Below are 72,089 nucleotides of genomic sequence, written 5' to 3'. Positions count from 1 at the left end.
GATATCTAGTTTCTAGCTGCACTGCAGCATTGGTTAAAATAAAATTTGATAGATGTACTAATATAAATATTTTCTGTCTACAGATCGAGTAAATAATAATTTTTTTAAAAAAAATGAGGGAGCACAAAAAGACATTTACCTTCACAGGAACTGCAATCATAGTTTTCTTTTCAAGTACTTGTTAATTTGTTTTGTAGAATAAATTGTGATGCATCACTCTAGTGTTAAGATGTGACATAGGTACTAGACATGGCCATTTTTAGTGTAATACTTTTTCTGCTTGAACTTTGTCATGTTTAGGTATAAGTTATGCTGTTTGCCAGGCATAGTGCTACTGAATTTTAATTTGTGTTACTCTGCTAAGCCAGATTTATTTTTCTTGTTTGCTGCACATTGCCTTATATTAGTCGTAATATTGCAATTGCTTCGCTAATTTCTAAAATGCTGCTTCCTTTGCAAATCTGCACTTTTTTGTCATTGCTGTTTGCGTTAATTGTTTTATGTGCTGCTGCACTGCCTCGTCCCTTAGTTTAGCATCTGAGCTCAGTAGATTTAAGTTAGCTTAAGAGGCGGTAGACTATATAAGAACCTAACTATGGAGAATAGGGAAAGAATGCTTTGAAAGTTATATGAAAACGATTTGGGCCTAAATGAGTATTGTACAATGAGCCATATTTATTTTGAAAGAAATACGGTTAGAATACAGAAAAGAGGTACAGATAGGACTTTTTGGGAATAATGATGAACGAAGGGAGATCTCCAAGAACAAAAAAGGTTTTGTTCGCAAAATACTGCAGTACCAAAAGTTATACTGAAAACGAACCCTGTCCTTTCCATTGTGTTATCCCCCTATGTGTTTGTGTACCCTTGTGTATTTGTTTTCTTCCTGTCTCTGTGTAGTTTCATAGAATTTTTTTTCTAATACTATTCACTATGATGAGGAATACTGTTATCCTCAAATATAATTGATTTTAATAATATGTTATTTAACTTGTAAGTATGCTTAGATATTATTTATTCTGTTTTGTTTTAATGCTCATGTGTGAAGTTGATGTTTCCAAAGTTATTCTGAACTTTTATGTATCTACTTATCTCATAATTCCTGTAACATTGATGTATATGTTTATTTCTATTCTATTGTAAAACCTGTACTACAAATGTTATCTGTATTGTTATGTTCTTTAATGATGTATTTTGTACCTTTGTAATTGTATTCTTATGTTATAAAATTTGACAGCAGTTCATCAAATTAAGTAACTTGTAAGTTACATTTCACTGCACACGTTTCTATTGGTCATAGTATATGGACAATATGTGAGAAGTAGGGACTGTTAGTGTTTGCACATGTGTTAATAATTCGGCAAGGGACTGGTTAACAGCATTGCTGGTTCTCAGGACAATTCAAAAACTTTGTGAGTGCACAAGTGGTGGTTATGGACTTGCTCTATTATCCGCAAGACTCTTCAATGGTGACTGTGCACCTGCATAGTCACAACAGATGGCTGCTGGCCATCTCTACAAGGACTACAGTGGGTCTGCATCTTTGATGACCCACCAGTACCATTATCTCTACAAGGACTACAGTGGGTCTACGTCTTTGATGATCCATCAGTACCATTATCTCTACAAGGACTGCATTGGGTCTGCACCTCTGGTGGCCCACCAATACCGTAATCTCTACCAGGACTACAGTGGGTCAGACTTTGAGAAAAACACTGCAATGTGATGAATGATCAGGACTGTCTTTATGGACTGTGAGAAAATTTTAGCTTTTGACCAACATTGTATCAATAAGTGTGTGCATTTGATTTATTTGTTATTGTAATTATAAAAAATTTTTTTCAAACCTGTATTGGCCACTGCCCAAACTAATTTGTAAAATTTTTTGTGGGGAGCATGGGGGCTATGTAAGTAGGCTGTTTAGGTTTTTTTATTGGTAACGCCACCTCTGTATGAAAATCACTGGCTGTGCTGTGTGCAGTCTGTGGCTGCTTTGCATTGTTGTAATACTCGCCATTGTAGTGTTAGGCAGCTGGCTGTGAACAGCGCGTAGCATTGCTCAGTTGTAGGTGAGCCGCCAGCAGTGGTGGATGTGGGGAGAGAGATGGCGGAGTTTGGAAATTTGTAAGATATACAATGATCTGTTATGTATATTATGACTATTAAGGTAAATACATTGTTTGTTCTCTATTAAAATCTTTCATTTGCTAACTATGCCTATCAGTAGTTAGTACCTTCAGTAGTTTGAATCTTTTATTTAGCTGGCAGTAGTGGCGCTTGCTTTATTGCAGTAGCTCGAGTAACCAAGATTTTTGTGAGTTAAGTGATTTTTGAAACGTATAGGTTAATGTTAGTCAGGGCCATTCTTTTGTAGGGATTTCTGAAAGTCAGATTGCGTTGCGCTAAAAATATTGTGTGTCAGTTTAAGCACAGTCCTGTAAAATTGTTCAAAGGGGAAGTTTCACTAGAACCGCACGGCCACACCGGCCGGCACGGTCAGGCAAAGCAGCAACTCAGTGACAGTAGTAATTTAAATTAATGTAGTGAGGTGGAAGTACGTAAAAAGCAAGGTGTAAAATACATGATGGCCGAAACACGAGCCACACACGGCTCAACCATTTCCAGCTGATGATCGGTTCAGTTGGAACAGACGACCCACCCCATTCCATGTAAATACAGCCTACATCATTATGGAGTGATCACAATCTTACACAGTGCCTTCTTGACAATTTGAGTCCACGGCTTCTTGGGGGTCTCCGCCACACTCGAAACCTAACGTCAGCTCTTACCAACTGAAAGCTGGACTATCCGACCAGGCCACCGTTTTCCAATTGTCTGGGGTCCAACCTGATACGGTCACGAGTCCAGAAGAGGCACTGCAAGTGATGTCGTCCTATTAGCAAAGGCACTCGCATCGGTCGTCTGCTGCCATAGCCAATAACAATTTGCCGCACTTTCCTAACGGATACGTTCGTCGTGCGTCCCAGATTGATTTCTGCGGTTATTTGATGCAGTGTTGCTTGTCTGTTAGTACTGACAGGTCTACGCAAACGCCACTGCTCTCGGTCGTTAAGTGAAGCCCATCGGCCACTGCATTGTCCATGGTGAGAGGTTATTCCTGAAATTTGGTATCACTGGCACACTCTTGACACCGTGGATCTCGGAATATTGAATTCCCGAACGATTTCAGAAATGGAATGACCCGTGTATCTGGCTCCAACTACCATTCCGCATTCAAAGTCTGTTAATTTCCGTTGTGCGGGAAACTGTTTCACATGTATCATCTGAGTATGAATGATAGCTCCACCAATGCACTGCCCTTTTATACCCTGTGTACGCGATACTACGGCCATCTGTATATGTGCAACCCTATCGCATGACTTTTGTCGCCTCAGTGTACAAGTGATTGAAATAAACGTTTAACGTGCAATGATTTCGTGACTACCCGTTACCTGAAACAGACATGTTGTTCTCAAAAGCACATAGTATTCTAATGCACTACGGGAACAAATTCTTCTTATCCACTGCAATGAACATTTACAAACGTGACGGAGTCAGTGAATGATGTCGTGGTGCAAGCTGTTGCAATTTTTCAGCACAGTTACAATTTCATAAGATATGGTACCTACAAATTGTGTCCAAAGAAAATCAAGAGGGGTAAAATCCTTAAGCTTATAGACTACTTTACTGCACCAAGGGTTCAGCCCAACAGTCACAGAATTTTTCATTGGCGATATTTACGATGAAATTGCGGAAATCCGGATATTTGTCTCTGAGTTTTAGTACATTTCCGAGGTACGTCTGAAAAAAGCTTCTGCGCTGATATTAACTCGTGTTAATCTCATTGTGCTCGTCCTTTAAAAAAATATGTCATTAAAAATGCTTGTGGTAATGTTTCCGTTGACACGAGATTTGAGAGTACCGACAACAAAACGAAAATATGTGTACCTCGCCGTGCTATTCATACCTTAAACTTTATTTCAGTATCTTGAAAGCTCGCAAAGTTAAAGGGGTGTTAAGGTCTTTGACTACTAACCCCCAGTATTTCGAACTTCATATTAAAGGCTTTACTACTGAAAGACTTTCTACAGCAGCGCTTTTGTGTCGAAGGGCGCAATAAGTTGTAAAACGAAGTAAAAGAGACGTGCAATTATTACAGAAATTTAAACATGTTCTACAGCTGTACTGTTGATGGTTTCCTTGCATGTGATACAGCAAAGAAGTTTTTTCCTCACAACAGACGTCTGTGTTTTATAAAAACGAAGGACATAGAAAGCAGTAATTTGATTGATTTAGCAACAGACATTTTCCTATTAGCAACAGGAACTGTTAATAATCACTGACTCCCTGCATAAAAAAGCAGTTGTTCTGACCTCCACGTGTTCTCACGCTTGTACGTATCAACAGATCTCTGGCACTGCCACAAGCCCCTCCCACCGTTGTCACACGCTGGAACTTGTCTCCTCCATCTCGCCTACGCAGGGCATTATCCACAGCATTGGCGATAAGCAGCAAGTGAGCGTTTACGACAAGAAATTCGTGGAAGACCTCGCCCTCATCCGTAGTTACGTGCTTCTCGACCTTGACCAATGCAGTCAGTTTCACGGGTTACTTTTGGACACCGTGGACCAAAATCAATGCCAAAACGGAAACTGTTATTGAGTGTTTGTCTAAATCGAATTTTCTTCTACAGTAATACGAGCGTAATCTTCTGATTATTTCTACAATGGTTTACATCAGTTTACAGCTTGAATATTTAGCTATTTTTCGACATAATCAGCATTTCTGTCGATGCATTTTTATAGACGCTGTGGAATTTTTTGTACGCCCATGTCATACCAGCTCGTCGCCATGCTGTACAGAAAGTTATGAACCTCTTCTTTCACCCAGTCGTCGGAGCTGAATCGCTTTCCGGCCAAATGTTCTTTTAACAGAGGGAACAGGTAATAGTAATGGGCGCCAAGTCAGAACTATAGGGTGGGTGGGTGATTACGTTCCACTGAAACAGTTGCAGAAGAGCAACGGTTTGCCCACGCCCGGGATCGATTCCCGGCGGGGTCAGGGATTTTCTCTGCCTCGTGATGACTGGGTGTTGTGTGACGTCCTGAGGTTAGTTAGGTTTAAGTAGTTCTAAGTTCTAGGGGACTGATGACCATAGATGTTAAGTCCCATAGTGCTCAGAGTCATTTGAACCATTTTTTGTGAACGGTTTGCCGAGCTATGTGTGGGCGAGCGTTGCCATGGAGAATGTGTACGCCCTTGCTCAACATTCCTCTTCTCCAGTTCTGAATTGCCCGTTTGAGTTTTTTCAGATCTCACAGTACCTGTCAGCGTTAATTGTGGTCCCAGTGGGCATAAAGTCGACCAACAATACCCCTTTCCGGTCCCAAAAAACGATTGTCATGGCTTTACCGGCAGACTGTCTTTGTTTGAATATCCGCGGCTTTGGCGAAGAAGGATGCCGCCACTGGCGTGATTGTTGCTTGGTCTCAGGTGTAAAGTGGTATTCCGAAGTTTTCTTCACCCATGACAATTGAGTCCAGAAAGTTGTCCTGTTCGGCTGCAAGGCGGTGAAGAAATGCGCTGGAAGCATCAACTCGATGCCGCATGTGGTACTGTCAGCATGCGTGGCACTCATCTTGCGCACACTTTCCGGTAGTCCAATGTTTCTGTTAAAATCCTGTGAGAGGTGGTTCGGGAAACCTCAGGAACCCATTTTCAGAGATCATCCAGGGTGATCCGCTGATCTTAACGCATGCTTTGCTCAACCTTCAACACTGTCTCCTCAGAAATTGACGGTCTCCCGCTCCTTTGTTCATCGTGAATTTCGGTCCGACCTGCTGCAAACTCTCTACACCACTTACGAACGTTTTTGACATCCATGCACGGCTCACTATACACTTCCGTCAATTGTCGATGTATTTCAATCAACGCAGTGCCCTTTGCGTTTAAAAACCGAATAACTGTGCGCAATTTGCACTTGGCGGAAACATCCAACGGGAGCTCCATTCTCGACGGCTGCCAAGCCAAGACTGAGCGCATCAGCGCGGCGTGCGCATGATTACACACAGCACTCTTCATAACAGTGAGACAAACTGCCACACAAACAGAGTTCTAGACTTATAAAAAAATAGGAGACCTTACTTTTGGGATTACCCTCGTATGTTCCACTTATGTGTAGGGCCATACAAGGCAGATGAACTGTAACAGGTAGTTTAGATCATTCTTCACATATTTCGTGATTGAAGAGGCACAGCTAAAAATCAACCGAAAAAATAACAAACATGTAGTGATTATCTCTAAACTACTGCACTGAAGTAGGATTCAGGTAGTTGTGTTTCAGTTATTTTCTTTACAAGTTACGAATTTTGGAAAAATTGTAATTGGTAAGATTCAAAGACTTTTTAATGCAAACGCACAATCTAAAAGAATGACAAAGTTGTGACAACGTTTATTATTTCACAGATAGTCGACATGAAACACTACCAATCGATAAACGCTTGTCTTATTTTTCTGACGTCAGACGTAACTGAATTTTGCCATTGCACGTACTCAATGAAAATGACCTTACACTTATTCTTCCGTGTTCACATGAAACAAGAATAACTGGTAAACACTTCATACTTAAAGTAATCATAAAGACAAATTGTACCCTGATAATGCTTTCTCTCCGGCTGCGACAATATGCAGCAGCTACCATCATTGTTGTAACACCTGCTAAGCGTGGCACATTAATATTTTGATCATGCCTCTGTGTCTTTCAAAAAACTTGCCTAGCATAACGGTGTACGTTTTTATATTAAAGAGAACACGTATGTAAGAAGTGTCACTTGGCTTACTTGCATTAGTCCCAACTAATATTTTAGTAGCTTCTCTATAATTATTTCTCTTACACAAGGTTTCTGTATCATTTTAGATATTATGTTTTACCTCTTGAAGCATTCTTGTCACTTACAAATTTAATTTTATGTTATTGGGTTTGTTTATTTAATGTAAACTATTATTTAGGCACTGCTTTTCGAATTAAGTGTTAATGTTTTTCCCTGTTTGCTCCTTTATATTGTTTTTTTCAGCGATATGCTTTTTAAATTAGTTTACCACTGCACTATCAAAGATGGCATTCAATTTGTGTTTAGGCCTCAGCCAAGATGAGTAACATCTTTTCCAGTGTTGTTTATAAACATTGTAACTTCTTTGACGACGATAGTCAGTCAATGTCTGATGATGGCCCCGTAAACCAAAAACCAGTTAACTGATTAAATTAATCACGTAGAACATTCGTAATATTGTGTTATTACGCAGCAGAAATGTATTATGGGCAAATGTAACGTTTTCTTGTCATCTCCTGCCAGTACCACGTTAGTTTGTTTCATGTTCCATGGATCTTTGTATGAAAAATCGTGATGATATACAGCGAGTTATTTTAAATTCACATCACACATTGTTTTGAAAATACATCTCCATGCTGATTATTGACTAGTGTTTTCTTATAAATAAGATGTTCAGATGTGAGTTAGTAATTCCTACCCACCACATTTTACACATTACAGTAACAGATATTCTATGGATAAGAAGGATTTGTCAAAGAGACATTTTTCAGTTTTTTGTTTTTTTTTTTTCAAATTTTACTTTGCCGGGTAAGTGATGAAAAATTTTGATTGCAGTATTCTATGCTAAAGAAAAGTTTAATGTGGTGTAATCATTGTCAGTTTTTCTTCTGGAATTGAAATTATGTACAGCATTGTTCCTTTTGAACTGCTGTGGGTATTAACAACGAACTTCGTCAGGGAGTAAATATACTGTGAAGCAGTAGTCAAAATGCCGAAGTCCTTCAAGAGATGTCTACAGAATGGTCGTCAGTGGGCACCAAATACTATTCTTACAGCATTGTTTTCAGCTATGAAGGTTTCCTTTTTAAAGATGAGTTATCCCAGAACATTATTCTATACTATATTACTGGATGAAAATATGCAAAATGTGTCACTAATTTTCATCTTCCCAAGATTTGAAATGATTCTATGTGCAAACACGGCACCACTATGTTGTTCTGAGTTCCAAAATATAATTCTGGCAGTTTTTCATTAATATTAACACCCAGTATCGCGTCCTCTTGCATTGATACATGCCTGTATTCGTCGTGGCATACTATCCACAAGTTCATCAAGGTACTGTTGGTCCAGATTGTCCCACTCCTCATTCGGCGTGGATCCCTCAGAGTGGTTGGTGGGTTACGTTGTCCATAAACAGCACTTTTCAATGTATCACAGGCATGTTCGATAGGTTTCGTATCTGGAGAACATGCTGGCGACTCTAGTCGGGGGATATCATTATCCTGAAGGAAGTCATTCACAAGATGTGCATGATGGGTGTGCGAATTGTAGTCTATGAAGACGAATACCTCGCCAATATGCTGCCGATATGGTTGCACTATCGGTCGGAGGATGGCGTTCACGTATCGTAAAGCCGTTACGGCGCCTTCCACGACCACCAGCGGCGTACGTCGGCCCCACATAATGCCACCCCAAAAGAGCAGGGAACCTTCACCTGGTTGAAGTCGCTGGACAGTGTGTCTAAGGCGTTCAGCCCGACTGAGTTGCCTCCAAACACGTCTCCGACGATTGTTTCGTTGAAGGCATATGCGACACTCATCGGTGAAGAGAGCAAATGTTTTTGAACACACAGTGTACTGAACACTTCTAACGATGGGCCTCCACATCCGACGACCCAAATATGTGCCAATGTTAACACCACGGCATCGACAACTACGACTGAAATGGACGTGTGACCATAAGCACTGGACGTTGGCGCAATAGCAGAGCATTTCAAGGTCTGATAAATCCCTATACCTTCTTCATCGTGCCGATAGGAGGGCGTCTTCCAGGTCTAATGGAGTTCATGCAAAGAACAATTGTCAAGGAGTATCGTGCACTTGTTGTAGGCCTAGTATACCCCTTCATGACGGTCGGGTTTCCCAACGGCAATGGCATTTTTCATAAGATAATGCGCCATATCACAAGCCCAGGAGTGTAATGGGGTGATCTGAGGAATACAGTGGGGTGTTCCAACTGATGCCCTGGCCCCCAACTTTCTTTATCTGAATCTGATCGAACACATCTGTAATTTGATTGAACGCGGCGTCAGAGCTCATCACACCCATCCTCGGAATTTGCGGGAATTAGTTTACCTGTGTGTTTAGATGTGGTGTCAAGCCTCTCCAGCGATCTACCGAGGCTTCATTGTTTTCATGACACGATGCGTGACCACTGTTATCCATGCCAAAGGTAGACATACCAGCTTTTAGGTTCTGGCTGATCAGTGTGCCATTAATCGGATAAAACCTCAGGTCATCTAGTAGTATATTGTGATTTATACAGACAAAGCAAGGCAGGCGACGTCAGCTGCCAAGTTGCAATCGAAACATGGAATAGGCAGAACGCCGATATTCCATAATGCAGAACGAACCTGGATGATATACAGGGTGTTTCAAAAATGACTGGTATATTTGAAACGGCAATAAAAACTAAACGAGCAGCGATAGAAATACACCGTTTGTTGCAATATGCTTGGGACAACAGTACATTTTCAGGCGGACAAACTTTCGAAATTACAGTAGTTACAATTTTCAACAACAGATGGCGCTGCAAGTGATGTGAAAGATATAGAAGACAACGCAGTCTGTGGGTGCGCCATTCTGTACGTCGTCTTTCTGCTGTAAGCGTGTGCTGTTCACAACGTGCAAGTGTGCTGTAGACAACATGGTTTATTCCTTAGAACAGAGGATTTTTCTGGTGTTGGAATTCCACCGCCTAAAACACAGTGTTGTTGCAACACGACGAAGTTTTCAATGGAGGTTTAATGTAGCCAAAGGACCGAAAAGCGATACAATAAACGATCTGTTTGAAAAATTTCAACGGACTGGGAACGTGACGGATGAACGTGCTGGAAAGGTAGGGCGACCGCGTACGGCAACCACAGAGGGCAACGCGCAGCTAGTGCAGCAGGTGATCCAACAGTGGCCTCGGGTTTCCGTTCGCCGTGTTGCAGCTGCGGTCCAAATGACGCCAACGTCCACGTATCGTCTCATGCGCCAGAGTTTACACCTCTATCCATACAAAATTCAAACGCGGCAACCCCTCAGCGCCGCTACCATTGCTGCACGAGAGACATTCGCTAACGATATAGTGCACAGGATTGCTGACGGCGATATGCATGTGGGCAGCATTTGGTTTACTGACGAAGCTTATTTTTACCTGGACGGCCTCGTCAATAAACAGAACTGGCGCATATGGGGAACCGAAGAGCCCCATGTTGCAGTCCCATCGTCCCTGCATCCTCAAAAAGTACTGGTCTGGGCCGCCATTTCTTCCAAAGGAATCATTGGCCCATTTTTCAGATCCGAAACGATTACTGCATCACGCTATCTGGACATTCTTCGTGAATTTGTGGCGGTACAAATTGCCTTAGACGACACTGCGAACACCTCGTGGTTTATGCAAGATGGTGCCCGGCCACATCGCACGGCCGACGTCTTTAATTTCCTGAATGAATATTTCGATGAACGTGTGATTGCTTTGGGCTATGCGAAACATACAGGAGGCGGCGTGGATTGGCCTCCCTATTCGCCAGACATGAACCCCTGTGACTTCTTTCTGTGGGTACACTTGAAAGACCATGTGTACCGCCAGAATCCAGAAACAATTGAACAGCTGAAGCAGTACATCTCATCTGCATGTGAAGCCATTCCGCCAGACACGTTGTCAAAGGTTTCGGGTAATTTCATTCAGAGACTACGCCATATTATTGCTACGCATGGTGGATATGTGGCAAATATCGTACTATAGAGTTTCCCAGACCGCAGCGCCATCTGTTGTTGAAAATTGTAACTACTGTAATTTCGAAAGTTTGTCTGCCTGAAAATGTACTGTTGTCACAAGCATATTGCAACAAACGGTGTATTTCTATCGCTGCTCGTTTAGCTTTTATTGCCGTTTCAAATATACCGGTCATTTTTTAAACACCCTGTAGCTTCAACTCACAAGAGCAAAGGGCTTGTATCGTAAACTCAGCAACATGACCTCAGTGATGAGAGGAAAATACATTGTTCTAAGAGCTACCGGCCGCTGTGGACGAGCGGTTCTAGGCGCTTCAGTCCGGAACGGCGCTGCTACTACAGTCGCAGGCTCGAATCCTGCCTCGGGCATGGATGTGTGTGATGTCCTTAGGTTAGTTACGTTTAAGTAATTCCAAGTCTAGGGAACTGATGATCTCAGATGTTAAGTACCATTTTTTCCAACAGCAGAGCTTGATTTCATAAGAGAGTAAAAGTTTCACAACAACACCTCCTGATATGGCGGAAAGGCAGTAAGCGGAAGCCCTGAAACCGATAGAACGGAAGAGAAGACCGCCGAAGAGCCGGGAAACGTAGGACACATTCAGTCATCGCCAACAAGACATAACGTCATTGCCTCAGACAAGGACCGCCCGACCGCTACGGTCGCAGGTTCGAATCCTGCCTCGGGCATGGATGTGAGTGATGTTCTCAGGTTAGTTAGGTTTAAGTAGTTCTAAGTTCTAGGGGACTGATGACCTTAGCAGTCTCCTAGACCTCAGAGCCTCAGACAAGGAGTAATTAGTAGACTTATTAGCCTTGGTATCCATCTTTACGTTGCAGTACACCAGCTACAAGTCCGAACCTGCGATGTGCTGCTACAGTTCACCAAGATGAATTCCATCTTGGAGAAGGCTAAATGTCTGGTCTGCCTTTCTTGATCATTATGAGCTGTCGACCTCACTGTCACTAATGAGAAGATGTGCAGAACTCTGCTTCTGGCTTATTGAGCCGAACTGATGGTGCTTGGCACGCTGTCCTGTTTCAGTATTCAGGAGGCGTGCTGACGACCACTCCTGCCCCCCCCCCCCCCCCCCCGGACTAGTATTTGTAATCAATGCCCCAGCCTTGCTTGGTTATGCTGTTGCTCATCTCCACACTGTGCAGAGAAATTGGCCAAGCAGAACCCTTCGATATCGAAGGCAGTGCTCTGGTGAGCATGCAGTCTCCATCGTAGACAGCAAGGCCTGTTGTACGGACTCCGCCGATCGCCAACGCAGCGTGCAGCCCTTTCCACACGATGGTTACATGAGCTGCACGCCACAGGGTGACGTGCGCGAGAGATTGCTGAAACAGAGTCAGCTAGTGCTGAGGTCACGCGGTGCACTGCCGTCTTCCTGGGCGCCGAAACAGAATAGAATAAAGGATCATAGCCGGCCGGAGTGGCCGAGCGGTTCTAGGTGCTACAGTCTGGAACCGCGCGACCGCTACGGTCGCAGGTTCGAATCCTGCCTCGGGCATGGACGTGTGTGATGTCCTTAGGTTAGTTAGGTTTAAGTAGTTCTAAGTTCTAGGGGACTGATGACCACAGCAGTTAAGTCCCATAGTGCTCAGAGCCATTGGAACCCATTCAATAAACGATCGTAAATTTTAATGTAATAAGTACTTGCTCACTAATGTACACTACTGGCCATTAAAATTGCTACACCACGAAGATGACGTGCTACAGACGCGAGATTTAACCGACAGGAAGAAGATGCTGTGATATGCAAGTGATTAGCTTTTCAGAGCATTTACACAACGTTGGTGCCGGTGGCAACACCTACTACGTTCTGACATGAGGAAAGTTTCCAACCGGCCGGCCGGAGTGGCCGAGCGGTTCTGGACGCTACAGTCTGGAACCGCGCGACCGCTACGGTCGCAGGTTCGAATCCTGCCTCGGGCATGGATGTGTGTGACGTCCTTAGGTTAGTTAGGTTTAAGTAGTTCTAAGTTATAGGGGACTGATGACCTCAGAAGTTAAGTCCCATAGTGCTCAGAGCCATTTGAACCATTTGAGCCAAAGTTTCCAACCGATTTCTCATAGACAAACAGCAGTTGATCAGCGTTGCCTGGTGAAACGCTGTTGTGATGCCTCGTGTAAAGAGGAGAAATGCGTACCATCACGTTTCCGACTTTGATAAAGGTCGGATTGTAGCCTATCGCGATTGCGGTTTATCGTATCGCTACATTGCTGCTCGAGTTGGTCGAGATCCAATGGCTGTTAGCAGAATACGGAATCGGTGGGTTCAGGAAGGTAATATGGAACGCCGTGCTGGATCCCAATGGCCTCGTATCACTAGCAGTCGAGATGACAGGCATCTTATCCGCATGGCTGTAACGGATCGTGCAGCCACGTCTCGATCCCTGAGTCAACGGATGGGGACGTTTGCAAGACAACAACCAACTGCACGAACAGTTCGACGACGTTTGCAGCAGCATGGACTATCAGCTCGGAGACCATGGCTGCTGTTACCCTTGACGCTGTATCACAGACAGGAGCGTCTGCGATTGTGTACTCAACGACGAACCTGGGTGCACGAATGACAAAACGTCATTTTTTCGGATGAATCCTAGTTCTGTTTACAGTATCATGATGGTCGCATCCGTGTTTGGCGACATCGCGGTGAACACACATTCGAAGTGTGTATTCGTCATCGCCATACTAGCGTATCACCCGACATGATGGTATGGGGTACCATTGGTTACACGTCTCGGTCACCTCTCGTTCGCATTGACGGCACTTTGAACAGTGGACATTACATTTACCCGTGGCTCTACCCTTCATTCGATGCCTGCGAAATCCTTCATTTCAGCAGGATAATTCACGACTGCATGTTGCAGGTCCTGTACGGGCCTTTCTGGATACAGAAAATGTTTGATTGCTGCCCAGGCCAGCACAATCTCCACAGCTTTCACCAACTGAAAGCGTCTGATCAATGGTGGCCGAGCAACTGGCTCGTCACAATACGCCAGTCACTACTCTTGCTGAACTGTGGTATCGTGTTGAAGCTGCATGGGCAGCTGTACCTGTACACGGCATCCAAGCTCTGTTTGACTCAAAGCCCAGGCTTATCAAGGCCGTTATTACGGCCAGAGGTGGTTGTTCTGGGTACTGATTTCTCAGGATATATGCACCAAAGTCGCGTGAAAATGTAATCACATGTCAGTTCTAGTGTAATACATTTGTCCAATGAATACCCATTTATCATCTGCATTTCTTCTTAACGTAGCAATTTTAGTGGCCAGTAGTGTAGTACCGTTAGCGCACAGCGTGCCGACTGACCTGCTCCACGGTCTCTCATCCTGACACAATACGGCCTCAACCACCTCCCCTTCAACAGTGTCTTCAGAACTACTTATGTCTGCTGCCGCCGCTGTAGTAGGTCCGCGTACGCAGCGTCATTGACGTCACCTTTGGCCTCCCATCCCTATGCAATGCAGTACGTGACTGAGATTTTTGTGTTGGCATTTCTCATCACGTTCTTGTTTGTGGCCATGTCCAGTAGCAGGGAAATTAATTCCGCTTTTGGAGTGTCATTTGTAAACCGCAGGAACCTGCAGACTTATAATTGTTCATAGCAAATAAGAGGGAAATGAATTTGACGCCAGAGAGGAGCAAATTTTGTAAATTGTCACGCCATGACTAAGTCAGTACCATTTATTGGTGATATTTGTAGACGATTTGTACACTTGCAGCAAGATTGTACACAGTGACATTGGGTTATGATCCGGCATAGAAATTAATTTGTTTTATTGGTGCGTGCAGTATAAGTGCAGCTCTTTCCATTTCTTTCTTTTGTGATGGCAGTAGTAGATCCGTAAAATGGGGAAAACATATGCTGCTACCACGGGTGAAGCCGTCAGAGCAAGTAAAAATGTATGAGCTGGAAAATGAAGACCTGTGTAAGCAAGTTAAAACCTTACAAGCTCCGGTGCAGCATTGTAAACAGTGTCAGGAGCAGCTGTGATCGTGTTAAGTGCACCCTCCCCTCCTCTCGACAGTCACGAAGGAATTTCTTCATAAGGCCTTTTCCCGAAAAAACAACGGACGATGTCACTGTGTTCATTAGAGATGCTACCACAGAATTTTGCATTTGGACGAATGAAACATGTTTGTGTATGGCTAACTATGGGTTAATGGACGATGTGAAAATAATTATGTAATGTATCGTCAAAGGAGCACATGCTGTGTTGTGGGACGATCGGTATGGCTGGAAATAAAGGACACTCTTCGTTCACCGCAGTCGCAGTTTACACACTTATATTGTTCCAAGCGCGTAGTGTGAAGCAGTCGCCCTCCGTTTCTGGTGGTGGCGCCGCTGTGGCAATCGCAGCTTTGGTGTCTCCCTCTGGTGGGAAAGGGGAAAGGTTGCCTGTTCACGTGCATTTAAGGGACGCTGTAAGCTCGCCAAGGGGATTTGGAGCCAAGCAGTGGGGGTCACTCGTGTGGCGTACCAGTGGTCAGTCAGTGGGAGGCAGTTGGTCAGCCAGGGCAGTCTGTCAGCCTGGGCGAGTCTACTCAGTTGGTCAGCCAAGTTATACATCTACATCTACGTACACACTCCGCAATCCACCATACGGTGCGTGGCAGAGGGTACCTCGTACCACAACTTGCATCTTCTCTCCCTGTTTCACTCCCAAACAGAACGAGGGAAAAATGACTGCCTATATGCCTCTCTACGAGCCCTAATCTCTCTTATCTTATCTTTGTGGTCTTTCCGCGAAATATAAGTTGGCGGCAGTACAATTGTACTGCAGTCAGGCTCAAATGCTGGTTCTCTAAATTTCCTCAGTAGCGATTCACGTAAAGAACGCCTCCTTTCCTCTAGAGACTCCCACCCGACTTCCTGAAGCATTTCCGTAACACTCGCGTGATGATCAAACCTACGAGCAACACATCTAGCAGCCCGCCTCTGAATTGCTTCTATGTCCTCCCTCAATCCGACCTGATAAGGATCCCTAACGCTCGAGCAGTACTCAAGAATAGGTCTTGTTTTATAAGCGGTCTCCTTCACAGATGAACCACAGCTTCCAAAAATTCTACTAATGAACCGAATACGACTATCCGCCTTCCCCAAAACTGCCATTACATGCTTGTCCTACTTCATATCGCTCTGCAATGTTACGCCCAAATATTTAATCGAAGTGACTGTGTTAAGCGCTACACTACTAATGGAATATTCAAACATTACGCGATTCTTTTTCCTACTCATCTGCATTAATTTACATTTATCTATATTTAGAGTTAGCTGCCATTCTTTACACCAATCACAAATCCTGTCCAAGTCATCTTGTATCCTCCTACAGTCACTCAACGACGACACCTTCCCGTACACCACAGCATCATCAGCAAACAGCCGCACATTACTATCCACCCTATCCACAAGATCATTTATGTAGATAGAAAACAACAGCGGACCTACCACACCTCCCTGGGGCACTCCAGATGATACCCTTACCTCTGATGAACACTCACCATCGAGGACAACGTACTGGGTTCTATTACTTAAGAAGTCTTCGAGCCACTCACATATTTGGGAACCAAACCCATATGCTCGTACCTTAGTCTGCAGTGGGGCACCGAGTCAAACGCTTTCCGGAAGTCGAGGAATATGGCATGCATCTGATACGTTTCATCCAAGGTTCGCAAGATATCATGTGAAAAAAGGGCGAGTTGCGTTTCGCAGGAGAGATGCTTTCTAAAGCCGTGCTGATACATGGACAGCAACTTCTCTCTCTCAAGGAAATTCATTATATTCGAACTGAGAATATGTTCGAGAATCCTGCAACAAACCGATGTTTAGGATATTGGTCTGTAATTTTGAGGATCCGTCCTTCTACCCATGTTTGCAACTCGTGGTCGTGCCGTAGCATTCTTGCTTCCCACGCCCGGGTTCCCGGGTTCGATTCCCGGCGGGGTCAGGGATTTTCTCTGCCTCGTGATGACTGGGTGTTGTGTGATTTCCTTAGGTTAGTTAGGTTTAAGTAGTTCTAAGTTCTAGGAGACTGATGACCATAGATGTTAAGTCCCATAGTGCTCAGAGCCATTTTGAACCTTCTACCCTTCTTATATACAGGAGTCACCTGCGCTTTTTTCCAATCGCTCGGGACTTTACGTTGGGCAAGAAATTCGCGATAAATGCAAGCTAAGTAAGGAGCCAATGCAGTGGAGTACCCTCTGTAAAACCGAACTGGAATCCCATCAGGACCTGGCGATTTATTTATTTTCAACCCATTCAGCTGCTTCACAACTCCAGGTATGCCTGTCACTATGTCCTCCTTACGGGAATCTGTACGACACTCGAACGGTGGTATGTTTGTACGATCCTCCTGCGTGAAAGATTTTTCAAATGCTAAATTTAAAATCTCAGCTTTCGTTTTGATGTCTTCCGTTGCCAGGCCAGGCTGATCAGTGAGTGACTGGGTGGAAGCCTTCGATCCGCATACCGATTTTACGTAAGACCAGAATTTCCTTATGTTTTCTTCAAGATGTTTTGCTAAGGTATGACTGTGGTAGTGGTTGTATGCTTCGCGCATCGCTCTTTTTACAGTAGCACGAATCTCTACTAACTTTTGCCTGTCCTCCTTCTCCCGATCTGTCTCTCGTCCGCATTGGTGAGGCGGTCAGTGTCTGTCGGTCGTCCGGAGTGCTAGTATGCGCTAGGCCACCAATCGGCTCGAGTTTGTTCAGGCGATGGGCATTGACGGTTGGATCGATCGGTTGGTCGGTCGCGCACTGGGACACAAGATGACTTGTCCGCCTGGAGCGTCGGCGCATGTGAGGTTGCCACGTGAGTCCAATGGCCGCGCCGTATAGCGAGGGGTAGTGGCTTCGCGGCCGACGCGAGAGCAACAGGAGTCAACGCACGACATCGGTCTGGCCGGGGCGTGCTGCGACGCCGTGAGACGGGAGATCGGCGCGCCTTCCTGCGTCCGTTGGAGCGGTTCGCAGCGGACGGCACGGGAAAGTGCGTTTGGGGGTGCTGCGTCAGGTCTTCGCCAGACATCGCCGTTTATTAGAAGTTAAGAGACTGGAGATACGCTGCTCATTTACTTGTTAAATTCTACTTGTTTTCTTGGTCAGTCTCTCGTCCCCAGCCTACTCGTTTGTCTCTCGTCCGCGTTTGTTAGGCAGTTAGTGTCTGTCTGTCTATCTGACGGTTTGCCGTACGTTAATAGCTGCCTCTGTCGTGTTTGTCGGATTCGGTGTTAACGAATTTATAGGATTAAATTAAAGGCCGAATTCTTGAAATGTGTTTTTATCTTGCATATCATCTTGCGAGGCGTTATATGTGTAATGTAGAGCATGTTGTACATTTGATGTAAGTCTGCATTTTATGGGTTTTATTTAAATAGTCATTTTTATAAAGTTGCCACCCTTCCACCGTAAGAGCCCTTTTAAAAACAAATTACACTTTCGGTGGCAAATTTCTTTTTTTTTTTTTTTTGTGTGTGTTTGCACCATTTCCATCCTTCTTACGTGGTGCATAGTTAATGAGTTTGTGTGAGTTGTTAAAAATTTTAGTTTAAAGTAGTCTGGTGTGTTGCAGATTTGCACCATTGTAGTCTTTCAGACGTTGTTGTGAGCGGTAGTGACTAAGGCCGTTTTGAAAGGGAGCGCCAAGCTTCTCAGCCCTAAGGCCCCTACAGAAAAAAAAAAAAAAAAAAAAAAAAAAAAAAAAAAAAAATCTGCCTCTGAATAATTGTAATTTGATATTTCGAGGGTGCTTTTCTGATTACAATTTTAAATCTGTTTTTGAAAAGGCTTTTATGAATAAAATTTCCATTGGTTTAATTTGTTTCCATCAGTTACTCCTTGGCAACTACTTCCACCCTCACATAGTGTGTTAATGTTCTTGATGAATCGCTAGGAAATAAAGTAAATTCTTTAAGAAAAGATTTTGGAAGTAAATTTTCACGGTTCAAGTACCAGATACTATAATAACAGACCAAGGTACAAATTTCATGTCTGATTTAATGAAACAGTTATGTTATTTACTTTTCATTCCTTAGTTAAGAACATGTCCATACAGAAGCCAATGGACGAATGGCAAGGGTCCAGGTCGATTTCCAAAATGTTGAACCAATATTAACAGCCAACACAGCAGTTGCGCCACATATCTTGCATTCATAACTTCTTGGTACAGTTCTAAAGTTCACACCAGTACCAATCTTTCATCATAAGAGGGTCACCTCTTTTGAGATTGCAAAATCCATGCGTGAAGTTACTAGTCAGTCAGTAAGAGAATACGCGAAGTTTGGCAAAGAGTAGACAAGCCAATAGAGTTGTTCAGTGTGCATAATTAACGAAACCATACACACCAAAAGGTAAAACCAAAACGTTTTTAACTAACTTCCACAGTCCATACCAAGTCACTGAAATAACATCACTGGTGAATATTAAACTGCAGTTGCCAATGAAAACATGCGTTGTTCACATAATCGTTGTGAAACCATTCAAAAGAGCTTTACCATGAGTTAACTGTTCTCGATAAAAGCGTCCAGAAATGATAGGAAATAGGTATCTAATGGCGATGAAGTGATTCGCAATATGCCTTTCTCACTCATATCGCCAAATAAGAAGTTATGATCAGATTTTTTTGTACAGTTTTAGAGTTTCCTGTACATTTGTCATCTTTAAATGTTTCTATGTATTTATTGATGTATGTTAGACGATAGGGTTCAGAAGTTTGTATTAGGTAGGGTAGAGTTTTTGCTTCGTTCAGATAGGAGTACCGAGTACAATACGGATCAAGCTGCTCAATTCTCGTATATTGTTCTCCAGACAACTGGATTTACTGTTAACTAATCATCGATGGACGTTAAGACTAACCTTCGACATATGGGAATACGAAATGAGGTACAAAGATTACAGGAGGTGTTCACGGAATTACGTAAGGAAGTACACAAAGAAAATATTTTGGCGTAAATACTAAACAAATATCATGGACCAAACGTTTCATCTAAGAAACAAAACAAATATGCCAAATTTGACAGAAAAAGTACCACAAACGTTAATGGGAAAGAGAGTATGTTCACAGGTTACAGAAAACCGTATGGCTAACAATGAAGATACACAAAATTTAAGTAATACGGTAGAACAAACATGGAGAATAGTGGATACTACTGGAACTACGATAGAATATCATACTATGCAGTTGACGAACATGGAACATAATGTACCTAATAACACGAAAACCGTAAGACAATTGACTACTGAATTGGCGCAGAATGCAAATGGTATTGTGTGAACAATGAATAACAACTCTGAAAGAATTCAGACTCTGTTCAGTTCAATACGCAGCATAATGAGCACTGCCAGACTGTTGCGTGTATCAGCGTGAATTACACGAGGCTAGGAGCGGAAACACTGCGAGGCGCAGTTTACCATGCCACGCACGAACACCTGAGTTCCACACTGCTGCCTCTAACACAATTCCAAGCACGATTACTACAAGCACAAAAAGAAATCCCTGCAGAACAACAACACGTAGTAACTCTAACGGACAAAAACGTAGCCTTATTCTGCAACATACCATCAGATAGATCAAACCAGTACCATTATTTCACCTTTCGCCCTTATCCAACAAAATAGGGAACGGTCTACAAGTGGATCCAAGTACAAACGACAGACGTACTGCTAAGCTTAGAACGAATAGAAGCTTACGTCCTGATATCATTAGCAGACTTGTAAGCCTGTATATGCGAAAGCATCATGATTTATCAGCCAGAACCATACTGACTCACATACAAGTAGGTGACATGCAGTTGTTAGTAGGGAAAACGGAAGTAACAGAATGTCAGACAGTGCTACCCCCACAACCAAATTTCCAGGGCGTGGTAGCATACTGAATTTATTCAGTTTTCGCACCCGAAGTTGTCATTGTAAACTGCTACCAAAGTGGAATACCAATGGGTATGACCAAAATATTTTAATAATGACCAAAGATATTAATAAATAGTACAACTTGCGATATACGAGGAACACAATTTAGTTTTCCGGCTAATATAAAAGGTACAACCGTAATATAGTTCTCGCAACCTACGTCCTGTTGGCCTGAAAAAGCGCTAGGACTGTTGTCCACACAAAAACCCACATTTCTCAACAACACTCTACACCTCGCCCCATTGCACCGACAATACGAGCTGATAGTGTCACCCTCAAAGGACGAATATTGACAGAATAAATGTTTAATCATATTCAGGACTACGGAAATAAATAACGGTATAACATCACGATCACAAGTATTGTCGCTATGTGCTGTTGTGGTTTACCTGACAGTTCGTGCATTCTACTTTTGCTTGAGGAGTAAAACCACTCATCCACCTGAATCAGGTGGCTAAATAGTAGCAATAAGGAATCACAAAAATGTAACACAGAGTAAGACTGTTCTAGAAAATAAGGACTCAACAGAGGCAATATACGAATAAGAACAGGTCAAAAGTTCAGAAACCATTGTGAATAAGCTTTTCAAACGTGTAAATAATAGAAAAATGTACAGTGCGTAATTACTTGGTTCAAATGGTTCAAATGGCTCGGAGCACTATGCGACTTAACTTCAGAGGTCATCAGTCGCCTAGAACTTAGAACTACTTAAACCTAACTAACCTAAGGACATCACACAGATCCATGCCCGAGGCAGGATTCGAACCTGCGACCGTAGCGGTCGCGCGGCTCCAGACTGTAGCGCCTAGAACCGCACGGCCACTCCGGCCGGCGTAATTACTTGTGCAACTTGTACTTCATTTGAGTGTTTCAGAAGTAAACTAAGAAAAAATCAGGAAACATTTTTTTCAAGGAGAAGGGAATGTTTGTTGCACAGTGAAACATTCTCAAAGTCATCTCCAGCTAGCACCAAGCCAAAGAAAGCCGGGCCAGTGCCCTGTGTTGCAAGGAAAACTACAAACAGACAGAATGCCAACATCGCAGAAAGGAGATCAAACGCGGAAGATACTGCCCAGCAACAGGCTTGAATGATAAACTCAGCAACATGACCTCAGCGAGGAGAAGACAACACATCATTCTAACAGCACAATTTGATTTCGTAATAGAGGGTAAGGATATCTTAAGAACACCTATCGGCCTGTTGATATGGTGGAAGGCAACAATCTGAAACCCTGAAAGCCATTTTTCCGAAATAGAAGGGTGGTGAAGACAAATGATAGGGCCAGAAAAGTAGGCCACATCTGGACATCCTTCATCTCGTAGTATCTGTTTTGAACACTTCAGTTACTAACAGTAATTTACAAAAAAAGATAAAGTATCAGTTAATTTGGATCTCCTACATCTAACTTCAGTTGTTACTAATCTGCACTAGTAAGCAACTAAGTATTACAATGTTAGTGCATCAAAAATGAAATCACAGTACAGTTTTAAAGTACTGTGTCAAAAATAATATTACAAATTTTTCAATATTTATGTTGTAGACCATTTCCATATCAATGAATATATATGTATAATATTTCAGAAACATAACCTTATAACATATAAGGTGAGCCTCCAAAAGACAATATGTCACATTTTTTTATTAGCTGTAAATATATTTATTGTAATTCCATAATTTAGCTACCCTCCTAGCACGTTATGCTCCTATAAATGACAAAACCCCGAGATTTTATATTTTTAATACCTAAACTGGTTTTTAAAAACATTTATGCGGTGTTAGCTGAGTCGAATATCTCAGACTTATTTCATAATTTTTCTTATTTCTTTGTTTCATTTAAAGTTCATTGTTGACTGTACATTTTTGCAATGTAGTGCTCCATTCTTCAATGATGTCTGGTGGCTAAAAAACATATTATATGTTAGTCTTCAAACTGTCTAAGAAAAAAGTGATAGATGAAGAAATTCTTCAAGTACTAGAAGAATCCGATCATATCAGCCGTTTCACTGATGAAGATTTGGTCTACAAACCAAATGATGAACGTAAAGACTGGAAGGCCCACCCAGTTAGCTTTTCGGTCTAATGCACGGCTTTCCGGGCGGGAAGGAGCGCCTGGTGGCAGACTTGTGTCGAGGTCCGGTGAGCCGGCCAGTCTGTGGATGGGTTTTAAGCGGTTTTCCATCTGCCTCGGCGAATGCGGGCTGGTTCCCCCCATTCCGCCTCAGCTACACTATGTCGGTGATTGCTGCACAAACAAGTTCTACGCCTACGTGTACACTACCATTACTCTACCACGCAAACGTAGGGGTTACAGTCGTCTGGTGTGAGACGTTCCCTGGGGGGTCCACCGGGGGCCGAACCGCACAATAACCCTGAAAGAGTGGTTCGGTGTGGGGAGGCGGATGGGTGGACTGGGGTAGTCGTCGTGGGATTGTGGACCGCTGTGGCTGCAGCGGGGGTGCATCCTCTCCGTCGTTTCTAGGCCCTGGTTAACATACCATACAATACAAAAAGATTGGAAAGACGATCATGTAAGTGTTGCCTGTGAAATAAATTATGTGCCTGACTTAGCAGATACTTTTAACCTAGAAGATGAAGATGATACCAATAATATTGAAAGTATTGAAGCTGTATTTCTTGAAAGAAAACGAACTGAAGAACTAAAATTACACCTCACGAAATAAAAGGAAGGATATATAATAGAATAAGATTTGAAGCTTATATGGTCAAGTGAATTCCTTTGAAAACTATTGCGACGCCGGCAGGCACATTTGACCTACACGTTTCGTCAGTTATTATAGAGAAATTTACTAACAACGAAGCTGAAAGGGCGTATCAGAAAAAGAATCCTGAGTACTACTAGAGAAATGTGATAGTGCATAAATAGTAACTCTCATTGGTCCTTGATAACAGGTGGCCATCTAAAAAGAAATTTGTCCATCATAAGAGTACTCTGGAGCTATAAGTATGGTCCACCAATATTTAGAGCCACACTGGATCATCAGAAATGTGAAGACTTTTATTGTTTCTGCTGTTAGATATGATAAAGCTACAAGCAGCGTTCTAAGAGAGAAAGATAAATTTGCTACATTCAAAGACATTTGGGAGGATATAAATCATAGGCTTCGGAAATGATACCTACCAAACAAAATTCCGACGATCGATGTAGTTCCATTCCATTGGCAGAGTGCACTTAGGCAATATGTACATAAATAAAAAGTCTGATAAGTGTGAAATAACATTTTTCTGGATATGTGACTCGCAAAATTGCTATCCATTTAAAAGGCAACCATAACTTGGAATGGAACGGAAACTAAAGAGGTAAAAATGTTGGGTTCAATACTGTCACCAATCTTGCAATAGATTCTTTCGGTGGTTGCCGAAATATCAAAAAGGATCGTTTTTCACATCAATGGCCGTAGCATATTTCCTACTACAACATGGGTTGACACCTACAGGAACACATAGACGAAATAAAAAATTTATACCAAGACAATTTTTCTCAAAAAAAGGAAATCCAGGAGGAACTTACTACAGAATATAGTTTCAGTTGCGATCATTCTCTACTGCCATACGTTCCAAAAAAAGGGTAAAAGTGTGGTACTACATCCTACAATGCATCATACACCAAACGTCGTTATGAAGATACTTCTAAGCCTGACGTGATAAAGTGCTGTAATGAGAGGAAAGGCAAGGTGAACTCATTAGGTCAGATGGTTCATACCTTCTCCAGTAAAAGAAAAATATGAAAATGGCACCTGAAATTATTCAAGTACTCAGTTGATATGTGTGGAGTTCCCGCATATATGGTATTTTTGAGTAAAAACCTGGCATATCACATCAAAAAGATTAAAACTAGGTGTCAGATTTTTCTTGTCGAACTCGCTGAAGATTCGGTCAACCATGCATAAAAAGAAGGCCAAAACTCTTACTTCAGAAACCTGTTCTTCAATGTATGGAAAATGAGGCGCAAACACCTAAAGACTCCAGTGCAGTAGTAAAAGAAAAAAATCCGGCAAAGAAGAGTTGTTAGATATGTGACTCTAAAAAAAGGAAGAATGCAGAAAACTGTAGTACCTGCAGAAGAAAAGTATGTAGTGAGTATTCAACCTCTGTAGTGAAGTGCAAAAGTTGCTCATTGTGAAAACAAAACAAAAGCAGAAAATGTTCAGGAAAAAAGTCTATCAATATAATATAACAACTCATAACAGGTAAGTATAATATCTTTTCCAGAGTTATTCAGTGGATTTTAGAAAAATAATTAAAAAATTTGCTCCTCAATCATATAAATTATTAATATTGATATTAATAAAACCTTACTAAAACACTGTTAATTCATATTGTCATTGTTGCCTTAATGAAACAATAGCTTTACGAAAAGATCTGTATGAGTCTTGCAGACTCACTCAAGGTGTCTATCACGAAAAAACGTCTTGGATGTGTTAGGATGAAGCGGACATTCAGAGAGAAGTCCAGCCATGTGTGTTGACTCATGCTACACTTAGATGTCAATCAAAGAGGAACAAAACAGGGACGAAGACAGCACTGTTGCTGTTGTTTGATCCTGAGCTGAGATAATTGCAGATATATGCTGCTGTTTAGATTTAACAGTTCAGTGTTTACTTAATTTCTAAAACTTCTCCATTTTGGTCGCTAGCGCACCCTAGCTCGATTCACAGCTAATCGATTTCATTCGTAGTGCTGAAAGAAAATTTCATCGCCAATAAAGAGAGGCAATGGTGTGAAGTTCCTGAGCACCAGATAGCATCTAAATACACTCCTGGAAATTGAAATAAGAACACCGTGAATTCATTGTCCCAGGAAGTGGGAAACTTTATTGACACATTCCTGGGATCAGATACATCACATGATCACACTGACAGAACCACAGGCACATAGACACAGGCAACAGAGCATGCACAATGTCGGCACTAGTACAGTGTATATCCACCTTTCGCAGCAATGCAGGCTGCTATTCTCCCATGGAGACGATCGTAGAGATGCTGGATGTAGTCCTGTGGAACGGCTTGCCATGCCATTTCCACCTGGCGCCTCAGTTGGACCAGCGTTCGTGCTGGACGTGCAGACCGCGTCAGACGACGCTTCATCCAGTCCCAAACATGCTCAATGGGGGACAGATCCGGAGATCTTGCTGGCCAGGGTAGTTGACTTACACCTTCGAGAGCACGTTGGGTGGCACGGGATACATGCGGACGTGCATTGTCCTGTTGGAACAGCAAGTTCCTTTGCCGGTCTAGGAATGGTAGAACGATGGTTCGATGACGGTTTGGATGTACCGTGCACTATTCAGTGTCCCCTCGACGATCACCAGTAGTGTACGGCCAGTGTAGGAGATCGCTCCCCACACCATGGCCGGCCGCGGTGGTCTAGCGGTTCTGGCGCTGCAGTCCGGAACCGCGGGACTGCTACGGTCGCAGGTTCGAATCCTGCCTCGGGCATGGGTGTGTGTGATGTCCTTAGGTTAGTTAGGTTTAAGTAGTTCTAAGTTTTAGTGGACTTATGACCAAAGATGTTGAGTCCCATAGTGCTCAGAGCCATTTTTGAACCCACACCATGATGCCGGGTGTTGGCCCTGTGTGCCTCGGTCGTATGCAGTCCTGATTGTGGCGCTCGCCTGCACGGCGCCAAACACGCATACGACCATCATTGGCACCAAGGCAGAAGCGACTCTCATCGCTGAAGACGACACGTCTCCATTCATCCTTCCATTCACGCCTGTCGCGACGCCACTGGAGGCGGGCTGCACGATGTTGGGGCGTGAGCGGAAGACGGCCTAACGGTGTGCGGGACCGTAGCCCAGCTTCATGGAGACGGTTGCGAATGGTCCTCGCCGATACCCCAGGAGCAACAGTGTCCCTAATTTGCTGGGAAGTGGCGGTGCGGTCCCCTACGGCACTGCGTAGGATCCTACGGTCTTGGCGTGCATCCGTGCGTCGCTGCGGTCCGGTCCCAGGTCGACGGGCACGTGCACCTTCCGCCGACCACTGGCGACAACATCGATGTACTGTGGAGACCTCACGCCTCACGTGTTGAGCAATTCGGCGGTACGTCCACCCGGCCTCCCGCATGCCCACTATACGCCCTCGCTCAAAGTCCGTCAACTGCACATACGGTTCACGTCCACGCTGTCGCGGCATGCTACCAGTGTTAAAGACTGCGATGGAGCTCCGTATGCCACGGCAAACTGGCTGACACTGACGGCGGCGGTGCACAAATGCTGCGCAGCTAGCGCCATTCGACGGCCAACACCGCGGTTCCTGGTGTGTCCGCTGTGCCGTGCGTGTGATCATTGCTTGTACAGCCCTCTCGCAGTGTCCGGAGCAAGTATGGTGGGTCTGACACACCGGTGTCAATGTGTTCTTTTTTCCATTTCCAGGAGTGTAACATAGACGGATCCCAAACATCTGCCTAAGGGATTGATGCATTGATTAGTAGGCTGATCCCATAATGAGTAAATATTTGGTCTGAATGGGAAATGCTCATTTCTGTTTTTTCCTTAAGCTACTCGATTATAATGCAACCCAACCTGGTCCATTTCTAGATTGTCCTCCTTCTCTAACGTCGTCGAGTGAAGGGGTGCATGGCGGTCTCCTTCCTTTCCTTCCATTCAAAACTGTTGACCTTCTTTCACTTTGTTGGTTGTGACCTCTCCAACGAATAGGGAAACTGTGGATAACACAAGAAATACTTCCGTTTATTGATGAAAGAAGGACGCACAAAAATTTTCATGGACATTCAGGAATCAAATAGACAGAAATCCAGGGAAGCAAACGCGAGATAGCTGTAGGGAAAAACATAAGGAAATCTAAAAAGAAATGACTATCGGAAGGACTGATTTAGCATTTAGAAAACTCAATAAAACTTTCGATGAAATTAAAAGCAAAATACGTGGAAACATTAAGAATACAGTGGGGATTGCACTGTTAAATGCAGAGGAGAGTCACAAAACAGATTTACGAATGACTAATAGGGTTTTCTTTATTTTTCACATATAGCTTCCTAATGTTCTGCCAGTTTTCTGTCATACTTTCATCTACATCTACATATATACTCCGCAATCTACCATACGGTGCGTGGCGGAGGGTGCCTCGTACTACAACTAGCATCTTCTCTCTCTGTTCCACTCCCAAACAGAACGAGGGAAAAATGACTGCCTATATGCCTCTCTACAAGCCCTAATCTCTCTTATCTTATCTTTGTGGTCTTTCCGCGAAATATAAGTTGGCGGCAGTACAATTGTACTGCAGTCAGGCTCAAATGCTGGTACTCTAAGTTTCCTCAGTAGCGATTCCCGTAAAGAACGCCTCCTTTCCTCTAGAGACTCCCACCCGAGTTCCTGAAGCATTTCCGTAACACCCGCGTGCTGATCAAACCTACGAGTAACACATCTAGCAGCCCGCCTCTGAATTGCTTCTATGTCCTCCCTCAATCCGACCTGATAAGGATCCCTAACGCTCGAGCAGTACTCAAGAATAGGTCGTGTTTTATAAGCGGTCTCCTTCACAGATGAACCACAGCTTCCAAAAATTCTACTAATGAACCGAATACGACTATCCGCCTTCCCCAAAACTGCCATTACATGCTTGTCCTACTTCATATCGCTCTGCAATGTTACGCCCAAATATTTAATCGAAGTGACTGTGTCAAGCGCTACACTACTAATGGAATATTCAAACATTACAGGATTCTTTTTCCTACTCATCTGCATTAATTTACATTTATCTATATTTAGAGTTAGCTGCCATTCTTTACACCAATCACAAATCCTGTTCATGTCATCTTGTATCCTCCTACAGTCACTCAACGACGACACCTTCCCGTACACCACAGCATCATCAGCCACCAGCCGCACAATACTATCCACCCTATCCACAAGATCATTTATGTAGATAGAAAACAACAGCGGACCTACCACACCTGCCTGGGGCACTCCAGATGATACCCTTACCTCTGATGAACACTCACCGTCGAGGACAACGTACTGGGTTCTATTACTTAAGAAGTCTTCGAGCCACTCACATATTTGGGGACCAAACCCATATGCTCGTACCTTAGTTAGGAGTCTGCAGTGGGGCACCGAGTCAAACGCTTTCCGGAAGTCAAGGAATATTACATGCATTTGATACGCTTCATCCAAGGTTCGCAAGATATCATGTGAAAAAAGGGTGAGTTGCGTTTCGCAGGAGAGATGCTTTCTAAAGCCGTGCTGATACATGGACAGCAACTTCTCTCTCTCAAGGAAATTCATTATATTCGAACTCAGAATATGTTCGAGAATCCTGCAACAAACCGATGTTTAGGATATTGGTCTGAAATTTTGAGGATCCGTCCTTGTACCCTTCTTATACAGTCTGTTGCAAAAAGGTACGGCCAAACTTTCAGGAAACATTCCTCACACACAAAGGAAGAAAATATGTTATGTGGACATGTGTCTGGAAACGTTAACTTTCCATGTTAGAGCTCATTTTATTACTTCTCTTCAAATCACATTAATCATGGAATGGAAACACACAGCAACAGAACGTACCAGCATGACTTCACTTTGTTACAGGAAATATTCAAAATGTCCTCCGTTAGCGAGGATACATGCATCCACCTTCCGTCGCATGGGAATCCCTGATGCGCTGATGCAGCCCTGGAGAATGGCGTATAGTATCACAGCCATCCACAATACGAGCACGAAGAGTCTCTACATTTGGTACCGGGGTTGCGTAGACAAGAGCTTTCAAATGCCCCCTTAAATGAAAGTCAAGAGGGTTGAGGTCAGGAGAGCGTGGAGGCCATGGAATTGGTCCACCTCTACCAATCCATCGGTCACCGAATCTGTTGTTGAGAAGCGTACGAACACTTCGACTGAAATGTGCAGGAGCTCCATCGTGCATGAACCACATGTTGTGTCGTACTTGTAAAGGAACATGTTGTAGCAGCACAGGTAGAGTATCCCGCATGAAATCATGATAACGTGCTCCATTGAGCGTAGGTGGAAGAACAGGGGGCCCAATCAAGACATCACTAACAATGCCTGCCCAAACGTTTACAGAAAATCTGTGTTGATGACGTGATTGCACAATTGCGTGCGGATTCTCGTCAGTCCACACATGTTGACTGTGAAAATTTACAATTTGATCACGTTGGAATGAAGCCTCATCCGTAAAGAGAACATTTGCACTGAAATGAGGATTGACACATTGTCGGATGAACCATTCGCAGAAGTGTACCCGTGGAGGCCAATCAGCTGCTGATAGTGCCTGCACACGCTGTTCATGGTACGTAAACAACTGGTTCTCCCGTAGCACTCTCCATACAGTGACGTGGTCAACGTTACCTTGTACAGCAGCAACTTCTCTGACGCTGACATTAGGGTTATCGTCAACTGCACGAAGAATTGCCTCGTCCATTGCAGGGTCCTCGTCGTTCTAGGTCTTCCCCAGTCGCGAGTCATAGGCTGGAATGTTCCATGCTGCCTAAGACGCCGATCAATTGCTTAGAACGTCTTCCAGTCGGGACACCTTTGTTCTGGAAATCTGTCTCGATACAAACGTACCACGCCACGGCTATCGCCCCGTGCTAATCCATACATCAAATGGGCATCTGCCAACTCCGCATTTGTAAACATTGCACTGACTGCAAAACCACGTTCGTGATGAACACTAACCTGTTGATGCTACGTGCTGATGTGCTTGATGCAAGTACTGTAGAGCAATGAATCGTATGTCAACACAAGCACCGAAGTCATCATTACCTTCCTTCAATTGGGCCAACTGGCGGTGATTCGAGGAAGTACAGTACATACTGACGAAACTAAAATGAACTCTAACATGGAAATTAAGCGTTTCCGGACACATGCCCACATAACATCTTTTCTTTATTGGTGTGTGAGGAATGTTTCCTGAAAGTTTGGCCGTACCTTTTTGTAACACCCTGTATACAGGCGTCACCTGCACTTTTTTCCAGTCACTCGGGACTTTACATTGAGTAAGGTTCAAATGGTTCAAATGGCTCTGAGCACTATGGGGCTCAACATCTGAGGTCATCAGTCCCCTAGAACTGAGAACTACTTAAACCTAACTAACCTAAGGATATCACACACATCCATGCCCGAGGCAGGATTCGAACCTGCGACCGTAGCGGTCGCGCGGTTCCAGACTGAAGCGCTAAGTAAGGAGCCAATGCAGTGGAGTACTCTCTGTAAAACCGAATTGGAATCCCATCGGGACCTGGCGATTTATTTATTTTCAACCCATTCAGCTGCTTCACGTCCCCAGGGATGTCCATCACTATGTCCTCCTTACGGGAATCTTTCCCTAGAACCTGTAAATAAATAATAGGCATAATAGCAAGCCGACATTCTCTTCCGACAGATATGAAACAAAGGACCACAAATGGGTGGAACGGGAGGCGGCGAAGGCAGTTTGCGTTCGCCGACAGTTCGGTCGAGTTCCTTTTAATAGGAACGTGATTCTTGTGACATTGACTTTCTACGAGCAAACAGAAAGTACGCTGCGGGCAGTTCCGGTGGAAATACGGGAAACCTATCGAGTAAGCGCCTGACATCCGAGCAGAGGCGTGATTGCGATCAGTGGTGCCCGCACACGCCCGCCCAATTCGCGATCAGCCCGCGCGGCCGGCCGGTGGGTGTGCGACGTTGCGCCGCGCCGCGCCGTGTGCAAGGCCGCGCCCGCCAAGGTCGCCGGCGGCACCACGTGCTCGTGCCCCGTCTCTTAGTCACAGCACAGGTGGCTAACGGAACCGCGGCCTTGGCGCGCTCGCACTGCCCGCTGCCGGTGCGTTGGCACGCTTTTCGTGCCAGAGTTACATCACCCGGACACCTACACTGTTTGCTTCCGAAACAGCCACACACCGACCGCCAACAGTAAATCTAAGACTCGAATACCTACTGAAGTTCGTAGACCAGCGTGACTGGTGTCAATCTGAACCAAATATTTTCGATAAAATTACGTAACAAAGGATGATTTTTGACTGCTTTCTTCAGTTCTTATAAACATTCACTTCCTGGAGAATAGTCCATCCGCATATAACGTTTTCCATCGGTTGTTACTGCATTGCTGCTCAAAAAAATTCGAGACAGGTTTGAAGATGATATATAAAATATTGCTCCTTATTTATTTATTTAGTTATCACATAGTATCTACAATCAAGTGGAAATGTTCAAATGTGACAACCACTCACTCCCTGCTCCTTTTTGACTTTCCTCTCTGTGAGGAAGTTCAAGTTTGTGGCCTGTTGGCATTTACTCCCCTAACATGGGAACCTCCCCATCGCACCCCCCTCAGATTTAGTTATAAGTTGGCACAGTGGATAGGCCTTGAAAAACTGAACACAGTGAAACGTCCCCTTTGAAAAATTTATACATGACTGTGCTTAAACTGAAACACAGTATTTTTAGCGCAACGCAATCTGACTTTCAAAAATCCCTACAAAAGAATGGCCCTGACTAACATTAACCTATACCTTTCACAAATCACTTACCTCACAAAATCTTCGTTACTCGAACTACAGCAATACAGCGAGCGCCACTACTGCCAGCTAAATAAAAGATTCAAACTATGGAAGGCACTAACTACTGATAGGCATAGTTAGCAAATGAAATATTTTAATAGAGAACAAACAATGTATTTACCTTAATAGTCATAATATATATAGCAGTTCATGACATCCAGTCTTACAAATTTCAAAACTCCGCCATCTCTCTCCCCACATCCACCACTGCTGGCGGCTCACCTCCAACTGCGCAACGCTATGCGCTGTTCACATCCAGCTGCCGCTGCCCAACACTACAATGGCAGACAACAATGCAAACTAGCCACAGACTGCACACAGCACAGCCAGTGATTTTCATACAGAGCGCTACGTAACGTTGCCAATAAGAAAACAAACAGCCTACTTACAACGGATAGCCCGCATCTCGTGGTCGTGCGGTAGCGTTCTCGCTTCCCACGCCCGGGTTCCCGGGTTCGATTCCCGGCGGGGTCAGGGATTTTCTCTGCCTCGTGATGGCTGGGTGTTGTGTGCTGTCCTTAGGTTAGTTAGGTTTAAGTAGTTCTAAGTTCTAGGGGACTTATGACCACAGCAGTTGAGTCCCATAGTGCTCAGAGCCATTTGAACCATTTTTACAACAGATAAATCGAGAAAACAGGAAGAAGTTGTGTGGAACTATGAAAAAAATAAGCAAAATGAACAAACTGAGTAGTCCATGCGTAAGATAGGCAACATCAAGGATAGCCTAAGCTCAGGAGCGCCGTGGTCCCGTGGTTAGCTTGAGCAGCTGCGGAACGAGAGGTCTTTGGTTTAAGTCTTCCCTCGAGTGAAAAGTTTATTTTCGCAAAGTTATGATCTGTCCGTTCGTTCATTGACGTCTCTGTTAACTGTAATAAATTTAGTGTCTGTGTTTTGTGACCGCACTGCAAAACCGTGCGATTATGTACACTTGGCGAATGGGTAAAAAGATTCTTCTGCTTTGCCCGATTTAGGTTTTCTTGTAGATCTGATAATCACTCCCAAAAAAGTGATGAAAACATAAGAGTTTGTCACATAAACTGCAACAAATGAATCCAACAGTTTCACAGTCATACAGTTTTCCCTGTGCTCTGTCAAACCATATGTTTTTAACGTTTTCAAATTTTTCCGTGTGTAGACCGTCAAATCCTGCATATGTCCAAGAAAATCTGAACATGTCCTGGAATTTTGGAGAGCGAACTTACTTATGTGTGAGTGCCCGAACTTTTGATAATTGTCTGAAAATAAAATATTAAACTTTTCACTCGAGGGAAGACTTGAACCAAGGACCTCTAGTTCGGCAGCTGCTCACGCAAACCACGGGACCACGGCGTCCCTGAACTAAGATTATCCTGGATGTTGCTTTTCTTGCGCATGGATTACTCAGTTTGTCTATTTTGCTTATTTTTTTTAATAGTTCCACACAACTTCTTCCTGTTTTCTCGATTGATCTGTGTTCAGTTTTTCAAGGCCTATCCACTGTGCCAACTTATAACTAAATCTGAGGGGGTTGCGATGGGGAGGTTCCCTTGTAAGAATCTTGACGAAACTTGTTTCTTGAACTGATTGTATCTGGAACTGCCAAGGAGTGCCGATGATCTATTTCTTGTTCTTGTCGATGTGACGCTTTTTCTTTTTCTTCTTACTGGTGACTGAGGACTGTTCCTCGGTGTTGGCTTGATACGTAACGTATTCTATTGTTCTCCGAAAACTAGAGAAATGATTAGACAATGCATCTGCATTGTAGTGAAGATAGGGTAGGAATGAATGAGCTCATAATCCTCCATGGAAAGTCCAGTAAGACCTTCTGGATAGGCAAGTCCCTGATGTGGGAGTGACGGTTTTGGATGGTTTGGTGGGACAAAAGGATAGGGATTTCCGTGGTGAGGGTATGTACCGTCGCGAAGCGAACTAGCACCCTTCTTCATTACATCACTTGCGCTGTACATGTCCGGAAGCGGGAGGAATGGTACTTCTACCCACTCTTCTTCATCTTGTGAAGCTGCTTCGGTGTCCTTTTGCTGTGTCGCCTCCCCTTCGGCAAGCACTCCGTCTTCAGGCCACAAGTGGGCCATCGGGACCAACCGACCGCCGTGTCATCCTCAGCTGAGGATGCGGATAGGAGGGGCGTGTGGTCAGCACACCGCTCTCTCGGTTGTTATGATGGTTTTCTTTGACCGGAGCCGCTACTATTCGGTCGAGTAGCTCCTCGATTGACATCACGAGGCTGAGTGGATCCCGAAAAATGGCAACAGCGCATGGCGGCCCGGATGGTCACCCAGCCAAGTGCCGGCCACGCCCGTCAGCGCTTAACTTCGGTGATCTGACGGGAACTGGTGTATCCACTGCGGCAAGGCCGTTGTCCATTCCCCTTCGGCAGGCTCATCGATTTGCGTGGTCACCGTTGCGAATTCCTTCTCTCGTGCAGGAGTCGTCTGGGTGGCTGCGTCTTCTCTTGTGGAGGAATCTTCTTTGGCTGAGCGAAGTTCCTGCGTCAGCACAGTAATCTGATGCCGGGCCTCGCCCAGTTCCTCCAACATGGCCGCCCTCTCTTCCGCCATGGCGGATTTGAAGGCGGACATGGCTTCTTGTACAGCGTCCTTTAGACGCCTGGAGACGACGTCTTCTGTACAAGAGACCACCTCTTTGTATGTGGTGGCCACTTGTTTCTGCGTCTTCTTCTTGTCTGGTCTGCGCCAGTTCCTCTCGTAGGCGCAGGAACGGGCGTTCGCCGCGTGTGCGCTGCCACAGTTGACGCAGGTACAAGGGGTATCCTTCTCCTTCTTGCAGTCGCGTGTGTCATGTGCTTGCGCACACTCCACACACGCGACTGCGCCGCTGCAGTGCTTGGCGACATGGCCGAGCTTTTGGCAGCGAAAGCACTGCGCTGCAGTCTTCTTCTTGTTGCCGGACGTCCCTGCTAGCGTGAGCAGCAACTCCGCTAGGGCTGCAGCTTTGCGTCCCCTTCCGCGTCCCGACATCTCAACCTGCAACAGCGACAACAGCGATGCGTACCTCTCCGCAGCCTAAGCGGGAATGACAACCAGTCAAGAGCACTTTGGGTCACTTGACGCACAGTCCACGGATCACCGTCAAATGTCCGAAGTGGGCTCACCTTAACAACGTCAGCTTTTGTTTGCTCTACTGCTCCGCGGTCGGAGCCAGCATATCGACGGAACCCCCACTTCTTCATGGTGTACCCATGTCTTCTTTGGCCAGTCCTAATGTGGTCCAACCGCGACCAGATTTGGCGTGGTACTTCCAATCAATCGACCTCCTTTGTTGGATCTTGAACTAGATGAGCGTTGTTGGGGGGAAGTTCGTGCCAGCACTGTCGCCATTTGGAGATCACATCGAAAGAACCGACACTTTCTAAACCAACCCAAAGTTGTTCGCGTGATATCAGACGAGTTCTCGGTAGGTCATCATACAAGTTACAGTCCTTATGAGAAGTCATCTTTTTGAGCAAGTTTGTCTTAGCTGTTTTACTCCCGGGGTGGCCGAGCGGTTCTAGACGCTACAGTTTGGAACCGCGCGACCGCTACGGTCGCAGGTTCGAATCCTGCCTCGGGCATGGATGTGTGTGATGTCATTAGGGTAGTTAGGTTTAAGTAGTTCTAAGTTCTGGGGGACTGATGACCTCAGATGTTAAGTCTCATAGCGCTCAGAGCCAGCCAAACGTCCGGTCCGGGATGAAGACACTTGGTTCACAGAACCACGACGTTTAGCAATAAGCACAACGACTAGAGGTGATGAGTGCTCAGAGACATTTGAACCTTTTTTTTTTATCCTGAGATCTTGTGGAGCAATATTAACTAAGACAGGCAGCCACTGACTGGGATTTGATGTGACAGTACCTGTATTAACCCTCATGGCTTCATTGAGCTGCACGTCAGTGTTTGTTGTGTGGGCACTGTTCTTCCACACAGAAGCGCAATATTCTCCAGCAGAATACACAAGAGCGACTGCAACAAAGGCTTCAGTATTGGCATCCGCATCCCCAGCAGTCTTGCGAAGTGAATTTACCCTTGAGCTAAGTTTCTTAAGGTGATGCACTGTTGTTTGAATATAAAGGACCGCTTCAGAGTGATTTATAGATATGCTGGATTGTAGTTATGTGGTACCTCGATTCCATGGACAGTCACATGTAAATTCCTTTGGGCTTTTTTATGCTTAGTGGAATTCAGTAACCTCAATTTTATTTTGGTTAGCCTGAAGTTTCCATTTATGGGAGATTCATTCAATTACATCAGATTGCTTGTTAGCACACTCTCACCGTGCATCAGGTCCCTACCGTGGGAGACTAATGCTAGGTCATCTGCATACTGGGTTTTCATAGAGGCCGTGTCTGATATTTCATACATATACTGGTTGAACAGGTTGGAGGCGAGAACTGATTCATGAGGCAGGCCATTATTTATAGTTCTCCATCTGCGGGAACACGTCAAAGTGCCTGTTAGAAGGCATGTTGTTAATTAGAAACGCCAGATGTCGGCGTGGGATGCTTTCAGTAAGCTTCAACATCAATCCCTCCCTTCAGAGAGTGTCATAAGCCGCTTAAGACCCACGAAACCTGATCCTGATTTGAGACCTCCCTGAAATTCAGCTCCTACAATAGTTGTCAACGTTAAGACCTGGTCGCAGGAGCTCAGATGTTTCCTAAAGCGACCTTGTTCGACAGCGGTGGTTTGGTAAATAGGTTCTTAGATACGATTTAGAATAAGCCTTTCTAGGTCATGCTGAGCAGAGATACTGGTCGATAGTAAGCAGTACAGTTTTCGTCTTGGCTTGGTTCTAGGATGACAATTATATTGGATTGTTAGAAAAGGTTTGGTAATTTAACACTTCCCAGAATCTCGCTGCAAAATTCATGAACCACAATTTTGTTTTAGGTCTGACAGCTTTAAGAATCTCTGGATATACGCCATCAAGGCCTGCAACTTTATTTACCTTTCGCTATTCAAGACTATATCAAGTTCCCCAATGCGGAAATCACGTGAGTAGTCTAGGCGTGGTTCTAGATTGGACCTGCTAGTTCTTCCACGAAGGCGGTGATGCACAGCAACAAGTATGCAAAGGCTGCTGTCGCACGTTCAGTACAATGGCAGCAAAGAAAGCACTCATCACCTCAAGTGTCTTCAACCTGGACCGTTACACGGTTTTTCTAGAGCCTGGTAAAATGGTCGACCGGAGATCTTTTGATGTGATCCATGCACCTGCTTGCTGCTCTTCCCCTTGCCCTCTTTCCTTCTTTCGATTTTCCATGATAATTTTCTCTAGATTTTACGCATCGCTCATCACAAAACAGCCAGAGAACAGGAGAATTTTTTGACTGACAGAAGAAGAAAGGTTGTTCAACAATGCACCCATTTTTTCTTCTTCCGATGCCCATCATTCCGCACCAGCAACAGTACCAATGCTCAAATTCATCAATACACTGCTTGTCTCTGGCCTTAAGTGACTGTGTTTCTTAACCATAAAAGAAGACAGAAAACGCGAGTGCTTAGATAAGACGGATCTTCGTGTTGCTCTTTATCGCCCTGTTTTGCGGGTCTTGTTGAATTTCTTCATAGCCAATCGCTCTATCGAGGTCCATCGTCTATTCTCATCTTCGCAACTTTCCGACTCCTGTGACGCAAATTGTTTACCCAGGATAGATGAAACAATGCACGATTTTAATAGATCTGTAAGATGGACCTCTGCTCCACGATGAATTATCATGACTTTAGTCTTGCTGAGATTGATGTATAATCCATTTGATAGACTAATATCCTATAAATGTTGATGGTGTTAGGACAGCAACCAGCCATAAATTTACTTTGAGTTCCTTTATTCAACGTTGCGATTCATCATCAGACGGTTTACACGCTTTCTTTCTACATTTGGTGTGTTTTTATAGATTAATTGTCGTGAAACGTCGGTTTCGAGTGTTTGTTTCCATAACGTTCATCCAATCGATGTAAATGCATTCACACTGCATCCTCGTTGTTGCACACGTAATAGTTCTCACTGTACACTTTAGATTTGTCGCTGAGATCATTCCAACCACGCACCACATGTTTTGGTACATACAAAGAGCTCTTTGTATGTACCAAAACATGTGGTGCGTGGTTGGAATGATCTCAGCGACAAATCTAAAGTGTATAGTGAGAACTATTACGTGTGCAACAACGAGGATGCAGTGTGAATGCATTTACATCGATTGGATGAACGTTATGGAAACAAACACTCGAAACCGACGTTTCACGACAATTAATCTATAAAAACACACCAAATGTAGAAAGAAAGCGTGTAAACCGTCTGATGATGAATCGCAACGATTCGAAACCGGAAACGGTTTCCTTTGAATAAAGGAACTCAAAGTAAATTTGTGGCTGGTTGCTGTCCTAACACCATCAACATTTGTCTTCAAAAACAGCCACGGTCTCCAACATGTCATCATATGACAAAATTGCAATAATATCCTATACTTTTGTTTGTAGCTCAGCATGTACATCTTTAGTGCTGGCCAAAAGCACGGTGTCATCAACTGAGATGCCTTTAGTCCAGTTTTTGGTCCTAACGATATATTCGGCATAGATGTTGTACATTCTGACGGACAGGACACAACCCACTTACATATCTTTTGTTGCGTGTCAGCACTTCTCTTCGCAGCTGCGAGAATATGATTCTACAGGCTTCTGATCAGTGATGAGACACCAGTCTCTGCAAACGCTTGCCCCAACGTTTCTCGGACAACACAGTCAAAGACTTTCCCACAGTCAAAGATAAAAACAGGAACACAGACCTCTCGTAATTCCTCAGTTACTTGTCGTATGTTGCATTTGCTGTGGGCACATGAGGCTGAATGTACAGTACATCTGCAAACGCTGTTTCAAGAAATAGAGCAAAATTTTGCCTGCGTTGGGTATGAGAGCGATAGTTCGATAGTTGAGGCAGTTCCTGATTAACGCGTTCTTGTGTAAGGGGATGAAGATCCTTCGACCATCCTTCTGGCCACTCCCCAGTTTCCCATATTCTTTTATACAATGAATGCAGCACGTCAATACCTCCCTGCCCCACTACCTTGATCAGGGTCCGAGGTATACCGTTTAGACCAGGAATTTATAATTCTTCAGATGTTGAACTGAGTTCTCTACCTCACTGCTCAAGATTGTAGGTTTCAGTGTAAGTTGCTCAACTGCCTGATTTTCTGTGCTGTTGTTAGTTACAGAATAAAACTTTTCGCAGTACAGTTTCCATCTCGCAACGAAGTCTTCCTCGTCTACGATAGGGTTGCCTTTTTCGGAGTATTAAACTCATCGGAGATGCTCTTGCGTTTCCTGATGAAATAAAGTACTCCATTGTGCTTATGATGGTCTTCCATCTCATCTCTGACACGTTAATGCAATATGATACGTCGTTTCTACGATTCCACTGTATTCTTTGCACAGGTTCTTAAATATTTGTTCAACCTATGTAGTGCGGAAACCAGTTTTATTCAGATTGCTTGTCTCTTCAATTAAATGTAGTGTGGACTGTGATATCAAGGATATTTTGCGCCTTGAGGTGGTTCTGATGTCTGAAATGACGACGAAACAAACTCCTTCATTCGGCCCCTGTTTTGTGTTGCTGTTGTGCAATATTGGCCTTACAGGCTAAACAAATTCCCGAAGAGAGCTTCATTGTTTGTGAGTTTTAGCTGGCTTTCTCCGTTATTCTTGGTATATTTGAACTTAATACGCATTTTCATGGATTTCTCCCACAGTCATCTCCAGGAAAGGCCTTACAGCCAAGGACCGAAGTCTTCCAACATCTTCGCACCAACATGCAGGTAATTGGTTTCTAAGTCCAGCATCATATGATATCCAAGTGTACAGTCATCTTGAGTGATGTTGGAACACAGTGTTACAGCTGGTCACGTAGTTACTCATGCACATATCCAGTAAGTAACTGCTTCAGTCATTTCTCTCAACTAGACTTTTCGTCCAACCATAGACTGCAAATGCATGTCCTGGGTAGTATCTCCAATTTTGGATTCTAGTTTCCCTGAATTATTTCCCGTTATTTGTTAGGGATCTTACTAATGACTGGTTGTTTGTAGAACTCACCTATCTCCTTATCCGGTGCTATAGCAGCGGCAGCATTGACCTGAATGATATTGGGTTTACACGGAGAAGCTTTCAGTTTGATGGATATCATCCAGTCATTAAGAGGTCTGTCACCTGTAACACAGCCGTACATATCTACAAGTACGATTATCGCAACATCATTCTTGCTTTCGTTTCTACTCCCTGAAAATTACACAGTTTTCCCTCCTTGGGCCATGAAATGCCCTTCCTCTTTGAGTCTCACTAAGCCCAAGAATATGCAAGTCATAAGCGTTCATATCCCTTTCTACTGTGGCAACTTTTCCCATCTGTAGCAGTCCACGTACAAGTAAGTTTTCTTACAATATGCAGTGGTAATTTGTACTGTAGTGTTCGTATAATGAATTCTCTCGATCCTCACCCCACCCCCTCCACCCCCAGAGATCTATTTAGGGGCCTTGAAGCTGCAGGTAACTTATAGCTGGGCAAAGCGATGGGGCTCTCACTGGAAATATTTCAGTGGCGGTTTCCCGTTGTCGTCCATTAGCTTCCAAATTCTGTCTGCTCATCAACTGAGATTTCCGGCTTAACAGGGGCACCACGTGTAAGTAGAATGTTGGAGAATTGATCGTGACAGAGGCTAACGGAAATCTGTTGCTGAGTTCTTGTAATGGCTTGTCACCCCTTTTATGGCCAGATTCTCATGGTGTTCGCAGAGACTCTTCAGGTCATTTTCTGGACTCAAGAATGCATTGTCAGCATTTTATTTTGGTGTCGTAACCTCGTCGCTGGTAAATAAGGTAACATGAGTCGTCTGGCAGGGCGTGGGCGTCGTGACGATACCGATCACGCATACATAGACATCTCTTCCTCCTCCGACAATCGCTTCGTTTGATGAAGAAAAATGAAAGACGGAATTGTGGGTCAGTAGCCTATTGAAGTATTACAACGAACAATTATCACCGTAGTTTCTTTTTATTGGATTGAACAGGAGATAATCGCCTTATTAGGTGACTGTGAAGTACTGCTAGTTAAATGCCACATGTGTTATTATCTTTTACCCGTGCCCACCTGCTCTTTCCTTAAGTGCCGCATGGCAGGGCATAAAAATCTCGCCACAGAATTCTCAGGCCGTAGTAACTGCCTCTGCCTCTTGAGCGGACGTTTGCAAACTATCAGTCCCGACCGTGGAAGGCAATCAACATCGCTGATTACAGGGGATGCTAATTAATTAAGAGACTAAAGAAACTGCACAGGCGACACAACTATAATTAAAACTGCTCAGTGCTAAACAAGGGGATATGGTCTTCTATAATTTACGAACATATAGCTGACAGAAGGTCCCATTAACCGTATGAGCTAGTGACATACAGTAATGCTAATCAAATATGCAGGAATATATATATATATATATATATATATATATATATATATATATATATATATATATCAAATGGTAAACTGGCCTTAACAAATAAGGAAAATTGTGAAGAACTAGCGAAATATTTTTCAAAGCTTTTAAACTGTCCAGAACCTAAGGAGAGGTTTCCGAAAATACAACCAGAAACCGTATCAGAAAACTCAGCACCACCAACAAAAGAAGAAATTTATTCACATATCCAGAAGCTTAAAAATAACAAAGCATCAGGTGAAGATGGAATTGTAGCTGAACTCCTGAAAAATTTAGGTCCAAATTCACTCAGAGAAATCACACACATTATCCAAAATATTTGGCAAACCGAAAAAATCCCAGATGACTGGAAGATCGCACTAATTCACCCACTACACAAAAAGGGTGACAAATCAGATGTGAACAACTATAGAGGGATCTCGCTTTTACCAGTCACCTATAAAATTTTGTCAGCCTGTCTCCTGAAGAGAACACAAGAACAACTAGAATCAAAATTATCTGAATACCAAGCAGGATTTAGAACAAACAGGTCATGCCCAGAACAAATTTTTAACCTCAAAACCATAGTCAAAATGCGAGCTCTCAGACAAAAGCCATTAGTATGCACATTTGTAGACTTTAAGAAAGCATACGATTCAATAGATAGACCCTCATTATTTCAAATTTTAGAAGAAAGGGGATTAGATTACAAGACACGAGAACTAATAAAACAAACACTAACTGACACGAAGTCTAAAATAAAATTCATGGGAGAAATTTCGGAGCCCTTCGGCATTCAGACAGGTGTGAGACAAGGCGATGGACTCTCTCCTCTTTTGTTCAACATCGTTCTTGACAAAGTTATGGAGGAATGGGAGAAACAACTACGGAAAAATGAGTGTTGGAAACCAATTTCACTTGGCTTTTCCAAAAACAATCTTTACATTCCATACCTCGCTTTTGCAGATGATCTAGCAATACTAGCGGAGGATGAACAGACCGCCATTAAACAGATTGACACACTCAAAGAATGTGCTGAGAAAGTTGGGCTACAAATCTCATTTGAAAAAACTGAATTCCTATGTTCAAAAGTAGAAATTGCAAGCTTAAAAACAAAATGTGGCAAAATCAATAGAATCCCGTATTTTAAGTACCTCGGAGAATACATTGAACCAACAGGCCAAGAAATAGTATCACAGCAAAATCGTTTACAAAAAGTCAAAAAAGCATTCTGGTTAGTCCACAACCTCTACAACAAGAAATCCTTGTCAAGACAAACTAAAATTCGGCATTACAATACCGTCATAAAACCAACAGTCCTCTATGCAAGTGAAACACTAGTACTGAACAGAAAGCGAGAACTCGAAGACATCAAAAAAGAAGAGAGAAAAATCATTAGGAAAATTTTAGGAGCGAGACAGACTAAAGATGGCTACAGACTGCAAACAATCAAAACAACAGAAAAGTTTTCAAACATAGAAATTGATTTTAAGAAAAGGCGACTGAAATTCTTTGGTCATCTTAGCAGATTACCAGAAAACCGTTTGACCAGAAAGCTAATAAATTACGTAACCTCACTTAAAGCTTCAACACCTTGGATGATCGAAGTTAGAAAAGACCTCACCAACGCGGATATAACAGCAACCGATATTTCAGACAGAGATACTTTTAAGCACAAAGTAGAGAAGTGGAAAGTTTTACCAGAGCAACCAAAACAAAAACAGTACAGACCGAAGTGGTCAGAAGAGCGAAAGCAAGCCTTCTCAAAAAGAATGAAGATCTATTGGAGCAACAAGAAGAACCAGAAAAAAAGTTGATTGTCATTTGCTTAATGTCATTTGCTTAATGTCTTCCGTTATTGGGAGAATTCATAAATAATAATAATAATAATAATATATATATATATATATATATATATATATATATATATATATATAACTTTAAAAATAACTTAAACGATCGATGGATTTCAAAGTACAGTAGAGCCTTGAATTCACGTGAGAAACATGACGTATTCCAGAGAGAGCTGAACCCATGAGGTAAAGATCGAGGTCACAAATAGGGTGTCGTTACAAAAACGGATTACCAGGTGAATAGGTAGACTGCGGCCATTTGAAGAGGGAGTGCATTCGTGCCAGATTACCTATGACGTCATTAATGATGAAGTACACTCTTACTAGATTTCTGACAAAAACCAATTGTCGTATCTATGAAATGGCGGGAAATCAGACTTTGGTAGGGAAATCCAACATAGCCGAATTTTGCTAATGGGTTTCCCCCCACTTTTGTGGCATCACTGTGGAGAAGCTCTAGTGTTCTAACAAGGGAACCTCCCCATCGTACCCCCCTCAGATTTAGTTATAAGTTGGCACAGTGGATAGGCCTTGATAAACTGAACACAGATCAATTGAGAAAACAGGAAGAAGTTGTGTGGAACTGTGAAAAAATAAGCAAAATATACAAACTGAGTAGTCCACGGGTCACATAGCCAACATCATGGACAAAGTGAGCGTAGGAGCGTCGTGGTCCCGTGGCAGCGTGAGAAGTTGCTGAACAAGAGGTCCTTGGTTCAAGTCTTCCCTCGAGTGAAAATTTTATTTTCTTTATTTTTGCATAGTTATTATCTGTCCGTTCGTTCATTGACGTCTTTGTTCACTGTAATAAGTTTAGTGTCTGTGCTGTGTTTTGCGACCGCATCGCAAAACCGTGCGATTAGTAGACGAAAGGACGTGCCTCTCCAATGGGAACCGAAAACATTTGATCGCAAGGTCATAGGTCAACCGATTCCTCCACAGGAAAACACATCTGATATATTCTATATGACACTGGTGACGGCATGTGCGTCACATGACAGGAATATATTGTCGACCCACCTAACTTGTACACTTGGCGAAGGGGTAAAAAGATTCTTCTACCTTGCCCGATTTAGGTTTTCTTGTGGATGTGATAATCACTCCCAAAAAAGAGATGAAAACATAAGAGTTTGTCACATAAACTGAAAATAAAGAATTAAACTTTTCACTCGATTGAAGATGAGAACCAAGGACCTTTCGTTCCGGAGCTGCTCACGTTACCACGAGACCACGGCGCTCCTGCGTTCCTAGTGTCCTTGACGTTGCCTATCTTCCCATGAACTACTCAGTTTGTATATTTTGCTTATTTTTTCACAGTTCCACACAACTTCTTCTTGTTTTCTCAATAGATCTGTTTTCAGTTTTTCAAGGCCTATCCATTGTGCCAACTTATAACTAAATCTGAGGGGGCTGCGATGGGGAGGTTCCCTTGTAAGTATAAATTGGCAGGAAATTCAAAAATCCAAGAGAGTACATTGTCGTGCTGGAATTAAAAGATGGGTAACCTAGAATGTGAGGACAGAGTGCTTTGTTGTCAGATTTACCCACTCAGAACATGTTTCCCAAGGTACTATTGACTCAAAGGTGTATACTTCCTTTTAGAATTCCTGCATACTGCTTCTTCTTACCCCAGTTCCTCTAAGCTGCATTCCATACTGCCTGCCCTAATTTAAAATTCCACTTTGATGTTACGATTTAAGTGATGTTGCTACAGCCAGAAGTCAATGAGACCTAAGTTAAAATGGAATGTGGAAGTCGAAATGTAAATGACGCATATGCTTTAACCCACATTGTAAAATTCTGGGACACTAAAAATGACCTATAGGCCACACAAACCTTCTGCAGGAGACGTAAAAAGTAGGAGGTTATGCACACATATCATGTGGGCAGGACATGTGGAATGTGAGGTTAGGCACTATGCTTGCAAAATTCAGCCGCGCGGAATTAGCCGAGCGGTCTCAGGCGCTGCAGTCATAGACTGTGCGGATGGTCCCGGCGAAAGTTCGAGTCCTACCTCGGGCATGGTTGTGTGTGTTTGTCCTCAGGATAATTTAGGTTAAGTAGCGTGTAAGTTTAGGAACTGATGACCTTAGTAGTAAAGTCCCATAAGGTTTCACACATTTTTGCAAAATTCATCAAGAGAAACGAAGGTGTGGGATAGGTGCAGCCTTTAAAAGACGCTGTAATCAGTATTATACATAGCAAACCCACAGTTCTGTCTGAACTCCTGTTTCTTGTGCTCTGCCACGTATCAGGTATGTCTGAGAATGGCACGTACATTTTCTCCAGGTCCGATCAGTTATCCATCGAAAATGGGGCAAACGCATAAGATGGGAATGCTGGGAATATATGCCAGTTTTTTTTTTGTTTTTTTTTTTTTTTTTGAGATTAGTGCTTCATGCTCTACGTGAACACTACATTTCACGACGAAAACACTGAACTGCCATCAGCAGCAAAATCTGTCGCCATGCAGTAGGCTAGAAATGAGAGCTCACAGCACAGCAAGACACCACAGTGCGGTTCTAGCACTGGAGAGAGTGGCGCACCTCCATAAATATACAGCAGTTATGTGATTGACGCACTCTGCTGGCACTGTGCGGCCAGCTACTGACCCACAGAATGCACTCCTTGAGCCACCGTGTGCTTGCAGTTTACTGTAGTTATGAGTCTAGAGCACTTTCGATCTCATTTGTCATGTCTACCTTACAGTCACTCCATACAAACCTCTAAACCTGATCTCACTAATGTCTTCTGTGATATTCTCTTTAGTAAACAATAGTGCCCCATTTTACACCACTTAGGAAGACAACTTAATAATTTTGAAAACATCGAATACAGTACCGAAATAAATGAAAATTTCAATCAGAGGAAACAGTCAATATCACAGAATCTACTATTTATAAAAATTTTCTGTACGATTAAACAGCCATCTTCAGATTTTGAGCACAATTTGGCTGGAACTGAAGACAAGTGGTCACAATGGTAACTATTCTGACCACACGCCATTTAAACATGCCGAAACTGGTCTTTTAGTGAATGAGACATATTGCGATATTGACCTTTTCTCTAACTGGTCATCAAACATACCAGATCGCTCATCATCTTGCTCAAAACTGTGGATCAAAATTTGTACATCAAGAAGTGTGAAGACACTCTCCAGATGAGCTCTTGTGTTTTTAAATCGTATATTGTACCGACGACCCTGAATTCTGCTTTGAAAATGTAAGTAGGCTGTTTAGGTTTTTTTATTGGTAACGCCACGTAGCGCTCTGTATGAAAATCACTGGCTGTGCTGTGTGCAGTCTGTGGCTGCTTTGCATTGTTGTAATACTCGCCATTGTAGTGTTGGGCTGTTGGCTGTTAAGAGCGCGTAGCGTTGCGCAGTTGGAGGTGAGCCGCCAGCAGTGGTGGATGTGGGGAGAGAGGGTTTTGAAATTTGTAAGACAGGATATCATGAAGTGCTATATATATTATGACTATTAAGGTAAATACATTGTTTGTTCTCTATCAAAATCTTTCATTTGCTAACTGTGCCTGTCAGTAGTTAGTGCCTTCAGTAGTTTGAATCTTTTATTTAGCTGGCAGTAGTGGCGCTCGCTGTATTGCAGTAGTTCGAGTAACGAAGATTTTTGGTGAGGTAAGTGATTTGTGAAAGGTATAGGTTAATGTTAGTCAGGGCCATTCTTTTGTAGGGATTTTTGAAAGTCAGATTGCGTTGCGCTAAAAATATTGTGTGTCAGTTTAAGCACAATCATGTATAATTGTTCAAAGGGGACGTTTCATAAAAATAACGATTACAGTACAAAAATCAAGTAAATTTATACCTAAAGAAGTGTAAAGTCAATTTCCAGAGGTAGTATTACATTTTTATGACGAATATTGTGTCGACAACCCTAAATTTTGCGTTGAAAATGGCAAATGTAGTATCAAAATAAATGAAATTTCTACCCAATTAAGTGTAGAGCTTTTTCTAGGTACAGTATTATTCTTTTAAATGAGTATTGTTCCAACAACACTGAATTTTCTGTTGAAAATAGCGAATATAGCACCGAAATCAATAAAATTAGTATCCATGATCAAGGACAGATGATATTTGTAAGAACCTCTTAAATACCCCCATAAATCCGACAAGATATTCAGTATTTTTCTCATATGATAACATCTGGAAACTTCATTGAATAATTGCCAGAAGTCAGGAACACCAGCTTTAAGTTCCAACACATATTTGACAACTTAATCAGAGAACAGGTTCAGATAAGTCTGTCAAAAATGAGTGCCTCCTTAGCTTCCCGTATTTCAGAGCACAAGTCACAGAGGTTCACGATGCATGAAAGCTTCGAAGTTACTTGACACAGAACAGCCAACATACAGAGGTACACAAATGTTCTCCCATTTCTTCATTTGTGAGTGGAATAGGAAAGGGAACAATTAGTATCAATATAAGTGTACAGCACAATGCATTGTTTGAAGGCTTACAGAGTACACACAGTAGCTTTTCTAAGGTTTGAGGCTTAGAAAAAGCAGAGAGGGAGTGTTTAACACGAAACACACCATGTACACATCACACTTCACCACACAACACAACTCACCACATACCACACACAAACACCCCAACATACAACAGACCACACTACACACAGTACCACATTACACACCCAACGCTCACGAAACACCACAAGCCACTACAGACAACATAACCCCAGGACACACTACACACCACAGAAGACATACCACACAAAACAGATACCAGATATGGCACACCACACACTCAACACACCTCACACAACACCTATCACACACCAACCACTCCTATCACCACACACCCTAATTCTCATTTCTGATGAATTATACGGATTCTAGTACAGGAAAATGTGTTATAATAATTCATATAAATGTGTCAGTCACCGTGGTTCACTTGTTAGAGTAGTAGTAGCAGTTGTAGTAAACGTAGTAAATTCAGTAGTTCTGAACAGTAGGTCCTATGGCGAATTCAGATTGCAATAGGTTCTCAACTAGCTGTGGTTGCAGATTCACAAACACAGATTCTCAGCCAGTTGTTATGCAGGAACCCATAGACTCTTTTGATGGGTGATACTGTTATTTACTAACACAACACTTATTTTTGCTGTAGATTCACTTTGGAATGATGAAAATTCGATATCAATGTAGACGAAATGTTCAACTCCAACCATACTTCCCAAACAGAAACGTGACCTAATGTCTATGCTAGAAAAGAATTTTTAAGCAACTCATCACACAATTTTTGTATAATGTTGTACATAGGACATTTAACACCTCCAGAAGATTTCTATCCATCACTCACCTGTAGAGTCCAGGGTTGCTAGCAGTCAAGAATACACTGGAGTAGCAAGAAGAACTGTTTCCAGACGATCTCCACGAGGCACAAATGTCTCCTGATTTTGAGTTTCCTCTGCCACCAACATCTAGATGACTACCATTGTATAGTGCATCAATGAATGTGCGGCTACTCTCTGAAACATTACACGTGTTGTTACTCGATTGTCATCAGATCGAATGTTCAATGTAGTGTTAATTTACGAAGATCCACGCAATACTGACGTGAAAGTTTACTGCCAGATTATGATTGCAATCAGTTATATTAGAATACAGGACAAATTACTGCAGTGTTCAACCCTGAAGTACTGGGAGCTTTACTGGATTACACCGTGTGGTGTGAGGTGGATGTATTCTTTTTTTTTTTTTTCTTTTGGTCATCAGTCTACTGACTGGTTTGATGCGGCCCGCCACGAATTCCTTTCCTGTGATAACCTCTTCATCTCAGAGTAGCACTTGCAACCTACGTCCTCAATTATTTGCTTGACGTATTCCAATCTCTGTCTTCCTCTACAGTTTTTGCCCTCTACAGCTCCCTCTAGTACCATGGAAGTCATTCCCTCATGTCTTAGCAGATGTCCTATCATCCTGTCCCTTCTCCTTATCAGTGTTTTCCACATATTCCTTTCCGATTCTGCGTAGAACCTCCTCATTCCTTACCTTATCAGTCCACCTAATTTTCAACATTCGTCTATAGCACCACATCTCAAATGCTTCGATTCTCTTCTGTTCCGGTTTTCCCACAGTCCATGTTTCACTACCATACAATGCTATACTCCAGACGTACATCCTCAGAAATTTCTTCCTCAAATTAAGGCCGGTATTTGATATTAGTAGACTTCTCTTGGCCAGAAATGCCTTTTTTGCCATGGCCAGTCTGCTTTTGATGTCCTCCTTGCTCCGTCCGTCTTTGGTTATTTTACTGCCTAGGTAGCAGAATTCCTTAACTTCATTGACTTCGTGACCATCAATCCTGATGTTAAGTTTCTCGCTGTTCTCATTTCTACTACTTCTCATTACCTTCGTCTTTCTCCGATTTACTCTCAAACCATACTGTGTACTCATTAGACTGTTCATTCCGTTCAGCAGATCATTTAATTCTTCTTCACTTTCACTCAGGATAGCAATGTCATCAGCGAATCGTATCATTGATATCCTTTCACCTTGTATTTTAATTCCACTCCTGAACCTTTCTTTTATTTCCATCATTGCTTCCTCGATGTACAGATTGAAGAGTAGGGGCGAAAGGCTACAGCCTTGTCTTACACCCTTCTTAATACGAGCACTTCGCTCTTGATCGTCCACTCTTATTATTCCCTCTTGGTTGTTGTACATATTGTATATGACCCGTCTCTCCCTATAGCTTACCCCTACTTTTTTCATAATCTCGAACAGCTTGCACCATTTTATATTGTCGAACGCTTTTTCCAGGTCGACAAATCCTATGAAAGTGTCTTGATTTTTCTTTAGCCTTGCTTCCATTATTAGCCATAACGTCAGAATTGCCTCTCTCGTCCCTTTACTTTTCCTAAAGCCAAACTGATCGTCACCTAGCGCATTATCAATTTTCTTTTCCATTCTTCTGTATATTATTCTTGTAAGCAGCTTCGATGCATGAGCTGTTAAGCTGATTGTGCGATAATTCTCAAACTTGTCAGCTCTTGCCGTCTTCGGAATTGTGTGGATGATGCTTTTCCGAAAGTCAGATGGTATGTCGCCAAACTCATATATTCTTCACACCAACGTGAATAGTCGTTTTGTTGCCACTTCCCCCAATGATTTTAGAAAGTCTGATGGAATGTTATCTATCCCTTGTGCCTTATTTGACCGTAAGTCCTCCAAAGCTCTTTTAAATTCCGATTCTAATACTGGATCCCCTATCTCTTCTAAATCGCCTCCTGTTTCTTCTTCTATCACATCAGACAAATCTTCACCCTCATAGAGGCTTTCAATGTATTCTTTCCGCCTATCTGCTCTCTCCTCTGCATTTAACAGTGGAATTCCCGTTGCACTCTTAATGTTACCACCGTTGCTTTTAATGTCACCAAAGGTTGTTTTGACTTTCCTGTATGCTGAGTCTGTCCTTCCGACAATCATATCTTTTTCGATGTCTTCACATTTTTCCTGCAGCCATTTCGTCTTAGCTTGCCTGCACTTCCTATTTATTTCATTCCTCAGAGACTTGTATTTCTGTATTTCTGATTTTCGCGGAACATGTTTGTAGTTCCTCCTTTCATCAATCCTGTTACCCATGGTTTTTTCGCAGCTACCTTCTTTGTACCTGTGTTTTCCTTCCCAACTTCTGTGATGGCCCTTTTTAGAGATGTCCATTCCTCTTCAACTGTACTGCCTACTGCGCTATTCCTTATTGCTGTATCTATAGCGTTAGAGAACTTCAAACGTATCTCGTCATTCCTTAGTACTTCCGTATCCCACTTCTTTGCGTATTGATTCTTCCTGACTAATGTCTTGAACTTCAGCCTACTCTTCATCACCACTATATTGTGATCTGAGTCTATATCTGCTCCTGGGTACGCCATATAATCCAGTCTGTCTGACCATGATGTAATCTAATTGAAATCTTCCCATATCTCCCGGCCTTTTCCAAGTATACCTCCTCCTCTTGTGATTCTTGAACAGGGTATTCGCTATTACTAGCTGAAACTTGTTACAGAACTCAATTAGTCTTTCTCCTCTTTCATTCCTCGTCCCAAGCCCATATTCTCCTGTAACCTTTTCTTCTACTCCTTCCCCTACAACTGAATTCCAGTCGCCCATGACTATTAGATTTTCATCCCCCTTTACATACTGCATTACCCTTTCAATATCCTCATACACTTTCTCTATCTGTTCATCTTCAGCTTGCGACGTCAGCATGTATACCTGAACTATCGTTGTCGGTGTTGGTCTGCTGTGGATTCTGATTAGAACAACCCGGTCACTGAACTGTTCACAGTAACACACCCTCTGCCCTACCTTCCTATTCATAACGAATCCTACACCTGTTATACCATTTTCTGCTGCTGTTGATATTACCAGATACTCATCTGACCTGAAATCCTTGTCTTCCTTCCACTTCACTTCGCTGACCCCTACTATATCTAGATTGAGCCTTTGCGTTTCACTTTTCAGATTGTCTAGTTTCCTTACCACGTTCAAGCTTCTGACATTCCACGCCCCGACTCGTAGAACGTTATCCTTTCGTTGATTATTCAATCTTCTTCTCGTGGTAACCTCCCCCTTGGCAGTCCCCTCCCGGAGATCCGAATGGGGGACTATTACGGAATCTTTTGCCAATGGAGAGATCATCATGACACTTCTTCAATTACAGGCCACATGTCCTGTGGATACACGTTACGTGTCTTTAATGCAGTGGTTTCCATTGCCTTCTGCATCCTCATGTCGTTGATCATTGCTGATTCTTCCGACTTTAGGGGCAATTTCCCACCCCTAGGACAAGAGAGTGCCCTGAACCTCTATTCGCTCCTCCGCCCTCTTTGACAAGGCTGTTGGCGGAATGAGGCTGACTTCTTATGCCGGAAGTCTTCGGCCGCCAATGCTGATTATTTATCAAAATTTAGGCAGTGGCGGGGATCGAAACCGGGAACGAAGACGTTTTGATTATGAATCAAAGACGCTACCCCTAGACCACGGGTATATAGATAACATTATTTTACTCAGTGAGTGCGTGAGAGTGTAAGGTAATCGGAAGTACTGGTATGATGCACTCCTCGCCATAGACTGTACAGTAGCGTGTGGGATATTTGTTTGGATATAGAATGTTTGTAGCTGATAAAGTTTTCCATAAAACGCCAGTAGCGAACTGGAGGAAGATCTCAATGTAAATAAGTCTAATTAGTACACATAAATAGAACTGGAGGTTCCTGTACACGGTCAGCAGAAACATTAACCACAATAAAATTCCCAGCAGCAAGCATCTGGAGCGAGCATATTTCGGGTTTAAGAAATGGTTCAAATGGCTCTGAGCACTATGGGACTCAACTACTGAGGTCATTAGTCCCCTAGAACTTAGAACTAGTTAAACCTAACTAATCTAAGGACATCACACACATCCATGCCCGAGACAGGATTCGAACCTGCGTCTCGCTGTTCCAGACTGCAGCGCCTAGAACCGCGCTGGCCAATTCGGCCGGCATTTCGGGTTTAGGTTTATTTGCATGAATCTTAGGGAAAGTAATGAACAAGCTCCAACTATACCACCACAGTATAAGAAGCAGTAGCCCTGGGAGATCTCACATCCTACCAACTAGTTTAGCCCTATACAGTATGAAACACTTGTGTGGTGGTGAGAAGGCTGAGAGTGGTGGTGGTTATGATGAAAGGTGTAGTTTGAGAAGTGTTTCGTTGTAGTTTGGCAGGTATTTTGTTTGACATTTTGAAACAGTTTGGGAGAACATAGATAGAAAGTGTTTTGCTGTAACATGTATGAGTTCAATTGAGACAGTCTCCAATGACGAATTTCCTGCTTCATATAAATTTCTCAGAGTACAAACGTCAGCTGAAGTATTTCATATTTCTAATACTGCTCATCCTTAGGGTCTGGGATAGAAGTTGTCAAGATAATCGTTATAAATACAGTAGCATACAGCCATCAATGTTAAGTACATATTCTTCAGAAATGGGTCTTTGGGTTGAAGTTCCCATCATTTAGATGTCTGTGTCAGCCTTACATAAAAATGTGCTTATTTGTGCATGTAGTCAAAACGTAAAAGCAAATAAATGTATTTCGGCAATGCGTCGCCATCTTCTTTTTTTTTTTTTTTTAAATGACTATAACAGATTCTCTGCTCTGCTTATCCACGTCATCGCCCATCCAACGAAGAGTTCCTTTGGTAAAGAGGGAAATGGTGACCTAGGAATATGGCCGCAGTTCAGAATACTTCTTTCTGTGTCTGTGGCGCTGTGCTCATCTACTGCCACTACCCATCCTCAGCGCCCAGGTTACCAGCCATCAAGTGGACCAACCACTCTTACTCTGTGTACTGAGTTATGTATTCAGTAGTCGATTATATTATACCTTTCCTCTATTCTTAATGGTTGTTGTTCGTTATATTTGTATGTGTGCGTATTTAACACTTTTAATTTACTTCTCCCTCAGTTCAACTACTCCCTTACGTTAGTGATGGAGTGCTAGCTATATACGAGGAGCAACAATAGCAGCAAAATTCAAGTCAGCATGCAGACAGGTTCTCTGGTGCAGCTCCTGACACACGGGATGTGTAGGTACATGGTGAAAGGCCGTCGGGATATCGTAGAGTTAAAATTTATTAAAAACAAAAGATGAAACACCGATCGACCATAAGCGTCGGCGAACACATTAATTATGAACGCGAGGTAAGACGCAGACAAATGGAAAAAAAACATCATTCATTTTTCTTTGTACATGATTTTGTCATTCACTCTCTCATATGTAGAAGTTGTTATGAATTGTGTTTCGAGTATGATGAGCTACGAGTCTTTTGTGTCATACATGTTTCGAAATAAGAAAAGATTTGATATCAGCGTTAAGTATTTTTTACTGAGGTGAAGAGGAACCAAGTAAGGAGGATTTTCTTATTTTTGACACGCACTGGTGTCACTGAAGTCTGCTGCCTGCATCTACAATTGAAATGTAAGAGAGGAAGTCTGGATAGCCAACAATCATACAAGCACAACATTTCTAATAATTCAATTGTAATACACTTTTAATTAATTTTTCTCTATCCTATGTAAATATTATTATTATTAAACTTCCTGGCAGATTAAAACTGTGTACCCGACCGAGACTCGAACTCGGGACCTTTGCACTGTTTTAATCTGCGAGGAAGTTTCATATCAGCGCACACTCCGCTGCAGAGTGAAAATCTCATTCTGGATTATTATTATTATTATTATTATTATTATAACACATGAACCAGAAATCAAATCAGCAAGGAGAGTGGTTTCCAGACTTTGAATTTCCACAATATCTATCCACAGGGCCACTATGTCAGCATGCTATCCCTGATTCAATTCCCAACATTTCAGAGCAGGACATGGAACTGTTTTCAGATTTAGAGTTCCCCTCTATATTCAACCCCTACAAAACACATCGAGCCTCAGCTATATTACTTCAGAATACGGGTTTCCAATAGTATATATAAATTGGCTGGCAATTGACTGAAGTGTGTCAATGTCAGTTTAGCACCTGACATAGACTATGAAGTTATAGTAGAAATAGAGAATGTCTTGTGGAGTGATATGAAGCTATATAGAGTAAAATACATTCTGTTGAGACATCAGCATCATCGGTAGCAGCAGTGCATTCATTGCCAGCATTTATTGTTGTGATGTGATGAACTTAGCATCTCAAGACATAGCACTGTGTGTATGTCGAAAGCGTCCAAGTAACACAAACTTGTGTTACTTGTACTTTGCAACATGGATCGCCATGGACAGATTTAGTTAATGGCAAAGGTAAGTTAAACCTCTAAACCTCCGTTTTATGATGTTTTCAAGAAACTCGACGTTCACTATGACGATAAGGAGGAATGAAAAGTGTACATAGGTTTGTATATGTGTGCTGTACCCAGGTCTTCTAGTATTGATCTTACATGTTAAAAAAAAAAAAACTGCACACAAGTGGAATTTACAGATGCCATTCCTACGTCAATTAATGCTCCAGTTGGTTTTTATGAAACAGCTGTTGAATTTAAAGCATATAAAGGACAGTTATCTGGCAAATATAGAGGAGTGAAGAATGGGGTTCAATACAGAAAAAGAGAAGGACAAAAATTTTTAATGACAGTTATTTATTTTACACAAATCAAAAACCACAAAATGATGTTAACAATGAATATAGTTTGTTCATAACAATTGATATTTTCACAAGATATATAGTACATTTCATACCATCGTATACATATCCCATGAGCTTGAACAGTTTGGATGTTGGAGAAAAAGCCTCACATGGTCATACATTTGCAATGTAAAGTGAATTTACTGTTCAGTAGTTGTGATTAGCTACATCCTTTGTGTAATTAATATATGTGCGTTCTGACATAAAGTGTCTATAAAACACCTTTTTCATAAAATTTATCTCATACATATAATTTCTGTGGGATTCACCTAGTACAGGTGACAAAATTTGAGCATTCAACACGTCTATGGAAGCAACTATGATCACGGACTACCTTTTGACATGGATCAATACAACATGCATCACAATAGGCAGTACCCCATGCAAAGGATATGTGAACTGATAAAAATTCTTCTTCTTCTATAAACTGCACTTTCTGTGTGTCCATATTATTATATCACTGCAACTGTTTTATTTTTAACGGCCATAATTTCTGACGAATGCTTCGACGACTTATCATTTTATCAATATGCTGTTGTATACTAAAATGACTTCGAGACATAAAACATTTTATACAGTTTCTCAACTTACCCAGGGTTATCGCTTCATATGTTAAAAATTTTTTCAGTCTCTTCACTCTTTGTATTTACTACTTTATCCAAACTCTGAATGATTCTACAGCTTTCTTCCCAACGATTCCTTTGTGTATTTTTTCAGCAAGTGTTTGTTTATATCTCACTTTTTTAATTTTTTAATTATTTCACGGACCTTTACAGCTACTGTTTACTAAGTATTTTCCAACATTTTCATTTCCATTGTTTAGTGTTTAATAATTTCGTTGACGTTTTCAGTGTCTGTAATATACCTTTTAAGACTTCTGTTTATTTCTTCAATTGTTCTGTCAACATATAAACCAATGTTCAGCTTGTGCATTGCCCCCCCCCCCCCCCCCCGTCCCCACCACCACCCGAAATAAACGTACGACATACATACAAATTTGTCAATTGCACGCAATATATTGGCAGAGTTACATATTGGTCAATTATACCTCAAACAGGCAATCTTGGAAGAATTGTCTCTATAGCTCGTCACTCAAATTTCTCGTCTCATAAATAAATAGATACCCATACTGCTAGACACTTAAGCAATCCCCACATATCACTAAATATTCGTTGAATTTCACTTAATAAATATGTTTTAAAATCATATTGTCATGCTTGAAACAGATGAAAAGGTTTGTATTATTCCCTATCAACTGTTTCAGAAACCTAGAACATATTTAGTTCAAATAAAAGGCATCAACCTCTACATGATGGCCAAAACAGTAATAAATTGATGAAGAAAAAATTGCACACCAAAATATAATTAACGTAGAGTTAGCAAATTTCGGCAATATATTTGTCTAGGTAACCTCACACTGATAAGTCAAAATATTATGATCACTGTCCAGTGCGACGTTGGATACCGCTTGGTGGAATTACGAGCTCGTGACGTGGTAACGAAAGTACGTAAGCAGAGCAGGCACAGAAGAGGGACCACCCTAGCGAAGATATGGACTGCAAACGGAGAAATCCAGTGACATAAACGACTTTGGAAGAGGGCAGATTATTATTACGCAGATCCTGTGAACAAGTATCTCGAAAATGGCGAAACTGGTCGAATTTTCACGTGCTGTTGTTGTAAACATCTACCGAAAGAGCTAGAAGTACAGTGAAACTACCACTAAATGCTAAATGGCTGGATGTCCACGATTCCTCACGAAACGTTGGGTTCGAAGATTGCCTGCTCTGTAAAGTAGGATAGATGGTGATCTTTGGCACATCTGCCGAAAGAGCACCATACTGGTGGGCGCACAAGTGTTTCGGAGCACACCGTTCATCATACATTGTTGAACATGGAGCTCCACAGCAGGTAACAACTACATTTACGTTTTCACATGTTGACCCAACGATATCGTGAATTACCGCCTGAATCTTACAATACCTGCTTGGAAACGTGCAAGCCTTGTGTTGTTCAGGTGCTGGATGTCGGTGTGTGAGATGGAGTTCCATGTTTGTTACACTTTTTCAGGCAATACAGGAACGTCTAATTCTGGTTATGAGTGACGTAGGACAGGTCGTCCGATGATCTCCCACGAGTGGTCGATTGGAGACTGACCTGGTGATCGAGCACGCCCAGGCAGCATGTTGATGCCATGTAGAGCATGTTGGGTGACAACAGTGGTATGTGGGTGAGCGTTATCCATTTGGAAAACACCACGTCGGATGCTGTCCATGAATGGCAGTCCAACAGGTCGAAATACAAGATAGACGTACAGATTTGCAGTCAGGGTGAGTGGGATAACCGCGAGACTGCTCCTGCGCTCATAAGAAATTGTATTCCAGGGCATAATCCAGGTGAAAGTCCACACAGACAGCCAACCTTTCACTCGGCATTCTTCTAACCAACACACAGCCATCACCGGCAAAGAGCCAGAACCACCTTTCATCGGAAAACACAACAGAACCCCAGCGTACGCTCCAAAGAGCTGTCGCTTCACACCACTGGAATCGGAAGTGGCGGTGGTTCCGGGTCAGTGGGATGCACGTTACAGGGCGTCTGGCTCGGAGCTGTCCTTGAAGTATCCGATTTGCAAACAGTTTTTGTGTCACTGAGGTGGTAAGTGCCGCGCAAATTGCTGCTTTAGATGCAGTACGAAATTTGAATAAACATCATCTTTCAGATGTAGAAACAGGCCTACCAACTTTCACTTATGGCGCACAACTGTTTCTTGATGTTGGAATTTTTTCCGTCTTTATAAATAACAGAATACTTTCCAGACAAGCAACATAAGAAGTAGGATTTCAGGAAGTAAAGAGATGTGCAAAAGGAAGAAACTGGACCCATGAAGAAAAAGAGCGACACTCTCGAAAGATGAAGAAAGTATAATAACAGCGTAAATAAAACACACAGAAATAAACCAAAGTTGATTATCGTACCCTCCAAACTGGTTACTGGAATACATAAACAAACAAGGGTGAGGAGAACAAAGTCATCTATATATTATCTACAGCGTCATTAGGTCAGTTATTGGGCACTCATTGCGAAGAGTTAGGGAAGAAGGTTAAGATTCTTAAAGTGAATATGTTACAGCATGAGAAACAGCCAAAACTTTTGGTAAAACGAGTATTTGGTTAAGGAATGTAATGATTAAAGGAAGATAAGAATAACAGCAATGGTTGGCAGGTGTTATGGAAGATTCATAATGGAATTTTCTCCAGTACGATTAAGAAAGCATTACCAAGACGGAGGTGGTGTATATCAAAGATTTATGCAGGTATAATAAATTATTTACCTTCATAATGTGTATGGTTGTTTTGGAGTGAAGTAGTATGTTACACTTTTGAGAATTTTACACTTGCAGGGGGATAAATCAAATAATGTAATTCGTGTAAATAACGGACCGCTGCTTTGCATACGCGGTGATGGCACCCGAAAGCGTCCCAGGATTTAAATCAGGGGTATTTGGTCGTTGGGACATCAATATGAGTTCGCTGTAATGGTCCTCAAACCATTGTATCAAGATTCTGGCTCCTAGAAATGGATAACCACACTGTTGAAAGATAACATCGCCGTCGCGAATCCAGTTGATTCGTAGCTGTCAGCTTGTCTTCGACTACTATCACAAGTTCCATGTTATGCTCAGGATAATGTCTCCCATAGCATAATACTGCTCCCATCAGCCTGCGTCCGAAGTGCGTTCGACGCTTCGACCCGCCATTCACATCGTTGATATCGTTTGTAGAGACGACCATCAACCTAGTGCAGCATAAATGTGATTCACCCGAAGAGCAGACATGTTTCCATTGATCGGATGCCGAATCCCGATGGACCCGTAGCAATTGTAATCATAATTGACGATATTGTTTTGGTCAACATGTGATAACGTTAACAGCGGGGTGGTCTGTTGTGGTGCTCCATGTTCAGCAACGTGCGAAGAACGGTGTGCTCCGAAACACTTGCTCGAGCACCAGTGTTGTGCCTTTCGGTAGAGATGCCACAGATCACCATATATCCTACTTTACAGAGCAGGCAATCCTCGAACCCCACTTTTTGCGAAAAATCGCGGACATTCGACCATTTAGCACTTAGTGGTAGTTTCACTGTCCTTCTACATCTTTCTGTAGATGTTAACAGCAGTAGCGCGTGAACATTCGACCAGCTTCACCGCTTTCGAGATACTGTTTCGCAATAATCTGCCCTTAGTCAAAGTCGTTTATCACAAAATACTCCCCCAATCGCTAGGCGGCATCTATCGTCGTGGTGAGCAGTGGTCATAATATTTTGGCTCATGCGCGTATATGGATGCTGAACGAAGTGGACTCCGGCCATAATATAAACAGCCCTACGTATTAACATACAAAAGAATACATCATAAGTACTAAAAGCTTTTAGCAAGCGGGTTCACAGAAGGTGCGGAAAGCGGTCGCTGTATCGGTGACTGCTGAGCAGGAATGTATTTACTTTCAGCTGTGAGTAGTCAATGTATGAACGAGTATGTCAAAACTTTTGTCCGCGTCTTATACGTAGTATTCTTCTTCTGAATGAAGTAGCAAGAAGGACGCCTGATAAGACTGTCGAAAGGTAATAATTAAAAAAATTCAGCTAGTGCCAGACCATAGGTGGATTGCGCTCTTGAAAAGAAATAAGAAATTTTTAGTGCAGAAATTCAGAATACTTTCATAAAGGAATAAAAATAATAAGAGAGATAGACACACTGACACTTACTTTCGAATATGACGGTCTTCTTACTCTCCTTATTCCATTTGGAGGTGGTGGCTGTTCTTTCCTGTTGGTTCATGATGATGATCCTTTCACTACAGCGTACAGGCCTTGAAGGACAAAACTAAAGAGGTTGTAATAAAATTATATTTTTGTTGATCTCTATTCCAATTTTCTGTACTGATTCCGGAAATCTGGGAACCGAGGTGATGCAAAACTTTTTTTGATGCGTGTAAGTTCACGAGTGAGTCAGCTTATCAAAGTGATGTATTTCTTTCATTAGGAGTTCCTTCCTTTGTTGATGGCTTGTCAATAATGTGACGTGCACATGTGATGTAGGACTTTCAGACTGATGCATCTGCAAAAACAGCAGTCACTGAGATTATCAGAAGCAGCCAATGCTCATGTAATTCCACAGCAACGTCCCTTATTCCATGCGACATCCTCGCTGGATGAGTCACGGTAGACAATAACTGCATGTTAATTTAGCTGAAGGGAATAACCCACCGTACGTCCTCCTTTCATTATTTCTGAACACCTGACAGAGGAAATCTTCCCCATCGGTGGGCTTCCATGTGTAAACAAGTGAAATGTTGCCCCTATGTATTGCTGAAACGGAGCGCTAGCTGCATCAAATTGTTTGGAAATCAACACAAGCTATAAGAGGCCAGATACAGCGAGTAGCATGAATGCATAAGTGCTGTCTCGTCTGCAGACAAAAGGCGCATGACGATCAACGTTGTGCATCCGGATTGTCACCTGAATGAAGAAGTTATAAAAATCTTGATCTCCATCATGAAAACCATTTCTCTCCGCTGTACATCTCAGTGTTTTTAAACACTTTAGGAAAGTAACGTTGAGTAATTCTCTCTTGGGGAACCGTTCATGGTGGGCTATACTTCTGGTGTCGAATATCAACACAGTACTGTTTTCGCAGAGTTTAATATTTTCTCTCTTTGACTGTGATTGGTAGAACAGTAGCTCAGTATTGTTTGCTTTCAAATCTTTGACGATAGCACATTGTTGCGTCATGACTGTGGATCATTTGAGCGCCACGGTCTCTAGTAGAACATCTTTGCCTTACGAGTGCGTGGTACGTTCGGAAGCGAGGTCAGTGATAGTGAGACATCGGAGATTAAACAGTTCGCTTGGGGTGAGGTGGCCGAGTTGCAACCTGGCGGCAAGACGAGTAGTGTGCTGGCAGTTGACGGTTGGTACATGTTTGGCAGTTAACAATCACTAGCTCGGAGCATAGCAGCGATACCAGGAAGAGACATTCATACGGATTCCTGGATTTTAAAACCTTATTACTTCGGTAGCGGCCATTTCCTGACGTGTTTGGGCGTACGGAAGGAAGGAGCGTGTTGTGTGCTTTAGGCACTGACCAGACCTGGAGGTGTATGGCAGATCGCCACTGTGTTGAAGTCGTGTGTTCGCACCACGCTATCCTTCCTGGATCGTTGCACGGATATATCTGATGAACTTCCAATTTGGTTTATCAGATGTGAGTGAGCCGAGCATCCGCAGTAACCATAGCTATAACTGCCGTTTCCTGTACCAGTATTGTGGTTGTTTAGTTCGGAAGTTTTGTGGTTCTTTGTTCAAGCTTCACATCTGGTTCCATATCAGATTCCTGATTACTGATCCCCCTCTGCCTCTAGACAGGAAAGTTGTGTGTACACCCCTATAAAACTTCTTTATTTGTCTCTTTATTTAATGCTCCAATCTGAATGTAGGAATGGGAGAGGAAAGGGACTAGTTGAATTCTGTAATAAATTTCAGCTAGTAATGGCGAATAATCTATTCAAGAATCACAGGAGGAGGTGGTATACCTGGGAATGGCCAGGAGATGAGCGAAGATTTCAATTAGATTACATCATTATCAGACACACTTTCAGAAATCAGATACTGAATTGTAAGGTGTACCCAGCAGCAGATATAGCCACAGATCACAATGTAGTAGTGATGAAGAGCAGGCTGAAGTTTAAGAGAAGTACTAAGGAATGACGAGATACACTTGAAATTCTCTAAGGCTATAGACGCAACAATAAGGAATATCTCAGTAGGTAGTACAGTTGAAGAGGAATGGCCATGTCTAAGAAGGGTAATCACAGAAGTTGGAAAAAAACATATGTTTAATGAAAGTAAATGCAAAGAAACCGTGGATAACAGGAGAAATACTTCAGTTGATCGATGAAAGTTGGAAAAAGTCTAAAAATGTTCAGAGAAATTCAGGAATAGAGAAATACATGTCGCCGAGGACCGAAATAAATATGAAGCGCAGGGAAGCTAATACGAAATGCCTGCATGAAAAAATGTGAAGAAATCGAGAAAGCAATGATTGTCAGGAGGACTGACTCGGCATATACCAAACTGAAAACAACCTTCGGTGAAGTTAAAAGCGAGGGTGACAACACTGAGAGTGCAATGGGAATTCCAATGTTATATGCAGAAAAGGGAGCGGATAGGTGGAAAGAATACGCTGACGGCATCTATGAGGGGAAGATTTGTCTGATGTGAAAGAAGTGACATGAATTCGATTAGAAGAGATAGGGGATCCATCATTAGAATCAGAATTTTTAAAAAAACTTTGGAAGACTTAGTATCGAATAAGGCAGAAGGGATAGATAACATTCCAACAGAGTTTCTAAAATCATTGAGGGAAGTGGCAACAAAACAACTATTCACATTGGTGTGTAGAAAGTATCAGTCTGGTGATACACTATCTGACTTTCAGAAAAATATCCTCCGTTCAGTTCTGAAGACTGCAAGAGCTAACAAGTGCGAGATTTACTGCACAATCAGCATAATAGCTCGTGCACCCAAGTTACTGAGAAGAATAATATACAGAAAAATGGAAAAGAAAATTGAGGACTTGTTAGAAGACGATCAGTTTGGCGTTAGGGAAGGTAAAGGCACCATAGAGCCAATTCTGATGTTGCAGTTGATAATGGAAGAAAGACTGAAGAAAAATCAAGACATTTATATAGGTTTTGTCGATCTGGAAAAAGCGTTAGACAGTGTCAAATGGCTCAAGATGTTCGAGATCCTGAGAAAAATAGGGGTCAGCTATAGTGAGAGACGAGTAACATGCAACATGTACAAGAGCCAAGAGGGAATAATGAGAGTGGACGATCGAGAACGAAGTGCTTGGATTAAAAAGAATGTAAGACAGGGATGTAGGACTTTGCCCCTACTGTTCAATATGTACATCGAAGAAGCAATGATGGAAATTAAAGAAAGTTTCAGGAGTGGAATTAAAATTCAAGGTGACAAGATATAAATCATCAATTCACTGATGACATTTCCATCCTCAGTGAAACTGAAGGATCTGCTGACTGGAATGAACAGTCTAATGAGAACAGGATACTGATTGAGAATAAATCAAAGAAAGTCGAAAGTAATGAGAAGTTGCAGAAATGAGAACAGCAACAAACTTAACATCAGGATTGGTGACCATGAAATAAATGAAGATAGGGAATTTTGCTAGCTAGGAAGCAAAACAACCAATGACGTATGGAGAGAAGAGCACAGCAAAGCCAGACTAGCACTGGAAAAAAGGGCATTCCTCGCCAAGAGAAGTCTACTAGTATCAAACAGTTATGCTTCTCTCTCTTATTCTCTACCCTCCCCCGCTTTGTCTTTCACTCTCTCTCTCTCTCTCTCTCTCTCTCTCTCTCTCTGTGTGTGTGCGTGTGTGTGTGTGTGTGTGTGTGTACGTGTGTGTGTCTGTAGAGCATGCACTACATTAATAGGAAGTAATAAATTGAGTTCTGATATGTAAATGATGATTGCAGAAGACATATATGTGTCCAAGAGAACAAATATATGCACTAGATACATTCAGCGCAATGGGGTGAAGAAAAGACTCTATGAATTGAAATATCGTATGTATTCTGTGAATGAATACACTCCTGGAAATGGAAAAAAGAACACATTGACACCGGTGTGTCAGACCCACCATACTTGCTCCGGACACTGCGAGAGGGCTGTACAAGCAATGATCACACGCACGGCACAGCGGACACACCAGGAACCGCGGTGTTGGCCGTCGAATGGCGCTAGCTGCGCAGCATTTGTGCACCGCCGCCGTCAGTGTCAGCCAGTTTGCCGTGGCATACGGAGCTCCATCGCAGTCTTTAACACTGGTAGCATGCCGCGACAGCGTGGACGTGAACCGTATGTGCAGTTGACGGACTTTGAGCGAGGGCGTATAGTGGGCATGCGGGAGGCCGGGTGGACGTACCGCCGAATTGCTCAACACGTGGGGCGTGAGGTCTCCACAGTACATCGATGTTGTCGCCAGTGGTCGGCGGAAGGTGCACGTGCCCGTCGACCTGGGACCGGACCGCAGCGACGCACGGATGCACGCCAAGGCCGTAGGATCCTACGCAGTGCCGTAGGGGACCGCACCGCCACTTCCCAGCAAATTAGGGACACTGTTGCTCCTGGGGTATCAGCGAGGACCATTCGCAACCGTCTCCATGAAGCTGGGCTACGGTCCCGCACACCGTTAGGCCGTCTTCCGCTCACGCCCCAACATCGTGCAGCCCGCCTCCAGTGGTGTCGCGACAGGCGTGAATGGAGGGATGAATGGAGACGTGTCGTCTTTAGCGATGAGAGTCGCTTCTGCCTTGGTGCCAATGATGGTCGTATGCGTGTTTGGCGCCGTGCAGGTGAGCGCCACAATCAGGACTGCATACGACCGAGGCACGCAGGTCCAACACCCGGCATCATGGTGTGGGGAGCGATCTCCTAGACTGGCCGTACACCACTGGTGATCGTCGAGGGGACACTGAATAGTGCACGGTACATCCAAACCGTCATCGAACCCATCGTTCTACCATTCCTAGACCGGCAAGGGAACTTGCTGTTCCAACAGGACAATGCACGTCCGCATGTATCCCGTGCCACCCAACGTGCTCTAGAAGGTGTAAGTCAACTACCCTGGCCAGCAAGATCTCCGGATCTGTCCCCCATTGAGCATGTTTGGGACTGGATGAAGCGTCGTCTCACGCGGTCTGCACGTCCAGCACGAACGCTGGTCCAACTGAGGCGCCAAGTGGAAACGGCATGGCAAGCCGTTCCACAGGACTACATCCAGCATCTCTACGATCGTCTCCATGGGAGAATAGCAGCCTGCATTGCTGCGAAAGGTGGATATACACTGTACTAGTGCCGACATTGTGCATGCTCTGTTGCCTGTGTCTATGTGCCTGTGGTTCTGTCAGTGTGATCATGTGATGTATCTGACCCCAGGAATGTGTCAATAAAGTTTCCCCTTCCTGGGACAATGAATTCACGGTGTTCTTATTTCAATTTCCAGGAGTGTAGTTTCGTGAAAGTAAGAGTGTTCTGAATGTGTGTTAAGTTTCGGCTTGTAGTGGGAAACTTTCGTCAGATGTACACACAACAAGTCAGAATGCAAAACTATTTAACTAGCTGAAATACCGTTCAATAATTGCTTAGCTTCCTATTAGACATATTATCGTAGTAGCTCAGTGAAGCAGTGCAACCACGAGTGCCGTATCATCGTCCAGCAGCACGTTGTATACATCCTAACCTTATTCAATCCCTGAAAGCTAACAGGAATGCATTCCCAATGTCTACTCTGCACGTGAATGGCGATTTATTAAAACGACTAGGAATAACATGTTTGAGTTATGTAGTGTGGTAAGATGGCATCTTACTAGTGTGTACATTTAAATAAAGCAAGTGTACAGGGTCATATACTTCTAGTAAATAGGCTTGCAATATGAAGCTTCAGAGATACATACACTGATCCATAAAGACAGTTGACACAGTTTACAACCTTGTAGGGATAATCTAGCTTGTACTTGTCCTTATGGACCAAGGAAATCTCATCGGCTATGTAAACTAGAATCATCAGTATAAAAAAAAATCTTACCCATCATGAAACATTAGCACCGAAGAATTTAAGACAGTATGGATTTAAGTGAAAATATAAGTGATGCAGTAACCAGCTTCCAAGTAATTATGAATTGACAACCCCTACACACCTATTCCGGTATGCGGAAACATGCGACTGAATACTTGCATGCAGAGTGATAGTAGTAAACAAAGCCAGCTAACCTCACACGGAAAGCTGTGTTTCATCAATGAATATAAATTGAGTTGATGTTACCGGATTTCCTCTACATAGTAAAGTCTGCTCGTAAGCATGGCACATGTAGGTCAGGTAAGGTTCTAACACAGATAACGATCTTATCTCAAGGTCATTGCCCACACCTCTAGGTCAATTTCGTGATTTCAGGATGTCGCCTGATGTTATATGTCAATTGAACCCCCCCCCCCCTCTCAGATACCCCCATCCCTCACCAATCCCCTTCCCACTAATCCAGGCCAATAGGCATCAAGTTCCCCCTTCTCTCCTCATTTTTATTACAAGCTCATGAGTTTTGTCCTTCACGGTCTGTATGCTGTAGTGAAAGGATCATCATCATGAACCAACAGTAAAGAACAGCCACCATCTCCAAATCGAATAAGGACAGTCATAATCGAAAGAAAGTGTTACTGAGTCCATCTCTCTCATTATTATTCATTTACGAAAGTATTCTGATTGTTTGTTTAAAAATTTCTTTTTTTTTCAACAACGCAGTGCACCTAACTGACTTGTTGGACCTATACAACTTCTTTAGTTATTATCTTTCAACAGCGTTATCAGGCGTCCTTCGTTCTATATCATTTAGTGTATTTATGTAGAAGACGTGAACAAAAATTTTGACATATTCGTTCATACGTTATATGCTCGGAGACGAAAGGTAAATACATTCCTGCTCAGCATTCACTGATACAGCGTTTGCTTTCCGCACCTACTGTGAATCAGCTTACTAAAAGCTTCTAGTACTTATGATGTATTCTTTTGTGTGTTAATGCATAGGGCTGCTTATATTATGTATGGAGTCCACTTCATTCAGCATGCATATACGCTCATCAGGCAAAATATTATGACCACTGCCCAACGCGACACTGGATGTCGCATAGCGAAGATATGGGTTGTAATTTGGGAAGTATTTTGAGGTAAATGACTTTGACAAAGGGCAGATAATTGTGAAAGAGTATCTCGAAAACGGTGAAGCTGGTCAAATGGTCACGCGTTACTGTTGTTAACATCTACAAAAAGATGTACAAGGACAGTGAAACTACAACTAAGTGCTAAATGGTCGGATCTACCCGATTCTTCACAAAACGTGGGGTTCGAGGATTGCGTTCTCTGTAAAGTAAGATAGATGGTGATCTGTGTCATCTCTACCGAAAGGCACAACACTGGTGCACACGGAAGTATTTAGGAGCACCCCATTCTTCGTACATCGCTGAACATGGAGCACCGCAACAGACCTACCCGACTTTTACGTTTCCACATATTGACGAAACAATATCGTCAATTGCTATTGCAGGAGCCACGGGACCATCAGGAATCGACAGTCGATCAATGGAAACGTGCCGGCTCTTCTGGTGAATCACATTTTTGCTACACGTGGTCGATAGTCGTCTCCACAAACGACACCATCGAGGTGAACGGCGGCTCGAAGCGTGCAGTGCACCACGCACGCAGGTTGGTGGGAGCAGTATTATGCTGTGGGAGACATTCTCCTGAGCTTAACATGGAACCTGTGATAGTAATCGAAGACACGCTCGCAGCTACGAATTACCTGCGTTCCTTTGTACTTGATGTCTTCCCCGATGGCCATGTTATCTTTCAACAGTATGATTGTCCGTTTCTAGGAGCCAGAATCGTGCTACAGTGGTTTGAGGATCATTATAGTGAACTCATATTGATGTACCAACGACCAAATAAGCCTGATTTAAATCCTGGGCCGCTTTCGGGTGCCATCAGCGTGTATGCAAAGCAGCATTTCGTTATTTACACTAATTACATGACTATTTGATTTATCCCCCTGCAGGTGTAAAATTCTCAAAAGTGTAATATACTTCTTCACTCCAAAACAACCATACACATTATGAAGGTAAAGAATCAGTTCATATTCGTATCTGTGGCAGTACCGTGTGGCTAAGAGGGTGTCTATTTTATTTGTGCAATACCTTTGATTAGTTGGAAAGCAAGCAATAGAATCTTCTTTGAACTTCTATCAGTGTCGAGAGCAAAGCTCATGGAGCAAGAAGCTTTCGTATACACAATCTCCTTCTTGATAATGTTTTCTGAATCATACTGAAGAAAATTCCATTATGAATCTTCCATAGCACCTGCCAACCATTACTATTATTTCTATCTTCCTTTAATCAGCAGTTTCTTTAACGAAATATACGTTTACCAAAAATTATAGCTCTTTATCATGCTATAACATATCTACCTTAAGAATCTTAACCTCCTTCCCTAAATCCACGCAACGAGTGTCCAATTCCAGGCCTAATGACAGCGTAGATAACATATTGTAAGTAGGCTGTTTAGGTTTTTGTATTGGTAAGGCCACATAGCGCACTGTATGAAAATCACTGGCTGTGTTGTGTGCAGTCTGTGGCTGGGTGGCATTGTTGTAATGTTCGCTATTGTAGTGTTGGGCTGTTGGCTGTTAACAGCGCGTAGCGTTGCGCAGTTGGAGGTGAGACGCCAGCAGTGGTGGATGTGGGGAGAGAGATGGCGGAATTTTGAGAGCGGACGATCTGGATGTGTGTCAACCAGAAAGAGTAAATTTGTGATATTGTATATCATGGACTGATATATAGATTATCACTTTTGAACACTATTGACGTAAATACATTGTTTGTTCTCTATCAAAATCTTTCATTTGCTAACTATGCCTATTAGTAGTTAGTGCCTTCAATAGTTTGAATCTTTTATTTAGCTGGCAGTAGTGGCGCTTGCTGTATTGCAGTAGTTCGAGTAACAAAGATTTTTGTGAGGTAACTGATTTGTGAAACGTATAGGTTATGTTAGTCAGGGCCATTCTTTTGTAGGGATTTTTGAAAGTCAGATTGCGTTGCGCTAAAAATATTGTGTGTCAGTTTAGTGTTGATCAGAATAAGTAAAGAGAGTAATGTCTGACTACATTCAGGTTTGCTCAGCTGTTTGAAAATCAAATAATGTAAGATGTTTATCAGCACAGTAATTCATTAATTTTTCTAAGGGGACATTTCATATGGCGACCCTGCCAGGATACCTCACTGGAATCTTATGATTTTTTCTTGTAGTTTATGTAATTAGTGTAGCTTTTGTTTATTGCTAGCACATAATTGTAGAGATAATCTTCTTTGTGGTTGCAGTCGTTCATTGTTGTACAGTAAAACAGTTGTGGCATGCATGCAGATTTGCACCAAGAATTTCGCAGCTGCACTTGCAATTAACTAGATATTATTTTCAATGCTATATTAATGTGTTTTCTTATTTTGCTCTTCAAATTGTGCTTTTCTGTGTTATCGTGTGAAATATTGTGACAATAATGGCGTGTGAAAAACGTAATACTAGGCTTCAAAGTAAACTGAGAAATGACAGTGAAGACAAAAGCAGTGCGTCAGCGCCACCGTGTAATGAATTAACTAATGTTCAAAGTAGTAATTTGGCAATTGTGCGTAGGGAAATGGAGTGGGCTGCAAATAGTGGTGTAGACAGTGAAACAATTAGTGAACAGGGAAGCATTATCGATCGAGCGGTCAGCAACAGCTCGACTCAGGAATCCGAAATGACAGGACACAATCTCGCAAATTAGATTCAGGTTTTGGGTCCTCACCATTTTCCCAAATAAGTTAAGACACATTTTCTGCTTTTCAAAATGCGAATATTGCCGGTTCAAATGCACTGCCAAATAGCACTGAGGAACATGTTTCAGACACCAGTGTATTGTTATTACAGTTAATTCAACAAATGGGACAAAGGCTACAAAAGTTAGACACAACGTTCGAATAAAATGAGAAACAAATGGGACAAAATCTTCAAAAGTTAGACACAATGGAACAAAATGAGAGACAAACACAGCAAAGGCTTCAAAAGTTAGACACAATGGAACAAAATCAGAGACAAACACAGCAAAAGCTTCAAAAGTTAGACACAATGGAACAAAATCTTTGGAAGTTAGACACCACACTTGAACAAACACGTGAAGATTTAACTACTGAGTTACATAACATTGAATCGAAATGTCAAAAAGTCTGTAGTGACGTAAAAACACAAATTTGTGAGCATTTTCAACCTATTTTTTCACGACATTAAAATGCAACACATAATCACGAAGCAGCCATAAAAGAACTGCAAACTGTTGTTCATGAAAATCATGAGACCTTGCAAGCTAAAATTGACTCAGTTGCATCTACCGATTCGGTTACGCAACTTGCAAAAACTCAGGAAAACTTAAAGGACACAGTAGATACTCTGAAAATTGGTTCAGAAAGACACATGGGGGAAATTAGTTCATTATCAGAGAAAGTAGTTGAACTTTCGGATCAGCTAAATAATTTATCTACGAAGGTAGATGACAATCTGAATGACACAAAACCGGTAGTCTTTAATGACACAGAAAAGTGGGAACAAATTAGGAAATCCAATCAAAATCAGAATCAAATTAATACGCAACACCAAAGAGAAATCCGGGAAGTACAAGATCAGCTGACACAGGTAATACAAGAATTACATATTTCACAGGACACTCGCGCTCCAGTACGGGAAGAGGGACATAGAAATACGGAACAGCCACAAAATAATAACACAGGGTACTTCGGAAATTGGCAAGGGACACCGAATTTTGAGATTGAACCGCCGAAACGAAGTAATAATGACTGACATGCGACTCGCCGACATGATGATTTTGACTATAAGTTGTTCATTACTACACATAAATTCAAAACATTTAAGAATTCCATCCACAAGCATGGCTTCATCAATTCTCTCATTGTTTTCCTCCCAACTGGTCATTGGAGCAGAGGTTAGAATTTATGTGTGGCTACTTAGAGAATGAACCAGCTGTAAGACTGCGATCGGTCATTCAGGATTGTCACAGTGAAGGAGAATTTTATCATGTCTTCCTCTCAGCATATTGGTCTCAAGCTACACGAGACCGAGTAAAACATAGCATCATAATGATGAAACTTTTCGAACAATCGGAATTTTCTAGTCTTGTCAAATATTTCGAAGATATGTTACATAAGTATCAGTACTTTCAAACCCATACAGCCCCTCAGAACTCATCCGCATTTGCTTAATCAAATTGCCTGAACATTTACGACATATTATTTTGGCAGGACGTTGCAAAGACGACATTGAAGCTTTTCAGGGACTCTTACAAGAATTAGAAATTGACACTGACAATCGCGGAACGCGAAAACAGGAACACAGCAATTACAGGTCACATCCGTCACAATTCCGTGATGAAAGAAATAATAACTGGACACGACAAGGCTATTCTCACAACACAAATCTTGACCAAAACAGACACCACCCGTATGACAACCGTTGGCAGAGTAGTAATAATTACAGGGAAAGATCACCTCTCCGCAGTAGTGACTATGACAGAGACAATCAGAGAAACAGACAATATGGGTACCAAAATAATTATTATCAA

At 42.6% G+C, this 72,089-nt stretch overlaps 1 pseudogene; it reads right to left on the bottom strand.

The window, feature by feature from the left end:
- Positions 1 to 34,538: 34,538 nt before the first annotated feature.
- LOC126261313 (5S ribosomal RNA) lies at positions 34,539 to 34,656 on the bottom strand (annotated as a pseudogene).
- Between the last annotated feature and the right edge of the window lie 37,433 nt (positions 34,657 to 72,089).

Source organism: Schistocerca nitens, chromosome 5, assembly GCF_023898315.1.
Source record: "Schistocerca nitens isolate TAMUIC-IGC-003100 chromosome 5, iqSchNite1.1, whole genome shotgun sequence".
NCBI lineage: Eukaryota > Metazoa > Arthropoda > Insecta > Orthoptera > Acrididae > Schistocerca > Schistocerca nitens.
The sequence above is the reverse complement of the archived record's forward strand: the minus strand, read 5'-3'. Positions and strand labels throughout refer to the sequence as shown.